Below are 72,089 nucleotides of genomic sequence, written 5' to 3'. Positions count from 1 at the left end.
AATAACGTGCTTTCTTTAGTGGAGATAAGGGCCGCTAAAGACATTTTCTTAAAATGCGCCTTGAACCTTGAACCTATTGAACTATTTTTAAAAGTTCAATGACTTTGGTTCAAAATGAAAAGGTACAAAAGACCCAAAATAAAGAAAGACACCAAAAGGCAACCTGTAAGCGTGAACATTCTAAATAAAAATTGTAGGGGGGCTAACACTATGGCAGGCAACAATGTGTTATATAACATGAGGATTATATGATGTGTCAATTACTTGATATGTTATTGACCCTGTGCCTAACATCAACATCTCATGTCAATAACACATTGTGTTATTGACTGCCTTGAGTATTTGGGCAACATTTTATTGACCATTGAGGCAGCAGTACATTGCTAAATTTTTTGCAGTGCAGGAGGGAGTCTTTTTGGGCTCAAAAAATCTATTTTTGAGTTGACCGATCTAGCTAGTCAACTCACTTAAGCTTCACCGGCTAATGGGTTTCATCTCAATGGTGGTCTGCTCTCCAGGGTTCATCCTTACCGGTTGGTGGTGACATCACTTGTTATCTCATGAGACAACGTGACCAACCAAAGGGTCATGCGAGATAAGGTAGTCAAAGCATCAAAGGGGAGGTTTCCCTTATCCTGCAAGGCAAAAGGAGATGAACAAAGGTTGTGTAGGATAAGGCCCACAAGTCAACAAAGTGAAGGAAAGGTTTTCCTTATCCCATGGAGAAAAAAGAAACAAGAAAGGATCACATGGGACAAGTTAACAAGGGAAAAGTAAAAGGTTTTCTTATCCCACGCATCCCTGTGGGGATAAGAAAAGGGTTGCGAGATAATAAGGAAATAAGGTAAAGGGAAAATGACTTATCCCGCATAGGCACAGAACGTGGTATAGAAAAATGATCAAGCAACGAAAAGACAAAGGGAATATGAGCAATGCAAGATAAGAAAATATCAAAGGAAGAGATGAAAAGACTTATCCCACATGGAAACAAAGATCAAGATGCCCAGTCTATGAAGAAGCAAGGAGAAAAAATGAAAATACAACTGTTGGTATTATAGATATGTTGCATTGGTTTTGTCATTGATGTCAACACTTATTGTGAGAAAGGGAGAAAACCCAGTGGGAAAAAACTCCCCCCCAAAAGAGAGATGAATGTACAAAAGACTCTCAAAGAAGATGGACAAAACCTCAAAGAGGAAAAATTCCCCCCCATAAGAGAGGAAGGATAAGTCAGCTGACCCCCACTAATGACACATCCCGCACCCCCAAGAGAGCTCGCAACTGCTGGAACTTACTCTTGGTGAAAGGTTTGGTGAATATGTCGACAACCTGCTCCGTTGTAGGACAATATTGCAAATCAATGACCTACTCCTGAATGAGCTCTCGGATATAGTGCATATGAATCTCGATGTGTTTGGTCTGCTGGTGCTGGACTGGGTTCTTCAAGATTGCAATAGTACTCTGATTGTTGCAATGTAGAACTGTCGGCCGTGGAGTGGTGAATCCAAACTCTGTGAGAATCTGCTGGAGCCAAATGGTCTTAGTTGCTCCATTAACAATGCCTCGATACTTAGCCTCAATCGAAGAGAGAGCAATAGCATGTTGCTTCTTGCTCTGCTAGCAAATGGGGCCTAAACCAAGGTGAAAACTGTAACCAAAAGTAGACTTATGATCATCAAGATCGCCACCCCAATCAGAGTCTATGTAACCAACCAAGTGAAGTCCTGTGTCTGCTGCATAGTGAATCCCATAGTGATGTGTACCCTGGATGTAATGAAGGATGCATTTGGCAGCTTTCCAATGAATCTCATGTGGTTCCTGCATGAAGCGGGAAACCATGCCAACTCTAAATGAAATATCAGGGCATGTATGGGTCAAGTAGATGAGACTACCCACAAGCTGACGATACAAAGTGGCATCAATTGCTGGAGAAGAACATTGAGCCTCAAGCTTGACTCCTAAAAGAAAGGGAGTCGGAACAAGCTTACAATCAGCCATATGAAAGCATGCAAGTAGATCAAGATCATACTTGGGCTGCGATAGTGTAATCTCGGAAGGTGATTGTGAAATCTCTATCCCAAGAAATTAGTGCAAAAGACCCAAGTCAGTCATAGAAAATATGTCATGCGAAGCAATTTTGATCCTACTAATGATGGATGCGGTACTCCTTGTAATGATTAAATCATCAACATAGAGCACAAGTATCAAGTAAGAGTCATCTTGTCACAAAATGTAGACATTTGGATTAGAATGACACCTGGTGAACCCTGCTGAGAGAAGAAAGGAATCCATCTTGGCGTACCAAGCCTTGGGGGCCTGCTTAAGGCCATAGAGAAATTTCCTTAGTCGGCAAACCAAGGAAGTATCCTGGATGAAACCCTGTGGCTGCTCCATATAAATCTCCTCATCAAGATCATCATGAAGAAAATAACTCTTCACATCCATCTGATGTACAACCCAACTATGAGTTGCAGCAATAGCAAGTGTCAAGCGAACGGAGTTCATCTTGGCTATGGGCACAAAGGTCTTAGTATAGTCAACACCTACAACCTGAGAGAAACCTTTTGCAACAAGCCGAGCCTTATACTTATCCACACTACCATCCATAGCATACTTGGTCTAATAGATCCACTTACATCGAACCATCTTTCTCCCCTTAGGGAGATGGACTAAATCCCATGTGTTGTTCCTCATCAAGGAACTATACTCTTCCTCCATAGCTTGGTCCCACTCAGGAACCCCTGATGCTTCCCTAAATGTTTGTGGATCAGAAGTGGTAGCAATAAATGCATGTGGAAGATCCTGATGTTGTGATCGAGTTCTCCATGTATCTGAAGGATCCCCAACAAGAGAACCCGTAGACTCAAGTGTCTGTCAAGCCCAACGAGGTCTAGGTGGAGGTGGAGAATGAGGCTCCTCAACTGCAAGTGGACCCTGTGAGTCAGAGTTGAAGGAGTCTCATCATCTGAATCACTAACATCACTATCCATAATGGAGGAAGGTGGAGGAGGTAGAGAGGCTAAGCTAGGAGAGCTTTCCTCAAAGTGTACACTCCTCTCAATGAACACCTCATGTGTCTTAGGATCCATCAATCTATATGCCTTAACACCCTCAAGATATCCAACAAATATGCAAGGCTGACTCTGAGGTGCCAATGCCTTGCATTTTTGCGGAGGTATATGAGCCCATGCTGGACACCCAAAGACTCTGAAATGTCTCACAATCAGTTTCCTACGAGCCCAAGCCTCAAAAGGAGTAATACCTTATAAAGCTTTGTGAGGAACCCGATTCTGGATGTGTGTGGCACAACTGATAGCCTTGGCCCAAAAGGTAGAATCAAGAGAACGTGCATGAATCATACAGCTAGCCTTTTCTTTGAGAGTTCTACTCTTGTGTCCTGCAACTCCGTTCTGCTGTGGAGTGTATGCTACAGAATGCTAAAGATGAATCCCCTCAAATGTACAAAAATCCTCAAGTCTCTTGTTCACATATTCCCTTCCATTATCTGTACGAAGAATCTTGACCACTTTCCTAGATTTCTTCTCCACACGAGTTTTGAAGTCCTGAAATCTGTCAAATACTTCACTCTTATGAATAAGAAAGTAGACCCAAGTGAAGTGGGAGTAGTCATCAATGAAGGTGAGGACATAGCGGGCCTTACTAAATGAAGGTGCTACAAATGGACCTACTACATCGTTGTGAACAAGTTGAAGAACTTCCAAAGCTCTCCAAGCTTTCCCATGGAACAACCTGAACATACACCCTCTGAAAAATTGATTCGAGGTAGACCTATGACCATGTCTTTAGTGCTGAGTTGCTAAAGATAGAGGTAGTTGAGGTGACCGAACCGCTCATGCCATAGCTTACTTTCAGAATTTGAATGAGTAAGCAAGGCCCTAGAAGGTGAACTTGGCACAAAGTGGGAGAATGAATAAAGCCTTGAGTTGTCATTAACTTGTCCCACTACTACCAAGACATCATCATCAAGTTCCTTTACCATAACTGAATCTGGTGTAAACTCAAAATTTTTCCCATTCCCATAGTGAGTGATTTGGTAGATAGAGAGAAGGTTGGTAGACAAGTTAGGAACATAGAGAACATTCTCAAATGTTCCATCATCCATGTCAACTCAACCTTTCCCTTCAACCTCTACTTGTGTATCATCACCTATGTAAATGTGAGGTACCTTAGATGGCTCCAATGAAGAAAACTGCTTCTTTGTAGAACATATGTGATATGAGGCACCTGAGTCAAGTATCCACTGTTGTGAAGAACTTTTTGTAGCCACAAATGCTTTCCCTTTTCCCTTAGACTATGAGGAAGAGGAAGGAGATGAATCCTTCTTTGTGTAGGTGGATGGCAAGTTGATGTTGTTTTTCTTAAGAAGACTATTTAACTCATCAACTTGCTTTGTGTGGCATCGATGCTCATCATGACCATACTTCTTGCAATATACACAAGTTGGCTTATCCTTCTTAGGTGGTGTCCCCTTCTTGGAAGAGGATGAAAAATCATCTTGTGATGGAGAGGATGATTATCCTTTTTCCTGTTGTAGCTATATCTTAGATTGCTTCTTCTTGTTGTTGGAATCTTTGCCTTGACTTCCTTGATTCCCTTGATTAGCCACCAAAGCCTTGGACTTTAAAGACTTGAGAAACCCCATGTTCAACAAATTAGATTATTCCAATATCAACATTTCTATGAAAGCATCAAATGAAGGCATAACATAGGAACTCCCCATTGTCAAATGATGAGTTTGGAAGCTAGACACAAATGCTGCATATTCTGGTGCAAGCTTGTCCACAAGTTGAATATCAACTGAGCATCCTTTTTGTCAATTCCACAATCCTTAAGCTTTGCTCTTAGCTCATTTGCTTTGGTGACATAATCTTGGATTGTATCAAAACTCTTGGGATCCAAGTTGGTGAGCTCATTGTCAATTTGGTAACCTCTGATTTCATCAACTTGACCATACAATTTCTGAAACATATCCCAAGCATCTTGGATTATAGTACACTTTTCAATATGAAAGATGAGGTCATCTGATACATACTTGCGCAAAGTTCCAAGAGTCATGCAATTCTTAGTGAGCCATTCTAATTGAGCATTAGGATCAGCCTTAGGATCAAGTGGTGCTACTATTGTTCCATCTATGTAATGTGTGAGACCTTTTTCCATTAATTTGTTCCACACTTTAATTTTCCATGATGCATAATTATGTGGAGTTAAAGGTGGAAATTTATGAGGACTCATTGCAACAAAATGAAAGAGCACAAGGAAAGAGAGGTACAATCACACAAGACACCCCCCCAAATTCACTCAATCAAAGAACCCCCCCAAAAGTGATGATTTGGCACTTTATACTTAGTGCATGTACAATGGGCCACTTGCAAAAAATGGCAAAGTGGACTTCTGATTTCAATTTTACAGCTGCCTCAATAAGGCCAAAAGAGACTCAAACTAATAATGCAAGAGATCTAAACTAAGATCCAAGCAATTTACAAGTACCAAAGACCAATATCTGAAAGTACAATTTCTACTTAAAATCTCTGAAATCTGATCATAGATTATAAAAGTAGATTAAAAAACATGCACTTTCAAAAAAAAATGGCACCTGAAAAGGAGGTCGTATGAGCTCAAATGAGGCCTTTGAAGTTGCAGAATTGAGGATTGGACAGGTACAACTGAGAGAATCTAAAAATTCCGAAAACCCTATGCACCAAACCCAGAAAATAACCACACCACTATGAAAAAAAATGAAAAATTAGCCCAAATAAAAAAAAATTGCACCCAAAAAGGAGTAAAATTGAGCAAGTTATGGGCCTCCAAAGTTGACCCAAAAAACCAAACTGCTCAACAAAGAGGGGTCTAAAAATTTCCAAAGAAAATGCTGAGTAGGCACTGACTGGGTGCTGCTGACTGAGCGGAAGCTGACTGGGCAGAAGGTACGGATCCCAAAAATAATTTTCAAAAGTTTTATTTTTATTTTTTTCAAAAAAAATTTCAAACTGGAAAATAATTTTTCAGAAAAAAAATAATTTTTTTTTGTTTTTGAAAAAAATCCGAAAATTGCATACCATACCACCCGAATTGGCCAAAATAAGTCAAATTTATACTCAATTTTTATGGAAACGGCCTCTCGGACGCAATGGTGAGGTTGAAAACGCTCTAAGATGCCTCCAAAAAATGCAGTCCCTCAGATCCAGAAATAGAAGCCTTCCACGATGTCTCCAAAAACCAATCAATGAAGCCCCAATGGCTCTGATACCATGTGAGATTTTGCCAAGATCAAGGGCACAATGAAAAGTATAAAAATAGAGACAAAAGAATGACAAGAACAAACTATATTCTCATCAATATGGAAATGATCAACAAGATTCATTCAATACAATGAATATAGGCCTTCTTATATAGGCAAGGTCATATGGATGTATGAGCACACAATCATGACATGTGGCTCAATGAGAAACAAGGGTTGGTAAGAAATACTAGGGGTAGGTAGGAGAAATAATATAATATTCCACAAGAGGTGGATGACCCACCGAATGTGGAGTGTAACAACAAAACAAGACCATAAAAGGTGAAATTTCTCCTACAAGCTCTATCCCTATGTGCACACTTCCCTAAGTGTTTCAAATCCAAACTACGAAGAGATGTATTATCCTAAGTTAACTTAAGTAAAGTGTAATAATATCCATAATGAATATTTATTTACACCAACACTTGTCAACACTTATCCTTCTGGAGATCTTTGGTTATGTTCATCGGCAAGTTTAGTGGCTTATGCACAATCACCGGTATTTGGTTCACCGACAGGTTATATTGTTCACCGGCACTGAGGATGACTTATTATCCTTCTAGAGATCACTTGGTTATGTTGAAGACATGGTTTGGACACTTGGTTTTTATGATTTAGTTATTCATCTAATCGGGTTGACATATTTGTTGTTACCGATAAATTGGTCTAGGTTATGGACTAGCATGCGCTATCTATTCCAGATCAAGCATGGCATGTTATGAAGATGGTTTAATTAATTAATATTGTTGTTGAGCCGACATGATGCATCACATCTTGACTTGTTGTAATTTATTTTATTGTAATATTCTTAGTGAGCTGACCTAAAAATTTGGTCTTAGGTTTTGGTATATATGTAAGATCTCATTTGTGAGATAATATAATAGGTAGAAGGAAGATAACAGTATATGGTTATGGTATTGTAACATGGTATGTGCGAATACTGAAGATCAAATGAGCAAACCATAGTGAAGAAGATAATTAGAGCTTAACCGATACTGAATCCAGCATTGGAGATGCTACTTTAAGTAGTACATTATCATTGGATTTAATCATCCAATTGTAGTCAGTGAGACTCCCATTCTTGTGATTGAGCAGTGAGCTCTAGGTAGCTGGCCTTTTTGCATGTGCAAACCCCATTTGTATACACATACTATCTGTAGTAGTATCATTTGATTGTAGGTAAGGTTTCCCACAGTGGTTTTTCCCCTTGTAGGGTTTCCATGTACAAATATTTGTGTTATGTGTTGTGGATGTTGTTTCTCTTTCTGTTTCATGCATTAAGTTTCACCAATATTGATATTAACTGTTAAACTGTTTACCGACATTAACTTTGGTTTACCGGTATTAAGTATCAAGTTTGATTAAGTTATATTTGGGTTGAAATTATTAGACAACTAATTCACCCCCCTCCCCCCCTCTCAGTTGCCTCCGGGTCCCAACAATTGGTATCAAAGCTAAGTCCTCTTTTTGCAAAAGTTTAACAACTTGAGGAGATTCTATGGCAACTAACTATTTCAGGAAGGACAGTCTAAAACTTGATGGAACTATCTATGGTATATTGAAGATCAGAATGGAGACACATTTGAATTGCATTGGAAAACACATATGGGATGTAACACAGAATGGTTATGTTGGTCCTACACAGAGTCAGCATAATCCACCTACATTAGCTAAGGATCAAGAGAATGATTGCAAAGAAAGAGAAGCACTTTTGAGTGCCTTGTCAGATCAACAAATCATGGGATTATCAGAGCGATCTACTGCTAAAGCTATTTGGGATAAATTTGAGACATTGAATGAAGGTGATTCCACTATCAAAATTGCAAAACTAGAATGCTTCCAGTTCAGGTATGAAATTTTGAAAATGGAAGAATATGAAAGTTTTTTGCTTTTATGGAAAGGGTTATTGAAATTATTTTGGGAATAAAATGTTGTGGAGGTTCCTTGAGTGAAGATGAAATTGTTTCTAAAGTTTTAAGAGCATTGCCACCGACATACAAAATGAAAGTAACTGCTATTAATGAGCTAAGAACTATGCCTAATACATCAGTATCTAGAGTTACCTTGGTTGGAAAAGTTTCAACATTTGAGCTTGAGTAATTTGGTCTTGTTGCTAAAATTAAGACAGATTTAGCTTTCAAAGCATCATCATCTACAACATCTTCATCATCAATTGATAAATATGATTGGAAAGCACTCTATGCAATAGAACTTGAAGACATCAGGAAGGAAAATTAAGAACCTGAAGAACTTGAAGCACTATTTGCAAGGAAAATGCCTAAAGGTCCTATTGGAAGTAAGTATGAAGGTAAAGCACCTTTTAAATGTTTCAACTATAATAAAATTGGTCATATCGCATCTAGATGTCCTGATAGGCATGTAAGATTGAGATAAGAAGCTAAAAGAACATATAAGCCTAACCCTAAATATCAGAGATACAAATTTAAGAATAATAGAGACAAATCATGTTACTATGCTGATGAACAAGTTACTGATGATTTTGATGAAGAACTAGGAGACAATGGATGGGCTTTTGTTGCAATAATAGAAGATCAACCAGGACCTATTGTTCCACTAGTAGAATAGGCCTAGCAGCTAAAATTGAAGAAAAGGATGAATGGATTATAGATTCTTGATGTTCACAGCATATGACTGGTGATAAAACTAAATTTTTATCTTTTCAGGAATACAATGGAGCTCTAGTGATATTTGGAGATGACAAAGCTTGTTTGATTAAAGGAAAAGGGACTATATCTTTTGATGGTAATCACAATACTGACAATGTTTATTATGTTGAAGGTTTGAAGAATAATCTTTTGAGTGTTGGTCAATTAGTTGAAAAAGGATTTCAGTTACAATTCAAGAATAGTAAATGCAAAATCATGAATAGAATTGGTTTGGAAATTGCAACTGATAATCACACTAGAGGTAATATATTTCATTTGAATAACAATGAAAAGACATGCTTGATTGCACATATTGATGAAAGTTGGTTATGGCATAAAAGACTCTGTCATGTAAACTTTGATTGCATTGTAAAGATTAGTTCATCTAAGGTAGTAAGGGATTTACCTAAGATTGTAAAACCTCATAATCTGGTATGTAAGGAATGTCAAATGGGAAAACAAGTTAGAACAACTTTCAAGAGTATTTCTAAGAAAACCAATGATGTTCTTGATTTAATTCATACTGACTAATGTGGTTCGAAAAGAACAAGAAGTTTACAAGGAGATAGATACTTTATGCTAATTATTGATGATTATTCTAGAATGTGTTGGGTTACATTTCTCAGGGAGAAATTTGAAGCTTTTGGGAAATTCAAATTATTCAAAGCACTTGTAGAGAATGAAACCTGTAAGAAAATCAAATATTTAAGATTAGAGCAAGGAGGTGAATTTACATCTAAGGAGTTCAATACATTTTGTGAAGTGAATGGAATTAGAAGACAACTATCAACACCCCAAACACCTCAGCAAAATGGAGTTGTGGAAAGGAAGAATAGAACTATTCATGATGCAACTAGAAGCATGATCTCAGAAGAAAATCTACCTCATGTGTATTGGAGAGAAGCAGTGAATACAACAGTTTACACTTTCAACATAGTTCACATCAAAGGTGAAACTGGTAAGATACCCTATGAATTGTGGTTTGGTAATATTCCTACTCTTAAGTACTTCATAATATTTGGAAGCAAATGTTACATTAGGAGAGATGAGTATATTGGTAAATTTGATCCTAGAAGTGATGAAGGAATATTTCTTGGTTATTCGTCTAAGAGAAAAACATATAGATGTTTTAATAAAAGATTGCAGAAAACCATTGAGAGTGCAAATGTGAAGATAGATGAACACTTTAGAAGAAATTCAAGGTCTATGGATTCTGAACCGATAGTTGAGATAATCACAAATGAACCTATACAGAGTGCATCAGTACAGAATGTTGATCCTGTCACATCGCAATCATTTGAGAATTCCACAGTGACTGAAGAACAACAACAAGTGAACACACCCAGGTATGTAAGATAGAATCACTCTGAAAGTTAGATAATTGGAAATAAGTATCAAGGAGTTATGACAAGAGGAAGACTGGCAAATGAAGATGTATGTTTAATTTCTCAAATTGAACCAACATCTGTTATTGAGACATGTGAAGATAAACATTGGATTAAGGCTATGGAAGATGAATTGGAACAAATTGAAAAGAACAATACATGGACATTAGTTCCCCGACCTAAAAATAAAAATGTAATTGGAATTAAATGGGTATTCAGAAATAAACTTAATGAAGATGGTAAGGTAATTAGACACAAAGCAAGATTAGTGTGTAAAGGCTATTCACAGAAAGAGGGAGTTTATTACAATGAAACCTTTGTACTGGTAGCTATAATTGAGGCAGCCAGATTATTTCTTACATTTGCAGCACACAAGAACTATAAAGTATATCAAATGGATGTTAAATGTGCATTTCTAAATGGTGATATTGAAGAGGAAGTTTACATTGAACAATGTAATGGATTTTTATTAACAAATGATAAAGATATGGTGTGCAGATTAAGGAAAGCTTTATATGGATTGAAGCAAGATCCTAGAGCTTGGTATGATAGATTTGACAAATATGTTATGAAGCTTCGTTACACTAAAGGTAATGCTGATAGCAACTTATATTTCAAAGTGACTAATGAAGATATTTTGGTTATTGAAGTTTGTGTTGATGACATCGTTTTCGGAGGAGAAGATGGATTGTGTAAAGATTTTTCTAATAAGATGCAGAAAGAATTTGAAATGTCTATGATTGGGGAAATTAAATTATTTTTAGGATTTCAGATTTCACAAACTAATAAAGGTATATTCTTATGTCAATCAAAGTACTTGAAGAAATTACTAAAGAAATTTGGTATGGAAAACTCTAAACCGGTAAGTACTCCTATGACTACAACTGATAAACTATCATTGAAGGATGATTCAGCTCCTGTTAATCCGAAAAGATACAAATCTATGATTGGAGGTTTATTGTATTTGACACCAACAAGACTTGATATAATGAATGTAGTGTGTATTGTTTCAATATTTCAGAGTAATCCTAGAGAAAATCGTGAATCAGCAGTGAAAAGGATTTTCTGGTATTTACAAGGCACAACAAATCTTGGTTTATGTTATCCTAAAGATGAAAATTTTGATTTATGTGCATACACAGATGCTAATTGGGTAGGAGATGTACATGACAGAAAGAGAACCACTGTTGGGGCATTCTTTCTTGGTAGCAGCTTGATTTCATGGTTGAGCAAGAAATAGAGTTGTACATCATTATCAACAGTAGAATTAGAATATGTTGAAGTAACAACTAATTGTACTCAAGTATTATGGATTAAGCAAATGTTGAAGGACATAAAGGTAAAATGCAAAGAACCTATAATCATCTATTGTGATTGTAGTCACATAAATCTATCCATTTTAATTAAATGAATATTTTCTATTTATTTGATTAAAAATCCACTAGCCATCAGTTAATTAAATTAATATTTAATTAATTCATCTTCAAACATTCTCTTATTAATTAAATAAATTATTCAATTTATTTTAATTAATTCATTAAACTAAAATCACAATCAATTAAATGAATAAATTCTATTTATTTCATTTAATCCCCTTTCTTCTTTTAAATAAATTAAATAAAATATTTATTTAAATCATTAAATCCCCGCCACTTGTATTCTCCTAAAAATGCAACTTGCACCTATTTTTTGAAATAAATGAATTTAATTTTAATAAAAATCTTATTTTCCCTCACCCACCAAACCCACTTGCAAATCCTAACCCCCTTCTAGATTCTTCTAACCCCTTCCTAATTAGTCTAATCCATCCCCTAATTATTGTCACATTCCTAAGAAACTTGGAGTCACTTCTCAAAGACTTCAAAGTCTTTGAAAAGAATTAAATGCTTTGTGTGTTAAACAATTCAACCTCTAAAGTCTTCCAAACCACTTATGGCTCTTACATGACCATTAATGGTTAAATCCACTTGCACCCATGGTTAGGGACTTTGACCCCTAACTCAACCCTCATGTGACCCATGTGTCTCTTCAAGCATTTATTTCTTTGACCATGGTTCTCCTCACTAACTCTTGCACAAGAGTTTATCCATTGGATAAAAGCATTATTCTTTAAATAATGAATTTATTCACTCAACCCAACCTTAACCTTAACTCCCAAGTTAACTCTCAGGTCATGTCAAGAATTTAATGCTTCTTCCCTCTCCTGTCAACCTATCTCATATTGACACTTGTCAACCTGGGATTGGATTGAAATCCCTCTCATGGATTGAATATCATTCAATCCTGGCCCTTGTTGAGATTACTCAATCTCAACCATCCATTGCTCCATTTTTCCTATAAATAGAGCTCATTTCTTCATAACCCAGATCTTGAAAACTTGTATGCATTTACATTAGAGCCATTTTTAGAGAGCATTAGATAATCAATCATATTCACTCTTTTGTTTTAAAATCAACACTAGCTAATTAGATAATCTCTTATTTTAGCTCTTGTTCACATTTGCATAACATTTTCGATTAATCATCTTTTCATCTTGAACCTCCATAAGGCATCCATAGTGCAAAAAGCTGCTGAGAGCTACACTAATTTGGAACTTGGAAAGGAGAGGAACAAGGAAGGAGAAGCTACTAGCATGGTAGAGAGCATATGGAGATGTTTAGTTACTTTTTGTAGATTCCTTAAGCTTTCTATTTGTTTAGTAGTATCTTTCTTGATATGCTCGCTTAAGGTAGTATTCAATCTTTGATTTGCTAACATTAATGACTAACTCTTGTCTCTTGTGTTTAGCTATCAAACCAAGTTTTTACTAATCCTTCCATTTTGTAGAGCATCATTTGGTGAACCCGACGTGAACCAAGGAGCAACTTTTTGAAAAAAACTAACTTGTTTGATTGTTTTACTTGACACACAGGTCGTGCTTCGGTGCTTTTGTTCGTGCTTCAGTGCTATCGTTATTTGGTCTTTTAGCGCTTTTGTTTCTACAATAGTGCTATTGTCCAAAATTTAGCACCGTTGTCTATAGTCTAGCGCTTTTGTCTCTTAATTAGTCTTGTTGTTCCTATATTACCATGTTTGTCTTTCAGTCTAAATATTTTCTTTTGGCACTTTTGTCCTTAGTTTCACGCTTTTGTGTTAAATAGCGCTTATGTTCTCACACAAAGTAGCGCTATTGTAACAGAGCATTGTAAAAAATGCCTTGTAACCGATAAATTAATTTTTCTTAAGCTTGTAGAGGCCCACCATGTGTTTATATTTTACTGACTTTTCATTTCATGTGTAGGTGTAAACTAACCCATTTTATTGCTTAGAATTTTAGAAATTCTTTTCTTAATTTTATTGCAAGCTAAAACAAACTCAAACACTTCATTTGGTGCTTAAAAAAATCAAAATTTTCATTTGGTGCTCTAAAACTCACAAAATTTTTTTGTTTTTCATGCAAGATAGGCAACTTGAACACTTCCATTTTGGTGCTTAAAAAATCAACTTCAAACACTTCATTTTGGTGCATAAAACTCAACCAAACAAATTTTGATTTCCTTGCATCAATTCAGGTTAAAAAACACAATCCACACTTTGTTTTTGGGCAAATAAAAAGAACAATCAACTTGTTTTATTTTACAAAGCAATTTACTTCAAGCAAACACGCTCTTCATTAAGTTGGCCAGGATTTCATTTTTTCCTAGTTTACTCAACATATTGCCTTTGAAGGATAAAAAGAACACCATGACTGTTGGACCAACATCTCCAAATAGTTATATCACCATTGCAATGATAAGTTAAAAATAACAAGTGTATTTTGTGTTTGGTACACTTGTGCAAAAGAGTTTGTTGAGTGGTCCTACTTCTAACACACACTATCCTCTCCCTTGGCTTTCGTGGTCCTAGGTGCAAGAGAAAAGTGTTAGTAACACTTAAATTTTATCTTTTTAAGAGAGGTCTGCCAAGAGACATGTCACTCTTGGGAACGACCTTGGGCGGTAAATCCTTCGAGCCGCTATAGAAATCAGGTGTGACTAAAAGTTGTAGCCTTGGGTATAGTTGTTCCTATAGTGTAACTTGCCAAAAGGACAAATGTGCCCCACCACAAGTTACAAGGCTCTTAAGTGAGTCACTATAGAATGAACTTATGTCCAAAAACATCAAAAATTACTAAACACTTTTAAGTAGTAGCCCACCTGTTCTATTGATTGAGGATATTTGTGATAAATTCAGTGCAAGAGCATAGAAGGTTTTTCTCCCAAGATACTCACCATACATATTTCTTTGAGTAGAAACATATCTTTTTGAAAGGTTACTTGTAGCCCAATAAAAGTGGTGACTCCCCCATCATAGGGATAATCTATTTGTTATGCTCATGCAAAACTTAGTATATCACATCCTTACCTCCCACGGTGGGATTCATAAGGTATGTAGTACCAAAGTTGAAGAAATATCAAGATGTGGGCTGAAATTATCGCAACTAGCCATTTGACCTTAGGATAAAGAGTGTTTGAAGTGTTTTTCATTTTGAGTCAAGACCAGTGCAAATTGAGTCGACTTCAGGCTTTGGAAAACACCTAAAATACATTTGAAGGAAAGGGTCATAAAAAGTCCAAAGATTCGGTTGATCTAGACAAATACTTACTTGTTCTTTTTGAGGCAACATTCTTGTGTTTGTATGCTTGCTTTGTTTTCCTATCAAAGAAAAGTAAAAAATCAGTTCCAAAAACAAGTATTCATCCAACACAAATATTTTCAAAAATAAAAGATCGAAAACAAGTGCAAACAAAGAAAGTATCAAACTATATGACCATTCTTCACATCTTAAGAAAGAAGAATCGTCATCAACCTATCAACTTGAAGAAAAGACCATTAAGCTCAAAGACTTTCATCAAAAGAAGGAAATTCTTCTATCTTAATAGACAAATCTTTTTCTCTCATAGAACCTTCTTACGTCACATATGTCTCTATCTTCAAGGGAAATCAAACGAATTTGATCCAGAGTCATTAAACCATAGAGCTTTTATTCAATATCTAGCTTTGACTTATCATCAAAACAGAGGCAAAATCAATCCTGCCTTGTTTCCAGACATTTGTATCACATATAACTCAACTAGGGAAGAACCACCAACCCTTGAACAAGAAGAGGAAGAGTTTGTTCCTTTTGTGACACAAAGTTTCTATTGAAGTTTATCATTTCATCCATTCTCACTGTTGTCTTCAAAATTTGATTCACTTCAACATCCTTATAATAAAAAGAGTAAACTTTGTGCAAAAGAGATATTAAAGGGAAGGAAACTCTTTGGACAACATATGACAAGGTTTGATTTAACCTTCTACACTTCGGACCTACTCAAAGTCCAGGTGGGTATACCTTTGTGAACTAAATTCACACTTTCAAAAGATAAATCCATAGCAAACCAGTCCAGAAAACCAGTGGATCTAATCACCTTGAAACTAACTGAAACAAAGGAATGAAAATTATACTCATATTCAGTATTTTGACCTACAAAAAAAGTAATAGACAACCTCGATCTATACCAGTGCCTTATCCAAGGTCATAGAGTCATCTAAATTCAAACAATACTCCCCAAACAAAATATCTTTACACGTCCCATTGGCTCAGCTTCTGTTGATCCCTATATATGCCTGACACACATAAGAATTTATGCATACCAAATTAAACTATGCTCATCAAGATTCAAAGTATCCTACAGAGAATTTACTGGTAGAAATAATTCTTGCATATTTAATTCCCCTCCTGAAGAGAAAAGCTTAAGAAAAATATCTACTGAAAGTTGCCTTACAACCCTATTCAAACAAAATAACCCTAGATTATTCAGAATGAAATAGTAAACAATTGCAAACACATTTGAAGATGACACAAAGTTTTTACTCAAAACTGATGGTCTGTATATTGATATTATCTTCAAGAAAGTATTACAAAAACTTTCGAATATTCTCCATTAAAATTAGAAAAACTCAGATAAATTTCTGCAACATTTTCTTACAATTCTTTGCGATCCTCTTTATATTAGTCCTCATATCCATTTATAACAATATGGATGCACATAGTTTTGGACTTTCCTAGGAGAATTTGTTACAATCATTTCTTTTCTAGAAGAAGTTACAAAGCTTTTTACAAAAACAGTTACACGTCCTTTTCGACCTCTGTAGCTTCTTCTACTTGTTGTCCGGTTGCAACCTCTTCTAACTATTTAGGAGTGCCCTCTAACTGCTCTACATCCTAGATGGCATATTTTCTTGTCCACTCATTGTACACATCGTCAGTTGGCCACACGAAGTTAATCACTTTTGCCTTTGCCTTGGTTAACCTCTTCCAGGAATTTCTCATCTTATTGACCTCTAAATTGAGAAAACCATAATGATATTTGATTTTCTCTATCTCCTGAATTGTTACAACAAAAAAGGAAGCATCATCTAAATCAACAATTCCTTTTATTTTGGCTGACAGTTTGGCCTCTAATTCTTTAAGCCACACTTGTTTGTCCTTTAGTTGATATGGGCTAACAAAAAATCCTGGGAGCAATTCAAAAACTTGATCAGTGTACTCTTTCTTGTACAAGTTGATCTTCTTGTCAGCATTATCCACCCCTTCTGCCAATTTTACTAAGTCCTTGGTGGTGTCACAAGTGGATTTGATGATAGGATCAGCCCCTGCTTCATCATAAGATACACAAATAAGCTCCAAGTCCTGCTCTCTAGGCTTCCACTTGTCAAAAATAGGTGTCAAAATGGCCTTATCTCCATTAAGCTCATTCCACATATCCAAAATCTTGCTTATGTTGTTATATAATAGTGAGGCACTCATGGTATCTACAAAACTTGGAATGGTAGCCCTTACTCTTTCCTCATACTTCTTTCCATACAAGGCCTGAGCCTGTTTTAAATTCTCTAATTCTTGAAGAGTAATCTCAACCATTTGGGAGCTAGAAGGTGCTGGAGATGGTGGGAACTCAATGATGGGGCTGGTAGGTGGAGGTCTTGCAGGAGAAGAAGAGATCATCAGTGTTGAAGACTCACCTTGATGGTATTATCCTGTCAACTAGCTTTGCAGCTTGTTGTTCACCAAAAGTGATAACCCAAGTATACCTGCAAATCTATCTATGAGATAGCCAATCTCAATCAGTGAAACACTTCAGGGCTTGGACAACATGACAAGGATATGAATCCTTCTACTCTTCAGGCTCTGCAAAACCTAGGCGGGTATACCTTTGATGCATTTAATCAGACCTATTACACACAAGACTGCATCAATCAAAAGCATATGGATCTCAAAAGGTTCAAAAACTAAGAGATAACTGCAAATGGGCTAGATCCACACATGCAACTCAACATTTTGAATCATGAGATGGAGGGACACTTCCACATAACATAAAATATAAAAAGATATTCTAATTTTGGATTTTTAAATGGTGTTTTGACAACCTTTAAATATTACAAGAGACCAGTGCCTTATCCAGGCCACAGAGTCATGCATAAAACTGGAAGAGAAATCTCAGATGCAAGTTCTTTTCAACATTAAATTTTCATGTATCAATGCCTTACATTAATACAATCTTCTGCTCTGTCACAAAACCATACTTATATGTAGATATCCAATATGCATTCAAAATCATTAATGTTGGGTTTTAGGATTTAAATCCTTCCTTGAAGAATACCCAAAAGACAACATTACACTCTTAGAGGAATCTAAAAGAGACAACTCAAATTATCCTTGATAATATGAAATTATATGAATCTGAGTACATTTTGGAGACAATTTCATGGAAACTCACACATGCCTTGCATATGTGTGAACCTGCAAACTGAAACTAAACCTACAATAAAGACAACACTGAAAACATAGATGAACACACTGCCATTTACATTGATAAAAGGATGCCATCACTGGAACCTGCAATTTCAGATTTCTCCCTTGGAGCAAATCTCTCAAAAACTAGAACCCCTACAACTAAGAAGAATTTGGAATAAGAAGGAGAGGGAAGAGAATCAAATCTACAACTGAAAATTGCCAAGTGTCTCCCCTCTAACTGAATTTTGTTCCCGTGGATACTGCTTCCAAAACATCCCACATTCATCAAAATTAACCTCATAATCAGATTCCTCACTCCGAGAGCTTTTTGGCGATATATAATACTTTATATTTTGGCCAAAATTTAGACCCTGGGCGAATTAATCCTCAACATGGATCCATCATTTAAAGTTTTCGAATTTTAATATAGTTTGAACTATATTACTTATGGATTTTAATTTTGATTTTTGCCTCCATTTGGTCTGACGCTTTTGCCACATGGCGGCCTCCGATTGGTCGATGGGGTTGACCGGACGCCACCTGGGATGACACCTCATCATCGCCATGTCATCTGCTTTGTCACTGCCACTTGGCCACCACGTCATCACCACTAGACTGCCACCTGTGTGCCAAATGTGTGCCACCTCACTGGGACCCGCCTGTTGGACTGCCACCTATCACGACACGTGGATGGCTCTCGTTCACTTTCGCTATTTCGCTAGTTTAACTCGCGTGCATCTTCCCTTCGTGAAATAGTGCGCACTGTCGATCCATCTCGAACTTGCTCACTCGTTAACCTGACCTTTCTCTGCAAAATTTTGCCTAGCTGCCTCAAGAAGTGCCCTGCGTGGGGTCCACCTAGTCACCATCCAGTCAACTCCTCCGTCGCCTCGGGAAGCATGCTCACACGTGGGCCCGCCTTGGGCGCCCATAGGCACCGTCCGTCAAAAGCCTTTAAGGCTTTGACATTATAGTATGGTGGAGTCTTATATTTAAATACCAAAAAGTTACACTTCCCAGCCAATGTGGGACAAATCGATTATGCCTGGGAATGTATTTTTGAAGCAATTTTTGAGTCTTTAATGGCGATTTTTTTTATTTCTTGGAAATCGGTGGTCTTTCCAACCATGCCACGCTGCAAGGGAGGATAGGGAGGCATAAGTCTAGTTTTTGCTTCACCATTGGCAATTTGCTGTTGAATTTTAATGCTCTTAAAATGCCATGTGAGAGGAACTGAGGTCTTCTACAGTCTTTAAACTCCACACAGAGGCTACCAAACTACTGCTTGCATCTTCTATGAGGCTTCAACGCTGCCCACCAGACATTGTTTCCATGTGGAGAGAGGGATTTATTTATGTTTGCATTTGCCTAAGACTTATGTTGCTTTCTTTAAAAAACTTCTTCCAAACTTTACCCATTCCTTCCTCACCACGCACAGGGAGAATTGCTGGCAAAGGCACATGAGGAATATGGGTTTTAATTAGCATTCACTTACCTTGCCAATCTTCTGTTGCTGTTCAACGCCATCTATCATCTGCTATTGCATTTGTTTGCATTTTAACATAGCCTCCAAACTGCCATGTGAGGGAGGAGGTTAACTGGAATTTACTTTGCATCTTCTGCGGTATTTCATTAACCATGTTTTCCTGGAGGTCTAATTTGCTGCACTCCAAACTCCATTTTGCATTCACTTGGTTTTTTGAATTTATGTGCTGGCTGCTACCATGTGGGAGGAGGGAGATTTGGTTGAGATTCATTTGCTTGAAAGTTTATGTAGCTGCTGCAACACTTCATGGAGGAAGGAACATTGGCCTGGAGATATGCATTCAACTTGACAACATGCATTTGTTCAAGGACTCATTAAGTTTCCTTTACTTGCCACAGAGGGAGGAGAACCATACACCATTAAGTTGTAATGGCTGAAAGTTTTCTTTTATAACTTCAACGCATTTCCCCATTTACCATGCTGCCACTCCACACATAGCAAGAATAAATTTGGCATTTTCAGCTTGGAAGTATTTAAATGCCCACTCCAACTCACAGCTTAATAGGAATTGAAGATTGATTGTTGCTGGTAATTATACGGTCTATGTTTTTTTCTTTTTCAATTGCCAATGCATAAGTTTTATTCTGAAAATTGTCTATTGCCAGAGTAGAAAAGGACTTCTCTACTCTCTAAAATATACTCTTTCCGAATTGGGAATTGTCTCATTGACCATGCCAATCTCTTCCTCTTCCATACCAGGACTAGAATATTCAACAAGAATTTATAGTAACATTACTATGCACTTTCGTATATTTATGCATCATGAAGTTATGCACTAAGAACATTGTCGCCATAAAAATAAAATGCACAGGCATGAGCCAGGTCGGGCCCCAAAGTGGGTCCGACTAAAAAATTTTTCATTTTCACGCAACTGACCTCTGGAATATCTTCACAGACCTCAAATATACCTCTGGGAACGATCGGCATCGTTTTCGGATCATAAAATTGCATTTTACATCCTTCAGGCAATTACGCCACAATTTTTGCATTTAATCGTGAAGACGTAATTTTCAATGTGGTCAAAACACCTTTCTGGAGCTCACCGTCTGATAGACGTGTACTTTGATATACAAGGATGACTTCTACCAAACGGTTTCTCAAGATGAGTCCCGAGCGAAGAGATATTAATTTCCGAAAATGCCCAACTGGCTTTGTCGACACTACGGACCTAATGAAGTCAATGTTCTGGCAACACATGATGCCTTTCTCAAAAATATCAAACGACCTCAGTAGGCTCTCAAATTTGGAACATAGGTACCTTTAAGTACATATTAAATCTTTGAATTCTTAGTTTGATCACCCGACTGACAGGATGCAAACGACGCGCTCACCAAAATGGCTACATTAACTGATATAACACTGGAAGTGCGGATAACTGAATTTGATGGCAAAATGAGCTCTTTTGAAAACCGATCAAACGGATTGGTAGAGCCTTTAAATTTGAAACGTAGCTCACCATTTATACCAACATTAGCCCGGAACAAACATTCTGACATGACGCTCACCAGGACATTTTTACACTTGTGCAAACATCACAAACTACAAACGGATTGAGCTTTGAAAACTGAGCAAATGGATTCATAAGGACTTGAAATTTTGCATGTTGACTAACATTTATGCATAAAATTGAATCCACTTTGAATTTTTTCATGATGATCAACAGGGAAAAAGATGTAATCACTCAAATTAGGCTACTCAATAAAATTTGCACTTGTGCCTAGAATGCACTTTCAACTCACCCCTCGAAATGGGTACTTGATAAAATTCTCCAAACAGAATTTTGAAAGTTGCAACACACTAAATAGGCCAAATTAAAGGCGTGTGACATGAATCCCGAGCCTTACCCTCTGAAAATCAACCGGCTCCATTTTACCCCCTTGCTAACTAGGCCATTCAAACTGACTTATTTTAATCATTCGGAAATGCCAGGCAAATTTTTGAAATGGGGCTATAAACTTGACTCAGTTTTAATTAGTCCCAACATAGCTTAGCAATGATGCTATCTTTACCTCTTACCTCTTCCTTAGCACTGTTATAAGCCTTCAAAATTGTCTCCAACTTGACTTGGAGGTCTTCTTTTTCCTTAGCCTCCCTTTCTGCTACTCCAACACTAAATTTTGCAGTCTCTAGCACAGTGCTAGCAGCTTCCACCACCCCTGTGTTTTGCACTCTCTTCACTATCATTCCACCAAGGTAGCTTGACCCTAGGGTGTCCTTACTTGTCTTATTCTCATCTCTCTTGAGAGACCACATGACAAGTGTAGCATTATCTTTGCTAAAAGTGATTCCCTCCATGGGCTTGGTTTCTTTTCTCACTGCCTCCAGTACCACGGCATCTGCTATGTCCCACTTAGGGAGAATGAGTACTCCAGCTTGTGCCACCATATCTCTTCCTTGCTCAGGAGTGATGGTCTTAAACTCATCCATCATTTCTTGCTTTATTTCCTCCTCCACTAGAGCTGGATCTTTGTGAGGCTGCTCACCTTTTCTCTTCTCACATCTTGCATTGTATTTGTCAATGTTTTTCTTCCATACAAATTGCATGAATGCTCCTAATGTAACAATGTTATTGTCAACCAAGAAGTCCTCACTAGCCTGTTTGATCTCAGGATCCCACTCCTGGCCCTTGAATTCATTGGTAGTGATATTCATCTCAGCAGCTAAGAAGTTCAGTTGCTACCTGTTCATCTCCTATGTGAATAGGGGATAGGGATGGAGAGTACAAGGGTGTATCAGATTGTACTTCTTTTCCTACTCTCTGCTTCTTTGAGCTCTCTTGGATGTCAATAACATCTTTTATCTTCCTCTTTCCTTTGGAGGTAGAGGGCTCCCCTATTGTAGGCATCAACACACTATAATTAGACTTCTTGTGCCATGGATAGTTGCTAGGAGGGATTGCTCTAGTGGAGGCAGACCTACTTAAAACCATTCTTGCCTTTTTAGGGTTGCTTTTAATCACGGCCTCCCTTTTTTCTTTTAGAATCTGCATCACATCCTCAAAGAAAAGAATTAGGAACTTTATTTTCTCCTCAAATGGGAAAAAGCTAGACAATGGGTCATAGCTAGCATCAAACTGATGTACAAAACTTAAGGCCTTTTTATAAGCCACCCATTTTTCCTTCCGGCTCTTGCTCCTCTAGATCAAACTCATTTATAATGAGGTCTTCAGGAAACTAGAATTGATGGGGTCTACCTCTGCAAACTGCTCTCTTTCTAAATGTGCCATTGAAGAAATCTTCTGGATTGGTACACCTGGATATTGCAGTTGACAAATGATAAGGTTTCAGAAAATCCTCAAAACAATTCCAACCTCCCTTGGCTATTACAAATTGGTGGGCTATAGTAACCGTAGGGAAAATAGTCCCTTTACCCCTACCTGTCATCTCTGCCTCTTACACACTACCAATTTGTCTGAGGACTTTTGCAATTCAAACTTTGAGAGGGACCTGATAGGGCAATAAGAATGGAGTGCCTCTGAAACCAAAAACTCTGAAAAACTATGGAGATAGGGTATAAGTAAATATCACCCCAATTATTAACAATCTTTATATTTTCTGCAAATTCTTTTTGTCTAATAAATTCCAAAAGAACCTTGGCGATTCTTGGGTTTTCTGAGCAAAGGAGAGTCCTAATCTTTGATGCAAAATATTTATCAAATTTTAAGAAAATGGCATCATCTTTGTCCCATGACAGCATAGTACTCCATAGTTGCACTGGCATCTTTTCTCCCTCTTTCTCTTTTATAAGGTCCATTCCACTTGCGAAATAATCACCACCTTTGAATAGAAATAGATGCATGAGGAGTGAATACCATCCAAAAGGCCTATCAACCTTCCCATTTTTTATTCCTATCAACCCTCCATAGATAGCATCAGTAATAAAAGAAGCATAATCAAAAGTTACTGTAAGAGAAGGATTCAAAATCTGAGCAATCATTAGCATGTAGTGATTGGGCATATTTGCCTAAACATCCTCTCCCAAAACCTTGCAAAGTGACCAATACATTCCCTTAGCCCTAAGGGTGAACAGATTTAATGAGAAGGGCTCTTTAGTGTTGGGTACTACCTCCTTTTCGCCATTTCACGGGATTTATCCTTTGAGAACTTCTCCTTCATGAAGCCGAGCTAGGGGTTAGATGGAACTCTGACTGCTTAGTGTTTAACTCTTACCAAAACCGTTGACTTCTTCATTAACCGCGCCTTTACCTTGACTGCTAGCTATCTTTTTCTATTTCACGAAGCTTAAACAACTTTCAACTTCAGGCCATGAAACAACGCAAATTGTTGGATCAATTCAAAGATGACCATCCTTTAAGGGAGACCTTTATTCTTTCTTTACTTACGCCACTTTCTAATTGGTTACTGACTACCACATGGCAATCAACCATTAGCCTTGGAAAACTCTTCGCATTTAGTTCAACGTCAACCATGTGTCCTTCCCTTATAACCACCGGTTACACCTTGGCGGGCCCTCAACTTCTTCTAAAACCACATGTCCATGGACACATCACCATCTAGCATTACACCTGGATACCTTCTCTTCTTTTCGCTATTTTGTGAAGCATATCCTTCTGTTGGTTTGCAACCGCAAAACAATGTGAGCCCTTGGATCAAAATGGAGTTGATCCTCTTTTAACCTCATGCTTTATCTGTCTTTGGCGTCGAAAAACCTTTTCACCATTTCGCAGGGCATAAAACATGAGCACTTTACCATTGCAAACTCACGCGGGCCGTTAGATTATATTTGACTTGCTCGATGCTTAACAACTTACTGAATTCAGCAAAAGTGGGCCCTCTAACTCAACTCCATCGACTTGGCATCTAGTCACTTTCAAACTGACATGTTAGTCTTTCATTTGCTGAGAGAAAACACTGGGTTCCACCTCATCCTTGCCACCTCTATCTACCAGGTCACTTCTTATCCTGTAGCATGACTCACCCCTTAGACCCACCTTTTAACCCTTATACCTGCCTTGCTGACTATTGTGGCCTCTACCACGTGCCATCATCTTACTCACCCTTTCGACCAGCTGGACCGTCTGCTTGGAGTGCCATGTCATTTCGCTACTTCATGAAAGCTAACTATTGAGCATCTTCATCCTGCGAAATAGCAGGAACTGTCGGATCAGATTGGACTTGATCACCTTTTAGTCATTTAGAAAGTCTTTGCTGCAGGGTCCTACCAGATGCTTTCAGCATTTCATGAAAGGTATTTCACTTGCAAGTTTAGGCTATGAAATAACGCTAGTCGTTGGATCTTGGATGAGATGAAGTCATTTTAGACCGGGCCAAATGCACCATTTAGAACGCATTTCCCTTTTACCATTTCATGAGTCTTAAACCACGCGCAACTTCACCTAACGAAATAGAGAAAACCATAGATCCACCTGAGAACTGTGCACAACTTACTGGGCTCGACAACATTAGGAAGAAAAGACATAAGGCGTAAAATTTTATGATTAATTCAACAATCGCCTAGGCAAATGACAAGGGGGGACACCTCCTACGACCCCAAGACCCATTACTTAAGTGGATAAAGTAACGAAGGAATAGAAACCAGAGGGTTTTTGACCAAACACTGAATGATTTAAAAATAAAACCCTAAACCCTTAAGACCTAAAACAGAGCTTGAAGCAGTTGATAGTGTGTCTAACTCAAAATTTCAAAAACCTAGCCAATTATGGGAAAGGAAAACCCATTTTTTAAACAATGATAATAGCGGCTCTGACTGGGGATGGTTGATTGCAAGGTCAACACAAGAAAACTCAGAAAACTCAGGAGAAATAGACCAAAACACAGACCCAAACAAAACAACAGGAAGGAAACAAAATATATACAAACAAAAGACCTATTGTGCATGGACATCAAGAGAAATAATGTTTCAGGAATTGTCCATGCACTGGAAATTCTTGTACTTCGTCATTCATATTTTTCACAGAATATTTATCCCTTCCATTTAAGTCACAGACCATGAAAGGGCTAATCCATAATGATTAAAAATTTTTATGTTTTCCCTTATCCTGTCCTTTTGCATTCCACTAAAGAACAATATCATCAATTTGAAACTTCCTTAATGATGTCCTTTTATCAAAAAGGTATTTGGACTACAATTGGATCTTCTGATTTCTTTTATGAGCTAAAGCTCTAAGCTCTTCCACCTCCAATATTTGGATCATTCTGTTTTCAATAGGTTTAGATAGCTCCATGTCCTCATCTTGCAAGAATTTATAAAATGGAAGAAGATTGTTCACTGGCAATCTGACTTGAGTACCATAACCCAGTTCAAAAGGTGACATTCCAATGGCCTTCTTGATTGTTATTCTATCTGCCCACAAAGCTAACTTCAATTTTTGATCCTAGATCTCTTATTTTCTTCCAGGATTTTCTTGATGATGTTCAAAAGGATTTTATTGCTGGATTCTGCTTGTCCATTCCCCTGAGGGTGATAAGGTGAGAGTAAGACATGAGTATTCCATGACTGGTACAAAATCCTACAAACTCTTCTAACCTGAAACTCATGGCATTGTCCATTACCAATTTAGTAGGTATTCCAAACCTAGTTATTACATTATCCATCAGGAAATCAATGACAACCTTACTTGTAGCTTTTCTTGTAGGAATAGCTTCTATCCATTTGGTGAAATAGTCAGTGGCTACTATGATCCATCTGTGACCTCTTCTTGACCTCTCAACAATCTCTCCAATAAAATCAAAGCCCCATTGGACAAAAGGGGCTTCCACTCTGACTGGATTTAGGGGTAAGGCTCCTTCATACTTCAGCTTGAATGAAAGCTTCTGACATGGGTCACATTTCCGGACATATGCATGAGCATCTTTGAATAAGGTAGGCCAAAAGTATCCAGCTTGGATTATCTTACCAGCAAATGTCTTAGCAGAGTAATGACCCCCACATACTCCATCATGCATTTCAGTCAATACCCATTTAGCCTGGAATTCATCCAAACACATTATCAATTCTCCATCTCTTTTTCTCTAGAATAGATCACCTTGAATGAGCGCATATTTTGGTGACTTGAGTTTCAGAGTTCTTTTCTGATTATGTGTCATTCCTTCTGAGAATGTAGCATCTCTTAGGAATCAGACTATCTCTGAGTACCAAGGTTGCCTTTCAATGCTAGTGACTGAAGTACTTTTGACTTCAACATTATGTATTTCAATGTTCAAAAGATTAGACTCAGTCATGAGCTTAGCCAAACCTAAACCTCTCACCAATTTGGTGATCTTTATCTTCAAGTCAAATTCTTGAATTCTATTAATCCATCTGCATCTTTTCCCTATAACCTCAGACTGGGACAAAATATCCTTAACTGCAGCATGAGGGACATAGGCAATGATATTTTCATTTACTAGATATGGCCTAAAAGCCTTAACAACTTTAACTAAAGCATAAGCTTGTTTTTCCATGGTTTCATATTTTAATTTTGCTGCTTGCAAAGACTTGTTGTAGAAAGCTATGGGATGTTTATATCCCTCATTATCCTTTTGTAACAATACTGCAGCTACTGTATGATATGAGGCAAAAGAAAACAAAGAAAAGGGCTTACTGTAATCAGGAGATTTTAACACTGGTGCTTCCTGAATGGCCTTCTTAATTTCAGAAAAAGCCTTGGAGGCTCCTTAATCCCAACAAAATTTGGCATCCTTCTTGAGCAACTTGACAATGGGCTTCACTATCTCTGCAAAGTTTGCAATGAATCTCCTAACAAAATTTGCTTTGCCTAGAAAGGACTGAATACCTTTTACATTCTTTGGTTCAGACACCTTGTTTATTACTTCAATTCTTTCAAGGTCTATCCTTAACCCCTTCCTTGGAAACAATGTGTCCCAATAGTTTTCTTTCAGTGACTCCAAAATGACATTTTTTGGGATTTAGTGACACACCAAATTCCAAGGCTTTATTGAACACCTTTTCCAAATGTCCACAATGATCATCAGCCCTCTTAGAGAAATAGGTTAAATCATCTTGATAAACCACCATGATGATATTAATGAATTCTTTGAAGGCTACATCCATGGCTCTCTGAAATGTAGCTCTAGCATTTTTTCAATCCGAATGGCATTCTCACATAGACATATGTTCCCCATGGAGTAGTGAAGGAAGTTTTAAATTGTTCAGATTCCTTCACTAACACTTGATTGTATCCTGAAAAACCATCCATCATGGACAAAAGATCAAAACCTGTTACTCTCTGTAGCATGACTTCCATATTTGGGGAAGAGTAATTATCTTTCAAAGAAGCCACATTCAAATTTCTAAAATCTATGCACAATCTAATGTCCCCATTTTTATTTCTTACTGGGACCAGATTGGAGACCCATGAAGAATGTCTTATAGGTTTGATAATCCCCCCTTCTCTTAATTTAGTCAACTCTTGCTGCATCTTAGTTTCTAACAGGGGATTAATGGGTCTTTGTTTCTATCTGAAAGGCTTAGCATCTGGAAGTAAAGGAACTTCATGCTGAAAAACATCTTGTCTATATGCCTTTAGGTCTTCATAGGACCAAGCAAAAACATGTTTATATTTCCTCAATAAGTTAATAAGGTTAGTCCTAACATGAGGGGGTAATTTCTTCCCAATGTATACTAACTTAGGGGATGATTCAGTCCCCAGGTTTACCTCCTCTAATTCTTCCAACTTGGTGGTAGACTCCTGATGTAAGTGACTGTCATTGTAATTGAACATGCTTTCAATCTCTACCAGCCCTTTATGTATTTCATTGGTTTCCAACTGGACCAAATCATTTCCAAACACTGTTTCCCTATTGTCAACCACCTCCACCAATGCATTACAATCAATCTTCTGTCCATCATAATCATCAGCACATTGGATGAATCTAAGAATATCTTCATCATCAGCAAAAACTTGCCAATTGTACACATTATCAGGAATAGCAAACCTAGATTTTATTTCCACAGTGGAAATACCTGTTAGTGTTGCATCATCATTTTTTAAGGCAACATTAGCTAGGAAATCTGCCATAATATTCTTTGATCGCTCTATCCAATTAATAGAAAATACACTAAAATGCTCAATAACATCCCAAACTGCATGTTTATATCTCTTTAATCTATCATTCTTGGATGCATATCTAGATCTTACTTGAGAGACAACCAATTCTGAATCCCCTAACACTGTCAACAGCTAGATTCTATGCTTCTTTGCAACCTCAAGCCCCAACAATAGAGCTTCATACTCTATAGTATTATTTGTGCACTGGAAGGCCAATAAGAAAGAATACTTAAAAGTTATACCTGATGGGGATACAAAAAGAACCCCTACTCCAGATCCTTCTTTGGAGCAAGCTCCATCAAAATACATTTGCCATAAACCATATTGTTGTGCTTCTAATTCGACCACAATGGGGTCAGTATTCTTCAATTGGGGTAAAATTAGTTGAAGTCTAAAGTTATCAAGATCTACATCAATCATACAATTGAGCATATTAGGGTCTACATTTTCAATTACCCTAGGAGCATGTGGCTCTCCGTACAATTTGACCTGATTTCCATTGATTGGAATGGTGGCATAAGACAAATCTAGTTGAACATTTCCTCCTACTACTGCCACCCACTACCTGGACAGTAACATACCATAATGGGGCGTGGTATCAATAACAATAACATCCATTTTGTAAGTTGCCTCAGGGAATGCTACTATTTTTACTTCTACATCTTTCATTGTACCTATCACAGGTACTTCCCTATTATCCATAGCATAGCATTTTCCATACACAGTGGTTACTGACAGTCCTAATTCTTTCATAACACCATAGGGCATTACATTAGCAGCAGCTCCCGAATCTATCATGAAATTTTTTATCAACCGGTTGTTTACTAATAGAGTAGCATAGAAAGGATATACTTGTGAAGGCTCTTGAGTGATAGTGGTTCCAACATAAACCTCTGGGGTTTGGAACTCTTGATCCTTTCCAATTCTAGCTGAACCGGTGTGTAAGACTATGTCACTATCAGATATACTAGAAAATAAAGACAAAGTTGCATCCCTATGTTCTTTAATCTTTAGTAATTCTACTAATGGGATAGTGACCTTCATTTGTGTAAGAGCTTGAGCCATGTTGAATGTAGAACTATTGCTTATTTCAGTACTATCTCTAGCTCTTTCTGCCTTAAATTGACTTGTCTTTTTTACTGTGGCAGCTCCTTGTATATCACTGGTGTTTTTATCATCTGTACTCTTGGGTACATCTTTAACTTGTTCCCTTCTTTCTTGACCAATCTTAGGAATAGTAGTAGCACTACTTGCTGCCCCCTTTTGAGTGACCTCTTTTATGAACATGGAACTGGGTTCACCCTGATCAGTGTCCTTCTTGGTGCTTCTCAAATTATAGTTGTGTTTTGCTTTGGCAATGATAGCTTTAGTGAGACTTTTAACTTCTTCCTCACTAGGCCTTCTCAGATGAACTTCTTCATCCTCAATTGTTACCACATTCAATGTAGGATGCCAATCTAAGGTTAGTTGTCCTTGAACAAATCTTTCATCATCTAGCACATCACTATATTCACTTTGTACAGACTCCTCATCATTTTCTATGATGGCTTCAAACATATTGATGTGAGGCTCAGCTTCTTGTCTCATAGATTCTTCAAGAGCCTGAGCCACTGTACACTAATGAGGAGAATGTGGTCCATCACAAGCAATACACTAGGGAGTATTTTCTATATTATGGACAGTTTTCCCTTTCAAGGGATCTGGAGTGTCCTGATTTTGAGCAATTTTGGGCTTCTCATTCTGGGGTTTGCCATCTTTCCAATTGGTATTATATGGCATGTCATGCAATCTAGGGGGCCTATCCTGCCAGTTATAATGAGTTTTATCATTTTTGTTTACCTTGGCAATCAGATCCTTCATTGCAATAACCAACTTCTCTATCTTATCTTCCTCCTTAGCTACTTTGCTAGGTTGTTGTTTTGTTTCTTGCCACAACCTACCATCTGTTCTTCTTCCTAACTTCCCAGATGCTTTTCTATTACTTTCTATATTAATGGCAATTATAAAAGCATCTCTCAAGTTATGTGGATTTTTGTCTCTCACGATGTAGGCCATCTTAGAATCAAATGCATTGTAGTAGGTATTTAAACACATGTTATCATCTAATCTCGTCACCTGATACAATCTATGCATGGCCTTTTGGAATATGGAATTGAAGTCAGTGACCATTTCATTATCAGACTTTCTGATGTTATTGAATTCATTGAGCATGAAGCTCACATTAGTCTTATCACCATACTGCTCTTGAAAACAATTTTTAAAATCCTCCCATGACTCTATGCTATTAACTGGAAGACCTCTGTACCAATCTCTTGCATCATCAACTAGGGATTGGACAAATAGTTTCATGATAACATCTTCATCCACTATCTCATAATCATTTATTAGGTCCCCAAAAGATTTTAGATGTTCCTCAGCACTAATTGCATTGTTTCCAGCAAATTTATGGAGTCTGTCTCTTAACTCAATAGGAACATGATTGGGATATCCTAGGATCCCATCAAAGAACAATTGTCTATATTGTTCTAAATTGATTGCTCTCCTTTGAAAAGGGGTAATAGCATTATTGTTTCCCATAGTCATTCTAACTTTTGGAATTGGAGACAGATATTTGGGTGTATTGACTGTTCATAGGAATTTGACTTGTTGATGCTATATTAGTAGGCACTGTAGGTTGAATTTTAACCAGGGGAAGGGAAATTTGTTGAGGATCAGGCTTACTGAGGTCTTCTGATGGAAACATGATAGGGGGAGCGTTTAAGTAACTAATTTTTCTTTTTACTTCCTGATTTGTTGCTTCCAATTCAGCTTTCTCTAGTTCCATTTGGAGATCCTCTTTTTCTTTCCTCATTCTTTCCATTTCTCTCTCATGTGCTGACAACCTATGAGAAATCTCCTCTGCAGTTTTAGATTCAATTCCATCATCCACCCATTTCTATTTTCCTTTATCCACATTAGTCCTAGGAAGCTAAGAATCACTACGAACTTCCCTTCTTGGTTGGACTACTGACCTATATGCTTGCTTGGCTTTGGGGATCAAAATTTCTCTGATCACAGGGCCCTCTTCATCACTCTTTTCCTTTTCTTTAGCTAGCACTTCAAGGTCGGCTATTTGTCTAAGAATCCTATCTCTCTCCATTAATTTAGCTTTGACTTCCTTCTCCTTATTTGCTTCCTTTTGGGCTCTTAGGGAGATTAAATGGTGAACTCTCCTATTCAAATCTTCAATCTCTTGGGACACTTTATCTTCATCAGGGAAATTTTCCTCAGAATCAGATATATTGACTTGATCTATGTCAATCAAACTAATGTTTCCATCAATTGTTCTAGGCACAGAGTGTCTAATTGCGTTTGAACTGGTTCTATCTCTTGCGGAGACACTAACATGGGATAAATCTTGATTTAAAACATGTGCATTATCAATATTTCCAAACAATCCAGAATGGAATCCTAATATATCTTGTTCAGAATCTCTAGAAGAAGAATTAGACTTTGCATAAACAGGTCGATCAAGCATCTTACTGGTATTATTATTCTTTTGTACCCAAGGAGCATTTGATGGCTCATGTAGCACTAATCTCTTTTGGCCTCTTCATGACTTCTTGGGCAAACCCTCTTGCAAAGTTTCACGAGGATGCTTCTTCACGAATGATTAGGTGTTTTTTCCTCCTTGCATTATGCTTATTTTCCTTTTAGAATGATTTATAATTCACAAGGACTGGTTCCAAGATAACAGAGTCGCCACCCACAAGAATATGGGAATTATGAAAATAAGCTCTAGAATAATACGTAGGAATTCAACACACACAATGATTTTCTTTACAACTTAATCACAAATCTGCATCTGGATCCTTAATGTGACTCTCCCCAGCAAAGTCACCACTTTTGTTGTCTTCAAAATCTGATTCACTTCAACATCCTTATAATAAAATGAGTAAACTCTATGCAGAAGGGATATTAAAGGAAAAGAAACTCTTAGGAGAACATATGACAAGGTTTGATTTAACCTTCTACACTTCGGACCTACTCAGAGTCCAGGTGGGTATACCTTTGTGAACTAAATTCACACTTTCAAAAGATAAATCCACAGCAAACCAGTCCAGAAAACCAGTGGATCTAATCACCTTGAAACTAACTGAAACAAAGGAATGAAAATTATACTCATATTCAATATTTTGACCTACAAAACATGTAATAGACAACCTCGATCTATACCAGTCCCTTATCCAAGGTCACAAAGTCATCTAAATTCAAACAATACTCCCCAAACAAAATATCTTTACACATCACATTGGCTCGGCTTCTGTTGATCCCTATATATGCCTGACACACATAAGAATTTATGCATACCAAATTAAACTATGCTCATCAAGATTCAAAGTATCCTACAGAAAATTTACTGGTAGAAATAATTCTTACATATTTAATTCCCCTCCTGAAGAGAAAAGCTTAAGAAAAATATCTATTGAAAGTTGTCTTACAACCCTATTCAAAAAAAATAACCCTGGATTATTCAAATTGAAACAGTAAACAATTGCAAACACATTTGAAGATGACACAAAGTTTTTACTCAAAATCGATGGTCTGTATATTGATATTATCTTCAAGAAAGTATTACAAATACTTTTGAATATTCTCCATTAAACTTAGAAAAGCTCAGATAAATTTCTGCAGCGTTTTCTTACAATTCTTTGCGATCCACTTTATATCAGTCCTTGTATCCATTTATAACAATATGGATGCACATAGCTTCGGACTTTCCTAGGAGAATTTGTTACAATCATTTCTTTTCTAGAAGAAGTTACAAAGCTTTTTACAAAAACAGTTACATGTCCTTTTCGACCTCTATAGCTTCTTCTACTTGTTGTCCAGTTGCAACCTCTTCTAACTGTTTAGGAGCACCCTCTAACTGCTCTACATCTTCGATGGCATATTTTCTTGTCCACTCATTGCACACATCATTAGTTGGCCACGTGAAGTTAATCACTTTTGCCTTTTCCTTGGTTAACCTCTTCCAGGAAATTCTCATCTTGTTGACCTTTGAATTGAGAAAACCATAATGAGATTTGATTTTCTCTATCTCCTGAATTGTTACAACAATAAAGGAAGCATCATCTAAATCAAGAATTCCTTTTATTCTGACTGACAGTTTGGCCTCTAATTCCTTAAGCCACACTTGTTTGTCCTTTAGTTGATCTGGGCTGACAAAAACTCTTGGGAGCAATTCAAAACCTTGATCAGTGTACTCTTTCTTGTACAAGTTGATCTTCCTGTCAGCATTATCCACCCCTTCTGCTAGTTTTACTAAGTCCTTTGTGGTGTGACAAGTGGATTTGATGATAGGATCAGCCCCTGCTTCATCATAAGATACACAAATAAGCTCCAAGTCCTGCTCTCTAGGATTCCACTTGTCAAAAATAGGCATCAAAGTGGCCTTATCTCCATTAATCTCATTCCACATATCCAAAATCTTGCTTATGTTGTTATATAATAGTGAGGCACTCATGGTATCTGCAAAACCTGAAATGGTAGCCCTTACTCTTTCGTCATACTTCTTTGCATACAAGGCCTGACCCTATTTTAAATTCTCTAATTCTTGAAGAGTAATCTCAACCATTTGGGAGCTAGAAGGTGCTGGAGATGGTGGGAACTCAATGATGGGGCTGGTAGGTGGAGGTCTTGCAAGAGAAGAAGAGATCATCAGTGTTGAAGACTCACCTTGATGGTACTGTCCTATCAACTAGCTTTGCAGCTTAGCAATGATGCTATCTTTACCTCTTACCTCTTCCTTAGTACTATTATAAGCCTTCAAAATTGTCTCCAACTTGACTTGGAGGTCTTCTTTTTCCTTAGCCTCCCTTTCTGCTACTCCGACACTAAATTTTGCAGTCTCTAGCATAGTGTTAGTAGCTTCCACCACCCCTGTGTTTTGCACTCTCTTCACTATCATTCCACCAAGGTAGCTTGACCCTAGGGTGTCCTTACTTGTCTTATTCTCATCTCTCTTGAGAGACCACTTGACAAGTGCAACATTATCTTTGCTAAAAGTGATTCCCTCCATGGGCTTGGTTTCTTTTCTCACTGCCTCCAGTACCATGGCATCTGCTATGTCCCACTCAAGGAGAATAAGTACTCTATCTTGTGCCACCATATCTCTTCCTTTCTTAGGAGTGATGGTCTTAAACTCATCCATCATTTCTTTCTTTATTTCCTCCTCCACCAGAGCTAGATCTTTGTGAGGCTGCTCACCTTTTCTCTTCTCACATCTTGCATTGTATTTGTCAATATTTTTCTTCCATACAAATTGCATGAACGCTCCTAATGTAACAATGTTATTGTCAGCCAAGAAGTCCTCACTATCCTATTTGATCTCAGGATCCCACTCCTGGCCCTTGAATTCATTGGTATTGATATTCATCTCAGCAGCCAAGAAGTTCAGTTGCTACCTGTTCATCTCCTATGTGAATAGGGGATAGGGATGGAGAGTACAAGGGTGTATTAGATTGTACTTCTTTTCCTACTCTCTACTTCTTTGGGCTCTCTTGGATGTCAATAACATCTTGTATCTTCCTCTTTCCTTTGGAGGTAGAGGGCTCCCCTGTTGTAGGCATCAACACACTATAATTAGACTTCTTGTGCAATGGATAGTCGCTAGGAGGGATTGCTCTAGTGGAGGTAGACCTACTTAAAACCATTCTTTCCTTTTCAGGGTTGCTTTTAATCACGGCCTCCCTCTTTTCTTTTAGAGTCTGCATCACATCCTCAAAGCAAACAATTAGGAACTTTATTTTCTCCTCAAATGGGAAAAAGCTAGACAATGGGTCATAGCTAGCGTCAAACTGATGTACAAAATCTAAGGCCTTTTTATAAGCCACCCATTTTTCCTTGCTTGACTCCTACTCGTCTAGATCAAACTCATTTATAATGAGGTCTTTAGGAAACTGAAATTGATGGTGTCTACCTTTGCACACTGCTCTCTTTCTAAACATGCCATTGAAGAAATCTTCTGGATTGGTACACCTGGATATTGCAGTTGACAAATGATAAGGTTTCATAAAATCCTCAAAACAATTCCAACCTCCCGTGGTTATTACAAATTGGTGGGATATATTAACCATAGGGAAAATAGTCCCTTTACCCCTGCCTGTCAGCTCTGCCTCTTACACACTACCAATTTGTCTAAGGAATTCTACAATTCCCACTTTGAGAGGGACCTGATAGGGCTATAAGAATGGAGTGCCTTTGAAACTAAAAACTCTGAAAACTATGGAGATAGGGTATAAGTAAATATCACCCCAATTATGAACAATCTTTATATTTTCTACAAATTCTTTTGGTCTAATTAATTCCAAAAGATCCTTGGGGATTCTTGGGTTTTCTGAGTAGAGGAGATTCCTAATCTTTGATGTAAAATATTTATCAAATTTTAAGAAACTGGCATCATCTCTGTTCCATGATAGATTAGTACTCCATAGTTGCACTGGCATCTTTTCTCCCTCTTTCTCTTTTATAAGGTCCATTCCACTTGCGAAATAATCACCACCTTTGAATAGAAATAGATGCATGAGGAGTGAATACCATCCAAAAGGCCTATCAACCTTCCCATTTTTTATTCCTATCAACCCTCCATGGATAGCATCAGTAATAAAAGAAGCATAATCAAAAGTTACTGCAAGAGAAGGATTCAAAATCTAAGCAATCATTAGCATGTAGTGATTGGGCACATTTGCCTCAGCATCCTCTCCCAAAATCTGGCAAAGTGACCAATACATTCCCTTAGCCCTAAGGCTGAACAAATTCAATGAGAAGGGCTCTTTAGTGTTGGGTCCTACCTCCTTTTCACCATTTTGTGGGCGTTATCCTTCGAGCACTTCTCCTACGCAAAGCCGCACCAAGCGTTAGATGGAACTGTAACTGCTCGACATTTAACTCTTACCAAAACCATTGACTTCTTCATTAACCATGCCTTTATGTTGACTGCTAGCGGTCTTTCACTATTTTGTGAAGCTTAAACAAATTTCAACTTCGAGCCATGAAACAATGCAAAGCGTTGGATCAATTCAGAGATAACCATCCTTTAAGGGAGACCTTTATGCTTGCTATACTTACGCCACTTTCTCATTGGTTACTGACTACCACGTGGTAATCAACCATTAGCCTTGGAAAACTCTTCGCATTTAGTTCAATGTTAGCCAGGTGTCCTTCCCTTATAACCGCTGGTTACACCTTGGCAGGCCCTCAACTTCTTCTAAAACCACATGTCCATGGACATGTCACCATCTAGCATTACACTTGGATACCTTCTCTTCTTTTCACTATTTCATGAAGCATATCCTTTGGTTGGTTAACAACCGTGAAATAACACGAGCCCTTGGATCAAAATAGAGTTGATCCTCTTTTAACCTCATGCTTTATCTGTCTTTGGGGCCAAAAAACCTTTTCGCCATTTCGCAAGGCATAAAACATGAGCACTTTACCATTGCGAACTCATGCGGGCCATTAGATTATATTTGACTTGCTCAATGCTTAACAACTTACTGAATTCGGCAGACGTGGGTCCTCTGACTCAACTCCATCCACTTGGCATCTAGTCACTTTGAAACTGACATGTCAGTCTTTCATTTGCTGAGAGAAAATGCTGGGTTCCACCTCATCCTTGCCACCTATATCTGCTAGGTCACTTCTTATCCCGTGGCATGACTCACCCCTGGGACCCACCTTTTAACCCTTAGACCTGCCTTGCTGACTATTGTGGCCTTTGCTACGTGCCATCATCTTACTCTCCCTTTTGACCAGCTGGACCGTCTACTTGGAGTGCCATGTCATTTCTCTACTTCACGAAAGCTAACTGTCGAGCATCTTCATCCTGTGAAACAGCATGAACCGTCAGATTAGATTAGACTTGATCACCTTTTAATCATTTAGAAAGTCTTCACTGCAGGGTCCCACCAGACGCTTTCGCCATTTCACAAAAGGTATTTCACTTGTAAGTTCAAGCTGTGAAATAACGTGAGCCATTGGATCTTGGATGAGATGAAGCCATTTTAAACCAGGCCAAATGCGCCATTTTGCGAGTCTTAAACCACGCACAACTTCACCTAATGAAATAGAGAAAACCATAGATCCACCTGAGAACTGTGCACAACTTATTAGGTCCGACAACATTAGGAAGAAAAGACATAAGGCATAAAATTTTATGATTAATTCAACAACCACCTAGGCAAATGACAACAGGGGACACCTCCTATGACCCCAAGACCCATTACTTAAGTGGATAAAGTAACGAAGGAATAGAAACTAGAATGTTTTTGACCAAACATTGAACGATTTAAAAATAAAACCCTAAACCCTTAATACCTAACACAAAGCTTGAAGCAGTTGATAGTGTGTCTAACTCAAAATTTCCAAAACCTAGCCAATTATGGGAAAGGAAAACCCATTTTTTAAACAGTGATAACACTCACATTCACACGTCATTAGTCCATTCCAACTCTCAAAACATCAAGAGGTTTTTTTCCTAAGTTCTCTTTCGATATTGCTTGAATCAAACACAACGCATCACTTTTTAGAGTGTCTCTACATCTAGGATAAACTCATCCTAAGAGGCACTTCTATGCAGGTTAAGACTAGTCTATGAGTGAATCCTCTCATTACTAGGTAGTTGGGTCTATAAAACATGTCAAATCTCTCTAAACCTTATCACATCAAACATTGTCAAACAAAACACAATAAGTAATTCAAGAAAGAACTTTGGTAACATCTACCTTAGTGCTAGGGATCCATATGCAAAACACTTCACCAAACATCAATATTTCATTCCATCACCAACTCATCATCATTTTCATCAAACTTCAACAAAAAAAAATTATAAAGAAAATGGCTCAAACCAGATCAAGGTCTAGACAACAAGAAATTCAGGAAGAAGAGGAGGAAAATATCAAAGAATTCCAAGAAGCTCTTAGAGGAAATCCAAATGATGAAAATCCAAGTACTCCTACTCCTGTAGCAATAGAAAGGGCACAACACAACCCTCTCTTTAATAGACATTTTAACGAAATACTCAGGAGCAATGCTGATGATCACTTTTTAAGACTTGCTCAAGAGGGAGCCAAACTACCCTCTGACTTTGATGTTGCACAACTAAGGCAAGCATCAAAATGCCAAAGTCATAATGAGGATGAAAGAGGTCGAGATCACATCATATACAACCTTCATCAAGGTAATCCCCCACCTCCTCCTCCTCCAAATGAAATAGACAGGTTGCAGCAACAAGTTGAGAATCTCACCCAACAACTTCATAGTTGTGTGAAAACTAATCAATTTTCACTCAATGACATTTGTCCCTATCCCTTTGATAGGAATCTTCATATGCCACCTTTTCCACGAGGGTTTGAAACACCCAAGTTCAAAAAGTACCAAGGAAAAGGAGATCCTCACGATCATGTTAGAGAATTCCATTTAGCTTGCCTCAAAGTGGCATATGAAGACACATACCTAATGCAACTTTTTCCCCAAAGTTTGGGAGGAACAACCACATCATGGTTTTCTCGACTACCAGGTGGCATTAGGACCTTTGAAGAACTAGTTCAGAAGTTCTTGGTACATTACTCACACAACATTGAACATGATATCACCATGGCTGATCTATGTAACACTAAGCAAAAACTAGGCGAGCTATTTTCAGTCTTTCTGCAATGATGGTGTCAAATTTCTAGTAGACATTCTCTTCAGTTACCTGAACAAGAACTAGTGGAAATATTTATTTCCAACTTAAACAACGAAATGGAATTTCACCTAGACGTAAAAGACACAGACTCTTTCAATGACATGATCACCAAAGGTTTAAAATGTGAATGGGCTCTCATCAAAAAAGGAATTATTAAGATATACAATGAGCCAAAGGATGGCCCTTGCCCACGCTTCAATAGTGACAAACCTAACTTATGGAACAAAAACAAAAACATTGTCAGTGTCGGGGTTGTGGATGCAAGAACTATCAAAATTGCACAGCTTGTGGTCCGATTTGCAGGACAGAACCCCCCACCCAAGAATAACATAGTTGCTCCTCCAAATCAAGGATGCAATATATCTCAAGAGGAACCCAGACATCGTCAGCAAAATTTTAAACCAAAATGAACATACACTCCCCTAGGGGAACCTATTGAAACAATGTTACATCAGCTGGTTTCTCAAAATTTGGTGACCTTACCCAAAACATCAAATTCTGAACCTCAGGTCAAACCTTCATGGTGGAGGGATACTGAACATTGTGATTTCCATCAAGGGAAAGGGCATAAGACAAGCAATTGTCATAGATTGAAAGACCTTATTCAAGATCTTATTGACTAGGGTGAGATTGAAATCGAAGGACATGACCCAAAAACAACAAACAATGATCATCTCATGTTTTAGAATCCACTTCCATCACAAGAGCGGAGAGGTCCTTCCACTTTAGGATGAGACACAGATACCACTAATTATACGCGAGCCATATATAATTACACTGTGAATCACCTATATGATGCTAGTGAACAAATTGCAACTATTACCATAAAAAATCCCAGCACCACCTACAATGTTGTTACACGTCATAGCAAGATTACCATAAAAGCAGCCCCACAAGGCACCCCATGTATCCCAAAGTAGTATAACCTTGTGGAATAGTTAGACAAAATGCCCGCATTGATATCTATATTAGAGCTATTGCGCCTATCCCCAACTCATAAAACAATCTTGGATCAAGCTCTTCAAGAGGTGTCAATCCCTGCAAACCTAAATATAGATCAATTCCAAGCCATGGTTGGAAATCTAAGGTCATCACCTTGTCTCACTTTCCCTGAAAGTGACAACACATCCTTCTAGCAACCTCATAACGCCTCACTCCACATTGAAGGGTTGATCAACCAACATATGATCAAGCGAGTCTTGATCGACAATGGAGTCAGCCTGAATATCTATACACTACAATTGGTCACAACATTTAGATATGCAATTGAATTAGTGGATCCCCTCAAGAAGATAACAATCAAAGCCTATGATGATGCAGAGAATTCATCCAAAGGAGTTGTTGTGCTACCAATCCGAGTAGGCCCGGTGGTGAAGCACATCATCTATCAAGTTTTGGACCTTCCTCTGCCATATAATTTATTATTAGGAAGTCCTTGGATACACACCATGCCAGCCGTTCCATCCACCTACCATCAGTGTATCAAGTTCCTGCATAATGGTGTGGAGATTACAATCCTGGGTGATGCCAACCCCTTTGTATATTGTCACAATATCAATAATCAACTAGAGATTACCATTCCCAACAACAAAGAAGCCATCTCATCCACATCATATGTAAGTCCAACCTCTCTTTCGAGTTCAAACACCACTATACCCAAGCAAGAGAATCTCAAGATGAAAATAGCAGAGGAAGGTCATGGGGAGTATAATTTAAGCCAACTCTTTTGTGTTGGAAAAATGCCTACTTCTCTAAGAACTCATGGTAAACTTCAACGGTTACTTCAAACACCACTGGTCTAGCCAGCATGCACTTTGACACCTTTCATCCTTGGAAAGAGTCAAGAAGAAGAGACCAAAGACGAGGACTTAGTAGAATGGATCTATAAAGATCCTATCACAATGAACCTACCACGAGCTAAGCTTCCCATAGATAAGTATGGAAAAGGCCTTCTCATTATGTAAAGAATGGGTTATGATGGTCAAAGTGCTTTAGGACCTTGCAAGCAAGGATGACATGAGCCGTTGCAGCTGAAGTTAAAGCCCAAAGATAACACAGGCTTAGGATTTCAAAAGGCGATCCTTCCTAAAGTTAGATTCAAAGGAAAAACCAACAAACCTCTATATCAACCTACTACAAAGAGGTCACCTTTGATTATATCAGTAGCACCAAAAACCACACCAACTACCCCACTGAGGCTAAAAATCCCAGCAATAATATCCACAACACCAATCATCCCACCAATCAAACTAGCAAACCCATCAACCGCAACAATTGCATCAACAACACCACTAGCACTATCAGAATTCCTAGCAGTATCAACAACACTGGCCATTCTAGCAAAAGTTGTAAAGTCCACAGAATCGATACTCCCCGTATCGGATTCATTGATCCCTATAATTCTTCTTGTAGCACCAATCATTTTATCTACATAGGTACATCAACTGATCACACCTGCAGTGTTTAACTCAAAGGACATCCTGGTATGGTATAGTAATCAGATACTAGAAAGCGACTCAGAGACTGACTCACATGAGTGGGAATTTGATTATGTCTAGCTTAATACATCAGATGAGGAAGACACATCACTACCTCCACCTTGTAAAGACATCCCTATTTACGGAGAAGCACAGATAAAGACCTCTTGGATTCCTGAATTGGAAACTTCTTCCATAGACCCTACATCATATCCTATGCCTGATTCTGACAGGGAGAGTACCATCAAGGACCTTCACCACAACGTCTTAACCCTCACTGATACATCTAACAAACTTACCCTAATTGATGAGGTAATGCCCATTATCCATCCTGAACTCATAGAATGGAACCAACCTAATCCCCTGTGCCTTGACCACTTCCAAAATGATGAGGCAATCATTAAATTTTTGGAACTACGGGATAAATACCAAGTGGGGATCACAAAGCTGGATTCACCATTGAACTTAATAGCACAACATACTTCAAGGTGGATGCCAAACCTTTCAGCAGCAAAATATAAAAAATAAAACATGGATCTTCCAGTGAAAACCACACTGTGGCACTATTTGATCCCAAAAAATTAAAAAGAAAGAGCATATCCAATGATAAAAACCTCTTTGAGGTGCCAGAGGATGAAAGGTTTGACATTCTCCCCTCTAGTACATAGCAGGAACGATAATTGATTTTCATCGAGGAAACCAAAGAATACAACGTAGGGACTCCTAAAAGTTCTCACCACACTCCCTAAAAGTCCTCACCACATACATCTGGCATCTCTTTTGACTCCAGAGGAACATCCCAAGTTTGTCGAATTCTTCAAAAAATGCTAGATCAACTTCGCATGATCATATGCAAACATGCCTAGTCTTGATCCTGATTTAGTCATGCATCACCTCACCATAGTAGAAGGAGCCAAGCCTATCAAGAAGAAGCTTTGCAAGATGCATCCTCAGATTGTAGTACTAGTCAAAGCAAAACTTAAGAAACTCCTAGATGTTGGTTTCATTAGACCAATTGATTATGCAGATTGGATATCCAATATTGTGCCTGTCGGCAAACCAAATTGGGGCATCCGTATCTATACTGACTTCAAGGATATGAACAAGGCATGTCCTAAAGATTACTTCCCCCTACCAAACATCGACATAATAGTGGACCTAACAGCCGGACATGCCATGCTTTCACTCATGGATGGCTTTTCAGGGTACAACTAGATAAAGATCACACTAGAGGATCAACATAAGATGGCCTTCACATGTCCATGGGGAACATACTACTGGAATGTAATGCCTTTTGGTCTAAAGAATGCAGGAGCGACCTATCAAATAGAAATGACCACCATCTTCCATGACATGATGCATAACATAATAGAAGATTATGTTGATGACTTATTGGCAAAATCACTAACAAGAGAAGGTCATCTGGAAATATTAGATAAAATATTTGATAGACTGGAACAATATCATGTTTGCCTCAACCCAAAGAAATGTGTCTTTGGAGTAACCTTAGGGAAGCTTCTAGGATACATTGTCTCAAGCAAAGGCATTGAGGACGATCTTGCAAAGGTCCAAGCAATCATGGACATGCCACCTCCAAGGAACATCAATCAACTAAGGACATTACAAGGGCGGCTACAATCCATCTGAAGATTCATTGCACAACTAGCAGATAAGTGTCACCCATTTACACACTTATTACACAAGAACATCTACTTTCAATGGGATATCAGATGCCAGCAAGCATTCCAAATGCTTAAAGACTATCTCATGAATACACCATTGTTGATCCCACCAGATCTGAGCAGACCTCTATTGCTCTATATTTCAACATCAAGTACAACATTGGGTGTACTACTGGCACAACATAATGCAGAAGAGAAAGATTGTGCTATCTACTACATCTCTCGTACACTGGTTGGCTATGAACTCAATTACACACCTATTGAACGAGCTTGCCTAGCAGTAATCTTGGTAGCCACTACCTATTAACACATAAAGAATAACTCATTGCTAAGATTGATCCACTAAAGTACTTACTCAGCAAAGAAACATTGACAGGCCGCTTGGCCAAATGGGTGATGATTCTAAGTGAATTTGACATCAAGTATGTGGACTATAAGGCTATCAAGGGTCAAGTTATTGTAGATCAATTGGCTGATGCTACCCTCATAGGAGATCATCCTCTCATTTGGAATTTTCCAGATGAAGAGATATTCATGATCATAGCAGCACATCCCTGAAAACTATACTTTGATGGTTCATACACTAGGCATGGCTCGAGGGTAGGTATCTTGTTTATCACACCTCAAGGTGACAGCATCTCGAAGTCTTATAGGCTCACATTTCCATGCACAAACAACATAGCAGAGTATGAGGCCTTGATTACAGGACTCAGACTAGCCATATAATGGAAATTGAAAGAGTTACAGATATATGGCGACTCCCAACTCATCATCCGACAAGTAACTGATGAATATCAGACCAAGGATGATAAACTCATGCCATACAAACAAACAATGGACATTTTAAAGGCATCATTTACTACTATCACCTTTGAGAAGATACCCAGAGATCAGAATCGAGTTGCTAACACTATGGCTACCATTGCATCTCTCATAAATCTTCCACAGAATTCAACATGCTACAAGTTCTTGGTTGAATAGCTTTGGATTCCTGCTTATGATATCCCTAAATCCAAGATGATATGTCACCTTGTTAGTTCCAAATCCCCATGGTATGGTGAGTTCTACACCTATGTCCATGATCACACACTTCCTCCTAACCAATCGAATAACCAACGTAAAACCTTCATTAACCAAACCGCTTGATATACCATTATTGCTTAAACCCTATACCAATGCAGTCTTGATGGTACTCTCCTTCGATGTCTGGAACAAGATGAGATAACAAAGGCCTTGAAAGAGGTACATGAAGGAATTTGTGGAACTCATGCAAGTGGTCCATCACTAGCCAAGAAACTCATGCTCACTGGATACTATTGGCCATCCATGGAAAAAGACTCCTACTATTTTGTCAGAAAATGCAAGAAATGCCAAGTTCATGGAGACCTGATACATGCACTAGCACAACAATTGCAACCAACCACAACACCATGACCCTTTTTTCAATGGGTCCTTGACCTTGTGGGTTAAATTCATCCATCTTCATCCAACGGCCATAAATTCATCATTACCACCACTGAATACTTCACAAAGTGGATCGAAATTGTTCCACTTACCCAAGTCACCAGCAAGCAGATCACTTCATTTATCCTTAATTACATCATCTGTCAGTATGGTTTACCCATGTCCATCATCATAGATAACAGACTCCCATTAAAAAATCAATATGTTTGTGAGCTCTATGAGAAGTTTCACATCCAACACCACTTTTCCACTCCCTATTACCCACAAGGAAATGGTCAAGCCGAAGCATCGAACAAGAACATATTGAGAATCCTCAAGAAGACAGTCAATGATGTTAGTTGTGATTGGCATGTTCAATTGAATCTATCACTATGGGCATATCAAGCTAGCATTCGAACCCCTACAGGCGTAACTCCCTACTCACTAGTCTATGGTGTAGAAGCTATCCTTCCTATTGAAGTCGAGATACCATCTCTACGGGTTTCCTTGCATAATCTCATAGATGAAAAAGCATACAGGGTATCACGTCTTCAGGACTTAGAGCTACTTGATGAGAATGTACAAGCTGCATACAATCACCTCAAAGCCTATCAACAACACATGAACAGAAGCTATAATCATCAAGTTCGACCTCACACATTTGAGGTAGGTGATCTTGTTCTTCAAGAATCCTTGTAACCAACCAAACAAAGAACCACTGAGGTAGGTGATTCAAACTTTCCCATATGTTATCATTGTTGTCTTTGGGTCTGGGGCATATCAGTTGGCTACTTCAGAGGGAGAACCACTAGCAGATCAGATCAACAACATGCACCTCAAATGGTTTTATACATAAGCTGCACAGAGCATCAAGCTCCCATACATACTAGAAATACACCAAAAACATTCAAATAAATGTCCTAAAGAAAATTAAAAAATCAAAATAGTAAAGAAAAAAAATCATGCATCCAAACGGTGAACAACCACTCCAGTGGCACCTTGCGTAAGTGTGATAGTGCAAACCTGGCAAACAGGCACCACTCATAGAGTCTATGGCTCCATTGTCTTTCAGACTTGTTGCGATCACATTCATTACATCCATTCATCCATCCGTCCAAACCATGGCTGGTTATTGATCTGCAATCAAGGATAGTACTTCATGTGTCTTGCATCCCGCTTTTTCATAGTCATGTCTAAATTGGGGGCAATGCCCTTAACCTATTGATGGAAATGGATTCTGCATTAGTTGTGATTCATTAAGTTCTTCATTCAAAACTGTCTCACAAAATACCAAAAAACATTTGAAAACTGTCTCACAAAATCCAAAAACATTGGAAAACTATCTCACAAAATCCAAAAACATTTTGAAAACATCAAAAATCAATCAAAAACATGGCAACGCTTTTGTACATACACATCCAATAAGATACCAAACACACATTCTAACATACTCAAACGATGACCATTTCTCACATCAACCAAACAATCAACATCAAAATACAAAACTGTCTTCACAAGGATGCATCCTTCCTTACCAAAACAAAGACAATATGACATTTTCTTTGACAAGAAAATTATGTTTAAGCTATCAAGTACTTGGTCAGTGTGTTAGTTATTTATTCATTTATATCAAGTTCCTACACTACTCCGGGATATCCACAAGTGATTAGAGTGGCCAGGGTGGTTCCTAAGCATTGTTTGCATGTCTTCTGCAAATTAGTTCTGGGGCATGTACTAATGGTGTCTACATGGGAAGTTCACTAAGCTACATGATCTCATGCAAAATACAGTCATGAATCACTATGGCTTGCTGACTATAGCGTATACCTCGACTTTATGAGCATGAACCATTATGGAGGGTCCATATTATTTATGTTTTATTTATGATGTTTGTTTGCAGGTACAATGCTCGATCCTTGGTTCCTACTACCTCATCCAAGTTCAATATTACCATGCTCAATGATGAAAATAAAAGCACTATGGATCATCATTCCATCTCATCTATTTATATTGCATTTGATTGCATGTCACCCATCCATTTAATCATTCATTATTCATATACATGGTTTTGTATGCAAGTGTGAACAAAGTTAATTTGAGAAGTTGTGTGAAAATTGAGTTGGTCTTAGATACAATCACGACAGAGTTCTTGATACATCATCAATGCATTATGCAAAAGTTTAAACAACCTTGCATTTATTATCATAATCACATCATCATTACATTTAGTTGCATTTGCATAAACCTAGTTCATTTACTTACATATAGGTTTTTTAAAATCTTAAAATTCTTTATTAGCATGCATTTCATATCATTTAGTTGCATTTAAATACATATGATTCATTATCATTTATTTGCATTAATATCATCATTGCACAACTTGTGACATTTAGATTCATTTATATAATAAATTTGTCATCATTATATTTACTACCATTATTAGCCATTACTATGCATTCATTTAGTATTATTTATCCTCCCCATTACCATCATTTAAAACTTCTTTACCATACATTTGTTTAGATTCCCATAGTTGCATGCATTTATATATCTATCAATTAGTTAAAGTGCATTCATCTATACATCTAGTATATTCTTATACTCATTCATTTCATTTAGAGTTCATTAAAATGCATTCATTCTCCTTTTTAATTGCATTAAGGTGCAGTTATTCATTAACCATGAGTTACATTACCATTTTCACTTAGCTATATGTTATTAACATTTGGCTCATAACACACAAAATCATTTACATCTACATTCATCTAAAAACCCATCTAGATGCATTTACATAAATAAATCATTCATTCAAAACACATTACATCATAACCTCATTGCATATCATTATCTCATCATCGCATCGACATAAAATACAAGTATTGTCTATATCATCATTAGCATCATTTCATTATGCATACATCATCATCATGGAGTTACATACATAAAGCATTTCACCAACACAACATGCACAAATATAAACCTGCATCCACATGTTAGCATTGCATTCATAAAACATGCATATAGACATCATGTAGGAATAAATCATCATGAAACATGCATATAGGAACAATCATATCATAAACACATATATCTAGCAAGTACAAATATCCATCTAAGCATACATCATAAGATCATCATCCTGCATAAATCCATACATATCATCACAAAATCTGGGATGTCCTCATATATCATATCATATCGACAAAAACATACATGTATCAGAGTACAATGAAGTCCAAAATATTGGCTACCAAGAGCTATCCAAGACACAGTCCAAAATGACAATATAAAAGCATACGAGAATGCCCTCTCAGATGCCACTTTGACCGGATGCTGCACCACTATCACCACCCACACCACCATCATCACCTGATCCCCCACTATCTCCCACACCACCTAATCTATCTCTTTGTGGAGGACCCATCACACCAACACTACTTTGCATCCTCTGAGACAGCTCCGATCTTGCCTGCCGCATCTGGGAATAGCTCAATGCTCGCTGACTAGCTAGCACCACCTTCTCATATAACCCTTGCCAATAATCTATCTCAGTCTGTGCTCGCCACATCTCCCTGATCGCATACCCAGTAGGACCTTGTGCTCCTACTCCTACTCCCACCCGTACTCTCCCCTGCAACTCTGAAAATCTCTCCATGGCCTGACCTCTCTCCCACAACACTATAGTCAGGTCTGACTCTCATGAAAACAACTGTACATCTCTAGTGGCCATCTCTACCTCCATATCATCTAGTCGAGTCTGCAAAAATAATATCATATGATCCCGCAGATCTCCACCCCCTGTCTCTCCCTCCCCTGTATCCATAGGTGCCTCTCTAGTCGCTCCCTCCCCTATCTCCATAGGTACCTATCCCTCACCTATATCCGTGCCACCTAATCTCATACCTCCCTACATCAAAGGTCCCTGAGATATCCGCAAAGGCTGTCCACCTCTCCCTCACCACTGTAAACGTCTACCACCCCCACCTCCACCTCTGAATCCACCACCTCCTCCAAAACCCTCACTCCCTCCTTCTCCTCCTCCATCACCACCTCCTCCATCCCTACCACCACCATCTCCTCTCCCTCATACACCTATGTAACCTCCTCTCTTCATCTATCCCTGTCTCCTCTCCTTTTCAAAGGATGGAATAGGCTCCACTGGATCTAATATCTGAGGAATCAGATGTGTCGTAATGTACTGAGTGTACTCATCTGACACCCCTACATCTACTAACCCTGACCTCATCTACCATGGTCTCGCCTGTAGCGTGCAGAACTTTTCCAAAGCTTGATCATAAGGTAACACTGGCCCCCATAGGACCCTCTCTCGAACTACCCTAGCATACTCTCCAAAACCACTCGGCAGTCCATGCCTCCACCCAAAATGTCTCAGAACTCTACTCAGAAGCTATCTCTGCACATTGTAGGATGTCCTACCAATGAGGTATCATGTAATAAACACATACGGAAATGCCTCTAAATCATCCTCCCATGGCTCACACTCAATGTATGGCCTCCAGTTCACTGTATCCAAATCATCCAGTACCCATTGCCACCACTTTAACTTCCCTAGGTGGGGTTGACTCATCATACCTCCATACATGTATACATATGGCTGGTCCACTGCTTAGAATCTCAAACTAACTGGTTGAGTAATAGGTAAATTCTCCCATGCCCAAATATGTAGCAAAGTGATCCCCAATCCCAATGAGCCCACCCCTCGGTATGATACCTTATGTAGATCCTGATATAAGTGTGATAGTACGCACGATCCCTAAGCAAACTGAGACCCCTCTATCATCATCTACTCGATCACCTGACCCCAACCAATGGAAATTCCATGTGATCATCGATCTAGACATAGCAATCCCCCAACAATCCCTGATAGCACTGATGGTAATGTCTCATACAATGCTACTATATCCTCCTAGGCTATCTACCCATCATCAATGAAGACATCCTCATCAAAGAATCTATGCATTGTTGTTGTCTCCCAAGCTCGGTCATACGTCACCAGCTCTCCATGAATGAGAATGTGTAGGATGCACCATACATCCTCCAGTGTAACTATCATCTCCCCCTATGCCAAGTGAAACATGCATGTCTCACTATGCCATCGCTCTACCAATGCTGTGATCAACCCGTGATTTGTCTGAATCATGAGCATATACATAACATCATACAGGTCTATCGCTGCAATGCAATCCACCTCAGCCTCTGTCAATTCATCGCGTAGCACTTGTATGGCAGGATGCCTCTCGAGCATCTTTAAGACTCGAAGATCCTCCTACACACATGAATCAACCATCATCATCAGTTGTTTTGTTTCAAACTTTCTTAAGTTTAAACCTAGACTATCAGTAGATACTTTGATAAAGTATCTTTGGGTCTCAACAGGTAAGCAATCATGGCACACTTAGACTACAACAAGCATTTATCCTAATGACCTAAGTCTCATCAGGGCTGCTATGGTTCAAAACAACTCTCAACTCACATCTCCATCCATCCATCATTAGCATTAGAAGATTCTTTTTCAAACACACTAAGGCATCAACCTTCCTACCAAAAGTGCTATTCTGCACACAAAAGCGCTAATATGCTCACAAAAGTGCTAAATCAACTATCCAATAGCGCTAAACCAACAATAGCACTACATTGACTATACAATAGTGCCACCTCGCATCAAAAGCGCTAAAACAACTATACAATAGTGCTATCCTTCACAACCACGCTAAAACGACTATACAACAACACCATAGTAGCACAAAAGCGGTAAATTAGTTGACAATAGTGCCAAAACATAGTTTCAATGCTATTGTGTTGACTCAACTTGGACCAAGCCAAAAACCTATCAAAAATGCATGAAATTCAAAATTTTAAATTTACATACCATTGGTCCGTAGTCGTCTGGCTATTGGAATCGATGAACTTGCTCTAACCGATGATCTGCTATAGGCACTGACATGCTGACTGTTGCTTGCTCTTCCAAAAGGTCACTATCAGAGCTCAAAAACCACTATGGAGACGAATGCAAATGAGCTTGTTTCACCCCTTTCCCCCCATATATACACTTCGTTGTAACCCTAATTTTACCCCATTCACCGTCGTGGTCCTCGTGAACTTCCAGAGCCTCCCATTTCTCCATTTTATCTCTGATTTCTTCTATTTTTCATCGGTATTGCTAAATTCTTATCTTCTACCACCTCACCAATTTTCATTCTTTTTCTAGAGATCACTCGATTTTTTGAAATTTTTCGGTCCATCTCTCGAGGGGGCATATGCCCCATTAAATTAACATTTTATGGGGTATATTTCTTCACACCTATTTTTCTTTCTTTGAAACAACGTGATAAACCATACCATCTCAAAGAGGGGCAAATGTAGTCACATAAATCTGTCCATTTTAATTAAATGAATATTTTCTATTTATTTGATTAAAAATCCACTAGCCATCAGTTAATTAAATTAATATTTAATTAATTCATCTTCAAAACATTCTCCTATTAATTAAATAAATTATTCAATTTATTTTAATTAATTCATTAAACTAGAATCACAATCAATTAAATGAATAAATTCTATTTATTTCACTTAATCCCCTTTCTTCTTTTAAATAAATTAAATAAAATATTTATTTAAATCGTTAAATACCCCCCACTTGCATTCTCCTAAAAATGCAACTTGCACCTATTTGTTGAAATAAATGAATTTTATTTTAATAAAAATCTTATTTTCCCTCACCCACCAAACCCACTTGCAAATCCTAACCCCCTTCTAGATTCTTCTAACCCCTTTCTAATTAGCCTAATCCATCCCCTAATTATTCTCACATTCCTAAGCAACTTGGAGTCACTTCTCAAAGACTTCAAAGTCTTTGGAAAGCATTAAATGCTTTGTGTGTTCAACAATTTAACCTCTAAAGTCTTCCAAACCACTTATGGCTCTTACATGACAATTAATAGTTAAATCCACTTGCACCCATGGTTAGGGACTTTGACCCCTAACTCAACCCTCATGTGACCCATGTGTCTCCTCAAGCATTTATTCCTTTGACCATGGTTATCCTTACTAACTCTTGTACAAGAGTTTATCCATTGGATAAAAGCATTATTCTTTGAATAATAAATTTATTCACTCAACCCAATCTTAACCTTAACTCCCAAGTTAACTCTCAGGTCATGTCAAGCATTTAATGTTTCTTCCCTCTGCTCTCAACCTATCTCATATTGACACTTGTCAACTTGGGATTGGGTTAAAAGCCCTCTCATGGATTGAATATCATTCAATCCCGACCCTTGTTGAGATTACTCAATCTCAACCATCCATTGCTCCATTTTTCCTATAAATAGAGCTCATTTCTTCATAATCCAAATCCTGAAAACTTGTATGTGTTTACATTATAGCCATTTTTAGAGATCATTAGATAATCAATCATATTCACTCTTTTGTTTTAAAATCAACACTAGCTAATTAGATAATCTCTTATTTTAAATCTTGTTCACATTTGCATAAAATTTTAGATTAATCATCTTTTCATCTTGATCCTCCATAAGACATCCAAAGTGCAAAAAGTTGTTGAGAGCTACACTTATTTGAAACTTGGAGAGGAGAGGAACAAGGAAAGAGAAGCTACTAGCATGGTAGAGAGAATATGGAGATGTTTGGTTACTTTCTATAGATTCTTTAAGCTTTCTATTTGTTTAGTAGTGTCTTTCTTGATATGCTCACTTACGATAGTATTCAATCTTTGATTTGCTAACACTAATGACCAACTCTTGTCTCTTGTGTTTCCTTGTGTATGTTTAGCTATCAAAACAGGTTTTTCCTAATCCTTCCCTTTTGCAGAGCATCAGTGATAATTCAGTAGCAATTGATCTTGTAGACACCTAAAATTGTCATGTCTAATTAAATAAATATTTTATTTATTTAATTACTTTAAGCCTAATTCTTCTATTAATTAAATAAATCTTTATTTATTTAATTAATTCATTTATCCTCTTCTAGCCTTATTTCTCATTTAAATAAATAAATTTATTTATTTAAATTATCCTTTTCTTAAATTAAATAAATATTTTATTTATTTAATTGATCCCACTTCCTCTATTAATTAAATAAATCTTTATTTATTTAATTAATTCATTAACCTTTTCTACCTATGACACATGTCATTCATCTCTTAATTCATACACTACCTACCCTCTTATTATTTTCTTATTTTCTTTACCTACCCTCTAATCATAGCCGACCATTTATCTTTTACACCTCTCAATCTTATCCCTCCATTTCTTATAGTGTCTTCTATATAAGGAGATGCTTCCTTCATCAGAAGACCCTCACTATGCATTCACCCCCGACTACGCTTTCGAACTTGCATATGCAATCAAGCCTACTTACAACCACATTTCTGTTCTTTGTTGAGCTCTTCTGCACATATAAAATCTAAGAGCAAATATATCAAGCAAGATCAATGGAGATAGGAAGAATGGAGATCCAAACCCTATTGGACATGTGATGGTATAATCTTTATGATTTCATTTGATTTGCAATGTCTTAGGTAATCTTCATATGTTATGGTGGATCTTTGTTGTTGTTAGGCTAGGGTTTTGTGGTTGAATTTATTTAATCTTTCAATATTGTTTTATCCATTTTCACCATAAATATTATGGCATGCCTGGTGGGACTCTTTTCCCTTTTGCATTTAACATCTTTTGTTGCAGATTTTGTTTTGAAGTTGCAGATCTGACATTTCTGATAACATTTTGATATTTTCACATCTGCACACTTTCAGATCGCGTTTTTTATTTTCTGCCACATCTGTGACATCTGGAACCGCGTTTGCGTCTTCGACAATATTTTATTTTTTGCAAATTTTGGGAAACATGTCTGTGTTCTGTAGTAGCCTCTATGAAGTCTTCAGGTGCATCTGTGTTAGGGAGCTATGTCTGCATTAGGCCGCGTTTATGTCAGATCTAGGCATATCTGTGTCTTCTTGCAACATCTGTGTCTATGACAATTGCGTTTGTGTTTGGTTGTTGCATTTTTGGTTTCTTTGATTCAGTTTTGGTTGTTTAAGTTTTAGATCTAGTTTATTTTGAGCTAACATTTTTAGATCTAGCTAACGAAATTGGTGCAACTTGTCTTGAAAGAAAAATCATTTTGTTGAAGGCCCCTATTTTCACAAAGTCTTTTGGATCTAAAATTTACCTAACTTGTGTGCTTACAGGAAGGGGTGATTATTTGAAACAATCCAAACTACTAATAGATCTTTGTTGTAGGACCTTGGCAAGGGTTTTTGATCTTTATTGTGTGTCTTGTTTTCATAGATTAGTAAACACTTCAATTGGTGCACTAAAATTGAACCATTGTTGTTTGTGTCTTGAGCAATAGGCGCTTTTTGTTTAATCTTTAGAGGGCTTATCCCCCTGTTTGGTCATTAGGACTACTAGTGAGGAGAGAACGACCCAAGTGGTAGCAAAAGAAAAGCCATCTTCTTTCAAACCACTATAAATAATTGTATTCATGGTGAAAACTATGGATAACATGTGCTGATTAGTTCATACCGACACTACGTCTCCCCATAAACCCATTTAATCAAATTTATTTGATCATTTGTAGGGAGAGCTGAAAGTGCCACATGTATGGCCACACAAGTAGATGCCCTTACTAGCACCTTTTTATTTTAGAAGCCAAAATCCTTCTAGTTGTTGGGGCAGGAGGTCGGACCTTTGGTAGTGGCCTACACACATACGGTTCTTAGTAGAGATACAAAGTTTGCCACAAGGAATTTTCATGGGGACTGATACTTGGCTGCCCCAAGAAGTGAGTGTCGAGGGTGGAGCCAGTGGGGTCAAGCATCTAAGTATCCACTCTGAATAGTGTAGCCTCGGGGGAAACTCAATGTGGGATCAACAACTATTATCTTGGCCAGCCATAAGAATTGTTCTCGACTTATTTTGAACAATCAAACATTCAAGACCAAACATCAAAACATTGTGTCTTTTGTGTTTTCAAGTGTATGCAAAACAATTTTACATCAAACAACACACTTTTCTTTGAGTCATTTTGAGTCTAAACACTTGCAAACATTGAGTCTTCATCAACATTGTGTCCTCTTGTCATGAAAAACAGTCAAACATTCAGATTTGGTCACAATAAAACAACTTCATAGATTGGAAAAATTGCACAAAGTTTGTAGAAATGCGTCTGTGTCTGACAGACCCGTGTCTATGTCATCTAACCGCGTCTGTGAAGGGAAAAAATGCATTTGTGTCTTTTGAGCAACATTGTAACATCCCAGAAACACGTCTGTGTCTAACAGAACCATGTTTGTGTCTGATAGAATAGTGTATGTGTCCTTTAAGTGTGTCTATGAACTATACAGGCACATCTATGTTCAGGATTGAAAACTTCCATAATTCAGCAAACAAGAACAATCAGTTTCAGAATTCTTGAGCTTCCTAAGCTATCTCTTTAGGTTTTTATCTAGCATTCAACCTATCTTTGGGTCTCACAAAATCCATCATTTCTTTACACCTTGCATTACATTCACATTTTTCTAAACTTGAGTCAAAGGTCACTTGCTTGTCCTCATCATACTTTGTCAACACACTACATACAACAACATTTTGCTAAGTGGTCCCTCATCAAGGTCTCTCACCTTTGGGTCTCATTTGGTCTTACTTAGAGTCAAGTTCAACTTACTTCATCAAGAGAAACTATCATCTCTTTGGAAGCAACACCTACTCTACTACATACATACTTGGTCTTACACTTTGGACATTGCAAGTAAACCTCAGATTCATTTACATTCCATCCAAACTCTTGGTCTTCCATACCCTTTCCATTTTCATCTAGTCTCACACATCTTGGTCAAGACCTAATTCATGGTTGAAACCATTCCCAAAAATCTAAGAGAGAAGCTAAAGAGGCTCAAGAGTCCATAAACATGAGTGCTTATGAGTATGACAATGATGTCTTTTTTTAATTCTGATCATACTACATTACCTGACATGGATGCCTATAGAAACATTATAAATGTTGAGCACATGGACACTATAAACAAAAATGATACACACAATGACAATATGGATAACTTTTTTGTACATTCAATAGAAGTGGAAGACACCATTATGAATCCCCATTTCAATCAATTGGTTGAGGAAATAATGAGGAGAGATAGACAATACTTTCTACAAGTGATGGCACAAAGTGGAGCCAAGATCCCTCATGATTTTGACATGTCTCAAATAATGGAAAATCAACCTTTGCAAAAATCTCACCTCAATATGGATTAAAGGAGGCCTAATAGTGGAGGCAATAGAGGACCACATCTTGTGCATGAATCACCATCATCTTTGTTTAAAAAATTAGAGGTCCCATACAAATATGGTCAAGCATATGATACTCACCTTCGCAGACCATTATGGAAGTCTTATGCATAAAAATATACTCAATCACATACCAATGCTAAGGATCAACCACCAAAGCAATTGGATATTCAAAGGCATGTTCAAAATTTGGACACAAGGAAACCCCATGTCAAATTTGGGGGAAACACACTAGAACAAACTCATGACATTCCTATAGAGTATGGTATACATGGACAAAATAGATATTACGTTCCTCATCATGACTCTATACCAAGTGGTCCATATACACAACATCACTATAAACCTCCTCCATATGAACATGTGTATGATCGATATCATCCATATATGCAACATACTCCTCCTCCAATTGGTGCATCAAGCATGGGGTATGGTCTAAGAAGTCGGTCTCCACCTAAGAACAATTTGGAACATCAAATCAAGGATTTACAAAAGAAAATGGAGGACATAAATACACCAAAGCCAACATACACAATGAGAGACATGTGTCCTTATCCATTTGACAAGAGCATTCCAATGCCTCCATTTCCTACACATTTCATGACACCTAAGTTTGATAAGTATAGAGGAAAAGGGGATCCTAAGGCACACATAAGATAGTTTTTCACAACTTGCATTGAGGTAGTAGCAGAAGAGACATATTTGATGAGATTATTCCCACAAAGCTTAGGTGATCAAGCTATGGAATGGTTCTCACAACTCCCACCTGGAATTAAGTCATGGGGTGACTTAGCAGAGGCATTTATCAACCATTTCTCCTACAACATAGAGACAGACATATCAGTCACTACTTTGTGCAACACCAAGCAAAAAGATGGAGAGTCTTTTTCATCATTTTTACAAAGATGGAGGAATTTATCTAGCAGATGCTCTTGTGAAATTCCACAAAAACAAATGGTAGAAATGTTCACCCAAAATGTTAACAAAGACATTGGCTATGATCTAAGGAAAGCTTGTTTGTCCACCTTCAAGGACATCATTGAAAAAGGCTTAGCGACAGAAAAGGTCCTAATTGAGCAAGGAGTCATCAAAATATTCAAAGAAAACAAAGAGGACTTTAAAGGAAAAGACAAGCCAAGATTTTGGAATAAAAACAAGAACACAGTCAATGATGGTGTTGTTGATGCCAATACAATGCAACCTAAAATCAATTTTTTCTAGATCAAGCTCTACAAACAATCAGGTGAATACTCAAACAACTTCAAATTCACAAAGGAAGTACACTCCATTGGGAGAACCACTTGAGTCCATTTTTGAAAAGTTAGTAGCAAACAAGGCAATCACAGTTCCATATTTTTCTCCATATGAGCCAAAGGTTAAACCAAATTGGTGGAATGATGATGAATATTGTGAATTTCATAAGAGCAAGGGTTATAAAATAGGAAATTGTCATCAACTGAAGAACATCATACAAGATCTCATTGATAGAGGTGACATTGAGATTGAAGGACACTCATCCAACCAAGAACATGAGATGTTTAAGGAACCATTCCCAAAACATGACAAGGGAAATTCTAAAGCCACAGATGACCAAGCCAACTATACCAAAGCATCTTATAACTATGATTCAACTATCAATCACATCTCAATGGACAATTATATCTCTACCATTATCATCAAGGATAAAACGTCTGAGAATTCTACCCAAAGACCCAAGATTGTCCTAAAAGGCATTGGATCTTCTTCTGAACCTACCTCTGAATGTAATGTTACAACTCATCGAGGCAAATTCACTTTGCAAGGTGCTCCAACCAAAAACACAACTTCCTCATTGACCAAGCCTGAGTATGACCTTGTAGAACATTTAGGGAAGACACCTGCGCTCATCTCCATCCTTGAGCTCTTATGCATATCCCCCACACATAAAGCCATTCTTGATAAAATCTTGAGAGACACTATTGTTCCTACTGATTTGAACATGGACAAGTTTCAAGCCATGGTGGGATACCTTTCCATTCCACACTCCCTTACATTCACAGAAGCTGAAGATGCCTCCGTAAGTCAGCCACATAATGCACCTTTACACATTGAAGCCTTCATACACAAACATCGAATAAAATGAGTCCTGATAGATGGAGGAGCAGGTCTGAACATTTGTACATTGAGAACTATTAAACAATTAGGATATTCTAATAAAGCTGTGAATTCTACAAACAAAATTACCATCTGGGAGAATGTCGAGCCTTCCATCTTCGGGTGCCTTTGAGAGGTTTTCGCCCTCAGATATGTCCTTTCTTTTTACTTTTTTGGGGTCAGACAGCACCACAATGTGGTTTTCACCATAAGACCCTTGGTTTGTTTTTATTTTTATATTTTTGCAACTAGAAGGCTCGACACCCTCACCAAAATATGCCACGCTATTGAGTTCTATAGTGTATCCCGCTTTACGGTCCCCAAGGGGAAGATCATCTTGTATGCCAAGATAGTCAATAAAAGCTTCATCATTTTGGAATGTGTCAAATTGTGCAGGTCCTTCATGGTCCTAGTCAATAAGTTGATGGTGAACAAGGGGAAGGCCTTTGATATCCTTGAAGTTAGCGGGGCTAAGAGTGAAGATGCAGTTATATTCAGGTATGTCGAGGTAGTTATGAAGGTCATCATTGTCACTCTCCTCATCAGTCTCGATCGTGAACAAATCCAAATTATCATGATTAGTAGTGCATTCTAGGACAGGTGTTCTCATTCTATGTGATTTCAACCTAGGACCTAGAGGGAAGGACTGTATGGGATCCTCTGGGGTTGTTTCTTGACCAACTTTGAATTTTTCATAAAATTCATCTTATTTTGTGGGTTCATCTGGCTCTCTGAATGTCTTGGTGAGCTCATAGTCACTGGCAGATTTGTCTGAACCCCATTCCCATTCATTGGAGTCTGTGGAATAGCAATTCTCTTGTTGAATTTTGGCAGCTTTGATTTGTAATGCTTCTTCTGTCCTTTGAGTGTGGACCTTGGAAGTCACGAAACCAAGTCCCTTCGAGCGTTCCTTTTTTAATATCAATTCAGGTTTTAAAGGTTCAATGATGCCTTCCTTTCTTAAGCCAAGAGGGCTTTTGCCATCATACCCCAATTTTTTTAGGATCTTGAACCTTTTGCCATACTTTTCACATGGTATGCTAATGTGATCTTGTGTATCATTTTCAAGGTCTTTGTAAAGCATTTTGTATAAGTCTTCCTCTTCTAGTTCACCCCATCTTTGAAAGATAGTAGGGTCCCATTTGAGTACCTGCTTATTAGGATGTGGTCTTCCATATTCTTTTGGTGAACTCATGACTTGTTGTAAGTACATGGTTTGATTCAAAGTGTATTCACCCATGCCCTTGTCCTAAAATTTGCCTTTAAGCTCACCTTGTTTTGATGTCGAAGGTTTTAATGACTCAGGATCAATGTATGTAGAAGAAGGAACAGCTTCGCGATTACTGGGAATGATCATCTCAGTTTTCGGTCTCAAGTTATTGTAGTATATGAATGGATTAGGATCTCCATTAACTATTATTTCAACTCCATTGTGAGGAAAATTAATGCATTGGTGGTATGTAGATGGGACTGCCCTCATTTCATGAATCTAAGGACATCTTAGTAATATATTGTAGGTGAGATCTAGGTCAAGGACTTGACAAACCACATCCTTTGTAACTAGCCCAACTCTAAGAGGTAAGGTGATTGTGCCTTTAGATGAATGTTCTTCATCATCATATGCCTTGATGGTAATTTTGTTTGTAGAATTCATAGCTTTATCAAAATATCCCAATTGTTTAATAGTGCTTAATGTACAAATGTTCAGACCTGCTCCTCCATCTATCAGGACTCGTTTTATTTGATGTTTGTGTATGAAGGCTTCAATGTATAAAGGTGCATTATGTGGCTGACTTACGGAGGCATCATCAGCTTCTATGAATGTAAGGGAGTGTGGAATGGAAAGGTATCCCACCATGGCTTGAAACTAGTCCACGTTCAAATTAGTAGGAACAATAGTGTCTCTCAAGATTTTATCAAGAATGGCTTTATGTGCGGGGGATATGCGTAAGAGCTCAAGGATGGAGATGAGTGTGGGTGTCTTCCCTAACTATTCTATAAGGTCATACTCAGGCTTGGTCAATGAGGAAGCTGTGTTTTTGGTTGGAGCACCTTGCAAAGTGAATTTACCTCGATGAGTTGTAACATTACATTCAGAGGTAGGTTCAGAAGAAGATCCAATGCCTTTTAGGACAATCTTGGGTCTTTGGGTAGAATTCTCGGGCGTTTTGTCCTTGATTACTCGACTACACTACGCCTTTGCACTTTTACATGCGATCCTACTTGCAACCACATTTTCGTTCTTTGTTGAGTTCTTGTGCATATAAAATTTGAGAGAAAATATATCAAGCAAGATCAATGGAGATAGGAAGAATGGAAATCCAAACCCTATTGGACATGTGATGGTATAATCTTTGTGATTTCATTTGATTTGCATTGTCTTAGGTAATCTTCATATGTTATGGTGGATCTTTGTTGTTGTTAGGCTAGGCTTTTGTGGTTGAATCCATTTAGTCTTTCATCATTGTTGTTATCCATTTTCACCGTATACAGATATATCTAAGAATCTGGTATTTCACTCTAAAACTAAACATGTTTCTATCAAATACAATTTTCTGAAAGAGAATGTTGAAGCAAAAGAAGTGAGATTGGTTTATGTGAATACTAAAGAGCAGATTGCAGACATCTTTACTAAGCCTTTGCCTAAGGAAACTTTTGAATATCTTAGAGAACATCTTGGGGTTATACCCTCACTGGTAGAGACTTAGACAGTTGATGTTTGGCATCAAATCGACATAATTTATAGAGAAACCTTTTTTTCGGCTTTGATGGAGGAGAGCTACTTCTCAAGGGGAGTAGTTGGTTACAACAATTGGTATTTGTAATTGGTTCTATGAACTGGTTGTATCTGGTATTTGTATTGCTTTGGTATTTGATGTCAAAGGGGGAGAGATATCTATGGAAAAACATAAAAATATTATCCATTGGGAAGAGATTATTCATTGGGGGAGATATTTTTACTCTCTGCATTTGTATTTTGATTTTTGGTATTGATCTATTCGGGATATTGTTGGTTTTTTGGTTTTTGGCATTTCTACTTTGCAACTTAGATGGTTTTTCCATCTTGTGTTGCCATCAATACCAAAGGGGGATATTGTTGGTATTATGGATATCTTTAATTGGTTTTGTCATTGATGTCAATACTTATTGACACCTATCGATCTAGAGATCTTTGGTTATGTTCACCGACAAGTTCAGTGACTTATGCACAGTCACCGGTATTTGGTTCACCGACAGGTTATATTGTTCACCGGTACTAAGGATGACTTATTATCCTTCTGGAGATCACTTGGTTATGTTGAAGACATGGTTTGGACACTTGGTTTTGATGATTTGGTTATTGGTCTAATCGGGTTGACATATTTGTTGTTACCAACAAACTGGTCTAGGTTATGGACTAGCATGCACTATCTATTCCAGATCAAGAACGACACGTTATGAAGATGGTTTAATTAATTAATATTGTTGTTGACCCGACATGATGCATCACATCTTGACTTGTTGTAATTGATTTTATTGTAATATTCTTAGTGAGCCAACCTACACATTTGGTCTTAGGTTTTGGTATATATGTAAGATCTCATTTGTGAGATAATATAATAGGTAGAAAGAAGATAATGATATATGGTTATGGTATTGTAATATGGTATGTGCGAATATTGAAGATCATATGAGCAGACCATAGTGAAGAAGATAATCAGAGCTTAACCAGTACTGAATCCAACATTGGAGATGCTACTTTAAGAAATACATTATCATTGGATTTAATCATCTAATTGTAGTCAATGAGACTCCCATTTTTATGATTGAGCAGTGAGCTCTAGGCAACTGGCCTTTCTGCATGTGCAGTGTTGGCATATGGACACTCCAATGAGACATTGTGTGTGATTGAAGGTTTTGTCATTGATGGCAACCTTGCAATCCTAAGGCACCGGCAAGACATTATACCGGCAAAGCATTACACAAGCAACCTTGCAATCCTATGGCACTGGCAAGACATTATACCGACAAAGCATTATTCAAGCAAGATAGTGCACCGGCATCAGCAAGATCAATCTACACCGGCACTGGCATAGAAGAGAGCATGTATGCCGACACAGAGGCTGACAGGATTTTTGATATGTAATATTTTGTTTATTTATTTCAAGCCGACTTGGCAAATTGTAAAATGACTCCTGTATATAAAAGAGATCATTGTAGTCATTTGTAGGATATGGATATGGAGAGAAAGCATAAAGAAAATTATAAGGAAGACCTAATGTGTGAATTGTAGGTCAAGGGTATATGTAAAGAACAGAGCAAGAACCGGTACTGAATCTAGCATTGAAGATGCTATTGTAAAGCAGTACAGATCATTGGATCTGCATAATGCTCATTATAAGTCAATGTGACTTCTTATTGAGCAGTGTGCTCTAGGCAGTTGGCCTTCCTGCATGTGCAGGCCCCTATTGTAAGTAATATTCTCTTATTGGCCAGTAAGTGAATATTGTGGGTTACAAATCCCACCGAGGTTTTTCCCACACTGGGTTTCCTTGTTAAACATCTTGTGTTATGGTGTTTCTTTCATGTGGATGTTTTTTATTGTATTATTTACATTAATTCTTGCATACCAGTATACTATTACTTTATGTTCTGCAAGTTCTATTTCAAGAAAATCTCATTACTGGTCAGACACTGATTCACCCCCCCTCTCAGTATCTGTGGGAACCCTAACAATTGGTATCAGAGCCAAGTTCTCTATCTTTAGAAGCCTAACAGCTTGAGGAAGATCTTGACACCGGTAAAGATGGAAAATTTGATGAAGCAACTTGAAGGAGCTCTTAATGACTATGATGCAGAAAAGTTGAAAAATATCAAATTAGAAGATGATTTAAAAGCAACTCAGGACATTATTTAGGCACTTCAAGAAAATCTTACTGTTACAAGAAATAAGAGAAGAGAACTTTGTGAAAAATTGCAAAATGAGAATGATGAAAAGGAATCACTAAATGATATGATAAGAAAATTGAAACAAGAGATCATGACAACAAAAAATGAAATGCAGGATATGACTATGAGATTTTGCAAAGAGATTGAGGACAAAAAAAAGAATGAAGAAGAATTGACCAGGAGACTAAGTGATGCAGCAAATGAGAACACAAGACTTAGCTATGAAAATGACATGTTGAAAACAAATCTGATGCATACTCAGAATGACTCAAATGAACTAATGAGACAAAAAAAAATCTTGGAAAGGGAATTGGAAACAGCAAATCAACACAAAGAAAAATTCAAGAAAAGCTCAGAAGAACTTGGTACCTTATTGAAGAATAAAAAACCCAAAGGTGACACTTCTGGAATTGGATTTGAAGTTGGAGAAAGCTCCGGTACTGCAAATACCCAGGATCACAGCAAACCGGTAAGACCTTCTAATACTTACAAATTCAATGGAAAATGCTTTAACTGCAATAAATATGGTCATAGGGAAAATGAATGTAGATCTAAGAATTATCAGAACATCAATCCTCCCACCGGTCAATGCTCCAAATGCAACAAAATTGGTCATAACTCTAAAAATTGCAGAATGAATTCAAGATGTTATCTTTGTGGAAGATTTGGTCATTTATCAAATAAATGTAGGACATAAACCGGCATAGGTTATGGGAAAGCTATTCAGAAAAATAATGTAACTTGTTATGCATGTAACAAGATTGGTCATATTGCTAAATTTTGTAGAAGTAAAGGTACACCGGTAGATAACAAAAGTACTAGTTTGAAAGGTAAAGAAAAGGTTGAAGAGGTTAAGCAAGAATTCTCAAAGCAATGGATTAGAAAAGGTGATCTAAATATTAGAGATACTCCTCCACCAGTAGAACCAACAAATGCTAAACCGGCAGGACAATACGATTCTCCACCAACAGGATAGAGCAATGCTCCACCGACAGGATGTTCTTCATCAAATTGAAGAAAATTATCTTGAGGGTTTGGCAATCTAATGACACATGTGCTATTATTCCCTTAGTTAGAGAAAAGAAGTTGAAAATCATTCATTATCGGCAAATAAAGTTGAGCAAATACATTACCGGCAAGCAATTAATGTGGTAGGTAGCAGAAAAGACTTTATAAAACAAGGTTTTGGCTCGATTTCATTTCACCGTGAATTCAAACTTTTAGAGAGCATGAAGATTTCCGAGCTAAGGCATTCCGAGCAAAGAGGCAAAGCACTTAAATCCATCCAAAGGAAGAAAAAGGTATTTATCATCATGGCATCCTCCTCTGCACTTGAATTCATAGCGAACCCTACAGTAGTCGAAGTTATAAAACGAGGCCCGTGTTTGAGCTAGTTCCTAAGGTAGCTAAGAAAGATGACAATATAGGTACTTTTTCAAAAATTCCAAAAGGTGTTGTTTATGCAGAAGACCCTAGAATGTATATTCATTGCAACATAGAGGAATTAGGTGATGAAGAAATCAAAAACATGTATAAGTCTGTTATATGTGACAATTTTGGAAATGTGAAACCTGAACATAAAATTGTTGAAACCCTAGGATTCACTGAAATCCTCTGCATTCCTGAATTTCCCAAGGAAGTGATTAGGATAGTTTTAAGAAGCGTACATGGTTCATTCTTTTGGCTTGACTTAGTGCATAAAATTACAAAGGAAGCTGTGAAAGCAGTAACAGGGTTACCTTCCACCGGTAATAGACCTGACAAAACCAAGAAGGTCTCCAATGACTTAGTAACAAACTTAACTAGTGCAACATCCGACAAGAGATCATTGAGGGTTAATGATGTGACCGATACAAATGTTAGATTTGTTAGCATGATTTTAGGTTACAAAGCAACTCATGCTAATAGGCTTAACTCAGTTTCCAGTTTATGCATAAAGAGTGCTTATGACATGGTTAAGGACAATGTAAAAATTGATATCTGTGAATGGTTAAAGGATGAGTTAATTGACAATTTAGCAAAAATCAAGAAGGATAATAAAGGAACCTTTAGATTTGGAAATTTAATTGTATGCTTAATGCTACATATAACCAAACAAGCTCTCGGTATAGGCAACAAGGATTTTGGATTTGACATACCAATAGGAAAACAATTATCAGACTTATTCAACAACATGGGTGAAAATAGAGAAAAGAATATCAATGAGTATTTTCAAGCACTAAAGGTCAGAATGAATAAAAGAATCAGACTATCACAAGAAATTATCAACAAATACAAGGATGATATATGTTTTGTAATAAAAAAGGATGAGATCTGGATGGAATCAGTCATCCCAAGGACAATCTGGGTAACAAAGATGGGGTATGAAACAGATGATCACATAGTGGAAACTTATGCCAAAGCACTTCTGGAAGCCCCCAATGAACCAAAGGAAGAAGTATTTGGTAATGTTGAGACCATAGAAAGTCAAATTCAATCTAAGAAGAGAGTGAAAAAGGTTGAGGTATTTGTGAGGAAAGGATCCAGACAAGTAAAAATCATAAAAGAACACATATTAAAGAAAACCGGCATAACTGAAGATGAGTTGGCAGCCCAACAACCTGAAACTCATCTATCACTAGTAGATACTTCCTCAGAAGGAGATATGCCAGCAACTTTCAAAAGAGTTGTCAAGAAAAGAGACCTCTCACTGGTAACCACTCCTTCACCTAGAAGGACAAGACAGAAGCAACAAGCCATGAGATCTCCGGTCAAGAAAGTCACACCTAAGCAGAAGCTGAGCCCTAAAAGGAAGAAAAAGACAAACACTGACTTGGCCCCTCTTGATATATTACTAAATGAGATCATAGAGGAAGGTAAATTGAAAAATATAGGGAAAATCTATGACACCCTATTAGATGATGAGAAAGGACAAGTTGAGGAGAGTGTTATATTACACATGGACATGTATAAAAAGTTTTTGTTGCAAGTCTTAAATGAAATTCCTAATGAACTATATAAAAGACTTGAGGCCAGAAGGCAAGGAATAATTGAGTTGGATAAGAAAATTAAAATAGAAAAATTACTTGCAGTATACCTGGTTAACTCACCTAAAGAAATTGATGATCTGATAGCTCAGGCCAACCGGACAGTTTTTTCCACTACACACCGGCAAATTTCACTAATGGCAGGTAGAGTTATAGAAGTTTCAAAGGAAACAGAAAATGGTTGGGATACATTCTTGGTTGAAAAAGAAAAGCAAGAAGAATATAGGAATCCAAAGCCCATTTTGGTATATTAGAAGGACAAAGAGAAAGGTAAAGTTGGTGGACCACCAAGTATCAAGATTAGAGACGACTTACCCCCACCTCCTTTAAATACTCCACCGATAAAAACAACAACCACTGAAGATCAACTGGCAGCTGAGAGTATGGATACAAAGGATAATAATCCTAATCCTGAAGTCCTATATACTGTGAATGTTGATACTCAGAAGATCAACATAGTGGTAGATAAGGATACAATAGATAAATTAGGTATATCCAAAGAGCCTCTGGTAACAGGAAACACAAAGCAACCAAAAGCAGATACAGAGAAAAAGATGGAATCTAAAACACAAACAGAGCAACCAACAGAGCTAAAGGCTCCAGAATAGATGCCACTGGTAAGAAATGATGCAGGAAAACCAGTGCTTAAAGAGATGGAGACACAAACAGACCTACCAGAGGTCAATACTAGCATGGTCACTTCCACCGGCACTCAGTTTGTTGGGTCACCATCAAATGTGACTGAGGTATTACTTGAATCTATCAAGAAAATAACTGATTATAGCTCACAAGCTTATAAAGCAAGCGATGATTCAATTCCATATTTGAAATCAATAGCTCCTAATTGTAATATGGACAATAAAGATTCTTTAGGCCAGTTGGATACACTTTGTAAATATATTTCTGGAAATTTTGAGCAAACAAAGGTAGAATCTATAAAGGAAATTGTAGAAAAAGAGAAACAAAAATTCTTTGAGGAAGGAATAAAGAAGTGTAACAAGGAATTTGACACACTTCTACTGGAACTGTGTAATTTATTGAAAGAGTACAAAACTTTGTACAAAGACACCTGTAAGATAAACTTTTTGACCATAGATGTAGACAAAAAGATGAGCAAGGTACAGGAAGAGATCAATAAACTTGCAGATAATTTTGTTAACTCATCCGATACATTAACAGTTTTTGAGGAAAAGATAACAAATTTTGAGGAAGAATTGTTCAAATTAGAAAGAGAGAAAGAGAAAATAATAAACAAGGCAAAATTCTTGAGATCTAAACTAAGTCCAAGATTGGACTATTTAGCATCTCTGCGGAAGGAAATCTCAGAGGCACTAACACAGGGAAGCAAAACATCAATAGAGCACTTGTAGCATCTCACCGATACAGTATATAGAACTAAAACAACAATAAAAGACAGTAAGAAGTTTATGGATGGTATAAACTTAATTTTGGGAGATATTCTTCAGATAATAACTACCCAACTACAAGGTTGAGGTTATGGATTGGTACAACTACAAAATCTACTAACCTTTGTCATTGATGCCAAAGGGGGAGTAGTAGGATGAGAAAATTCAAAACACAGGGATCACATGCTCAGGGGGAGCTCTCACATTTTTGGTAACATTTTTGGTCTACACATTTTTTGGATATCTTTTGAAATTTCTCATGAGTGTTGCCATCAATGCCAAAGGGGGAGATTGTTGGCATATGGACACTCCAATGAGACATTTTGTGTGATTGAAGGTTTTGTCATTGATGGCAACCTTGCAATCCTATGGCACCAGCAAGACATTATACCGGCAAAGCATTATTCAAGCAAGACAATGCACCGGCATTAGCAACATGAATCTACACCGGCACCAACACAGAAGATGTACATCGGCATAGAAGAGAACATGTATACCGGCACAGAGGTTGACAGGATTTTTGATATGTAATATTTTGTTTATTTATTTCAAGCCGACTTGGCAAATTGTAAAATGACTCTTGTATATAAAAGAGATCATTGTAGTCATTTGTAGGATATGGATATGGATAGAAAGCATAAAGAAAATTATAAGGCAGACCTAATGTGCGAATTGTAGGTCAAGGGTATATGTAAAGAATAGAGCAAGAACCGGTATTGAATTTGGCATTGAAGATGCTATTGTAAAGCAGTACAGATCATTGGATTTGCATAATCCTCATTGTAAGTCAGTGTGACTTCTTATTGAGCGTTGTGCTCTAGGCAGTTGGCCTTCCTGCATGTGCAGGCCCCTATTGTAAGTAATATTCTCTTATTGGCCAGTAAGTGAATATTGTGGGTCACAAATCCCACCAAGGTTTTTCCCACACCGGGTTTCCTCATTAAACATCTTGTGTTATGGTGTTTCTTTCATGTGGATGTTTTTGATTCTTTTATTTACATTAATTCTTGCATACCGGTATACTGTTACTTTATGTTTTGCAAGTTCTGTTTCAAGAAAATCTCATTACCGGTCAGATACTGATTCACCCCCCCTCTCAGTATCTGTGGGAACCCTAACATGCAGACCCCATTTGCATACACATACTATCTGCAGTAGTATCATCTGATTGTGGGTAAGGTTTTCCACTGTGGTTTTTCCCCTTATAGGGTTTCCACGCACAAATCTTTGTGTTATGTGTTGTGGATGTTATTTCTCTTTTTGTTTCATGAATTAAGTTTAACTGGTATTGATATTAACTGTTAATCTATTTACCAGCATTAAGTTTGGTTTACCGGTATTAAGTATCAAGTTTGATTAAGTTATATTTGGGTTGAAGTTATTAGACAACTAATTCACCCCCCCCCCTCTCAGTTGCCTCTGGGTCCCAACAACAACATGGGATAAGAATTATCAAAAGATACTAAATAAATCCTTATCCTGCAAAGGTTCCCATTAGTCAGTTGAGGCTTGCTAGATAAGAGAACAAAGGGACAAAAGGGGATATCCTTATCCTGTGCATCCCCGTGGGGATAAGGAAAGGGTTGCAGGATAAGAAAATGTTAAGATGAAAGACAAAAAGGCTTATCTTGCATGCTTTTTAAGACATCAAAGGCAGATAAGGAAAAGGCCATGGGATAACAAAAGGTTAAAGCAAAAGGAAAAATGGAGACTCGACAGGCTTATCTTGTGTGACTACAATGAACTAGACCGCTAAAAAAGGATAAAGGGGAAAAGAGTGTGGGATAAGAGAGGATGAAGCCAAACAAAGAAAAATAAAAGAAGGCTTATCCCATGCAGTGTTCAAGAGGCGTAAAATGACTCGTGGGATAAGAAAATATGAAGACAAAAGGAAAAAGGTGATAGTATGATGAAATAATAATTATTCGATCAACTACTGAGAGAGGGGGTGAATCAGTAGATAGAAAAAGTGATACAAACTTCACCAATCTCAAAAATCAATCTCTCAAAGTAAACTTAGAAATAACAATGTAATACCTGTGTCAAGATAAAACTCATAAGATAAATCCTTTGACTATTACAACAAATTAATAGTCAACAAATTTTTCATTTCTCAATACTTTTGGCTATCATGACTTATCAAAGTAGTTAAGTAGTTAAGTAAAACAACCATGAAAACATAACCACAAAAACATTCACCACTTGACACAAATATTTTTGATGTGGAAACCCAAATGGGTAAAAGGCACAGTGAGATGAGACTCACAAGATAACTATCTGAACTCTTCTGAAGTTTTCCCTATTAAGATCCTAGCCTATTAAAGCTTCTACAAAAATTCTTGTTAAGAACTGATCCTATTAGGAATCACCCGGTTAAGGGATTGACTACAATGCCTTGTTAGAAGCAATACCCTATATGGAGTAACCTCAATAGAGGATTTGAAAATCCAAGGTAATGGATCACCTTGTTAGAGGATTTGAATAACACCAAGCTTGTTAGAGCTTACCCGATTAGGGGATTTCAATTATGTTGTAATTGTTAGAAAACTATAGGAGTTTGTTGATCTGTCTGAATAGAACTACACTTGCTTGATCAGATCCATTTCATGCTCCTATCTACCTTTACTCAAACTATAGATACATCATCTGGTTTGGCAACCACACACTCAACTGATCTGTGCTAACTCTTTGCCAACTCATTAAACTAAACAACTTCATCGACCTTAAAAAAAATCAATCAGGTCGGTAACACAACAAAAACCTAATTCTCATAGAGATTACAAACAAATTGGTTCAAGTATGACCATTGGATTACATAGCAATCTCTGCACATCAATCAAGAAAACCTTGATCGCTCCTTGATCACCACTTCATCGAACTTAGTAACTCATCATGCACTTTGTATTAGATGCAATACATTTGCTCATTCCCTAGACAAAAACCATTACAACAACTCACTAAAATCTCTTGAAATTGTCTTCATACAATAATCATATGTGTCATAATCATTACTGCTCATCATCAGATCATAAACCAATATAACTAGTTCACCATACTTAATCAGTTAGGGTTTATCAAAAACAATAGGTAGGGTTTACTAGTTACATCAATAGATAAAGTTTACACTGGTTACTGGTTCACTCCACAAATTCTTCCTACTGGTTACAATAACAATATTACAACAATATCAACAATATCATTACCGATTAATTGACATTAATGACAACATAACATATAATTAATGAAAACTTCATGCAAATGCCAATAATCTCCCCCTTTGGCATTGATGGCAATACAAATATCAATACCATTGATTGATGCGTGATTGTGAATAGGAATCCTAGTTTACATTACCAAGTATTCACCATGCTCTCCATGTCTTCAGCTTATTGTTGGTTCTTCTCCCCCTTTGACAACAATGCCAAATTGAAAGTAAAACATGTAATATAAAATTTCACTGTGCATCATAAACAATCTACAACTTGATGCTCTCCATGTGGAATAAATCCACTTCTACACCAATCCTTCTGTAAAATTCTGCAAGTAGCTCCGAGACTGATGTAATCTACATCATACTTAACTGACCTCATGAAGAGGGACAACCCCTAACTGACTTCTAAGATACTCGAAAGTAATCTTAGGTAGAGGTTTAGTAAAAATATCTACAAGTTGTTCCTTGGTAGAAACAAGCTCCAAGATCACATTTGTACTTTGTACTTTTTCCCTCAAGAAATGATACTTCAATTCAATATGCTTGGTTTGCGCGTGCAAAACAGGGTTCTTAAAAATATTTATGGCACTTGTATTATCACATAAAATCTTTATAGGTTCTGAAATATTCATCTTAAAACCTTCCAAAATGTGCCTCACCCATATAGCATGTGTACAATTCATGTAAGATACAACATACTCAGCTTCAGCAATAGATTGTGGAGTACAACTTTCCTTCTTACTAATCCATGAAACAAGTCTTTCTCCTAGAAAAAATGCTCCACCGGTTGTGCTTTTCTAGTCATCAACATTTCCTTCCCAATCTGCATCTGTGTACACCTTCAAGTCAAATTTTTCTCCACATGGATACCATAACCCATAATCAACAGTACCTTTCAGATATTTAAAAATTCTTTTGGTTGCTATCAGATGTGTTTCCTTAGGATTCTTCTGGAATCTAGCAACTATGCCAACTACATGAGCTATGTCTGGTCTGCTGTGAACAACA

This window comes from Cryptomeria japonica, chromosome 11 (genome assembly GCF_030272615.1).
Source record: "Cryptomeria japonica chromosome 11, Sugi_1.0, whole genome shotgun sequence".
NCBI lineage: Eukaryota > Viridiplantae > Streptophyta > Pinopsida > Cupressales > Cupressaceae > Cryptomeria > Cryptomeria japonica.
The sequence above is the reverse complement of the archived record's forward strand: the minus strand, read 5'-3'. Positions refer to the sequence as shown.